At 35.8% G+C, this 72,089-nt stretch overlaps 4 protein-coding genes across 4 annotated transcripts; 3 read left to right on the forward strand and 1 right to left on the reverse strand.

Moving 5' to 3' along the window:
* Positions 1 to 5,280: 5,280 nt before the first annotated feature.
* Positions 5,281 to 6,222, reverse strand: LOC101404871 (olfactory receptor 10K1). Its single transcript, XM_014797041.2, has one exon. The coding sequence runs from the start codon at positions 6,220 to 6,222 to the stop codon at positions 5,281 to 5,283; it is 942 nt and encodes a 313-aa protein (XP_014652527.2).
* Positions 6,223 to 28,355: 22,133 nt separating this feature from the next.
* LOC101395901 (olfactory receptor 10T2-like) lies at positions 28,356 to 29,309 on the forward strand. The gene has a single exon (XM_004442806.2). It carries the CDS (start codon positions 28,356 to 28,358, stop codon positions 29,307 to 29,309), a length of 954 nt encoding a protein of 317 aa, XP_004442863.2.
* Positions 29,310 to 37,685: 8,376 nt separating this feature from the next.
* Positions 37,686 to 44,590, forward strand: LOC101395649 (olfactory receptor 10K2-like). Its single transcript, XM_087417540.1, has 2 exons — positions 37,686 to 37,875; positions 43,584 to 44,590. Exons 1-2 carry the CDS (start codon positions 37,686 to 37,688, stop codon positions 44,588 to 44,590), a joined length of 1,197 nt encoding a protein of 398 aa, XP_087273666.1.
* A 15,569-nt stretch (positions 44,591 to 60,159) lies between these two features.
* On the forward strand, positions 60,160 to 61,107 carry LOC101404613 (olfactory receptor 10T2). Its single transcript, XM_004442754.1, has one exon. The coding sequence runs from the start codon at positions 60,160 to 60,162 to the stop codon at positions 61,105 to 61,107; it is 948 nt and encodes a 315-aa protein (XP_004442811.1).
* Positions 61,108 to 72,089: the final 10,982 nt, after the last annotated feature.

Consider the following 72,089-nt stretch of genomic DNA (forward strand, 5'->3'; position numbering starts at 1 on the left):
CAAATACTCAAAATTTATGTGAAAAAATCAATAATTGATCAAATTAATACATGAATAAATCATTGCAACTGGTTTGTTTACATTTGTCATGTACCTGGTAAAGATAATTCCAATGAGCAAAGAAGGCTAGAGAAAGATTTACATTGTGAAGAAAGCATTAGATATGAAGGCACAAATTCACGTTCTTCCTTCAGCATTTTCCTTGAGCAAATAATTCACTCTTCCTTAGTCCTAATTTTCTCTTTTGCAATTTGGGGTGTTATCAGGGTTAATGGGCAGCATAAGTAAAACATATAGCCCAGAATTACACATAAGAGCCCTAAGGAATATTTCCTTCTTTCCTTCCTTCTTGAGATTGATACTATGGATAATTCTAATGACCATTCTGCAATATCTCTAATGTTTTCCTTTTTTTCTTAATCTTAAGACCTCAGCCTGAGCACTTTCTTGTCTCCCCATCCAGCAACCTTCTCTGTTATTACTCCTCAATCCTTCATTATCATGTATATGTAGACCACAATTCTAAAGATATCTCAACAATTTCTGAATCGAACATAAGATGAAAGACAACTAGTTATCATCTTTGAGATGGCATACTGTGCTGTATGATTTTAGACGATTTAATGAGTCTTTTACTTTGAGCTATCTGTGAAATAAAGAACCAATTCACCAAGGTGAAAGTTCCATGTTCCCCAAAATGTGAGTCCTGGAGTACAGTGGAATGTAGTCTTCCTCTCTCTTAATCATAACCCAGGGCCTTTAAGGAAATGTCCAAGTAATTTGTCACAAAGAGCACCACTCCCAGTATATTTAAATATTCATCTCACTCTCTTAAAAATTTTCAAACTAATAACAAAAGAATCACCATCTCACTCCTCAGAACGATGTTCATTGTGCCTCTTCTGAATGGCCTGACCCAGGTAACCCTAATAAGTCTTATTAAAAGGCATTTTTCTTATTATCAGCGTTAGTGCAGATGCCCTGCTTGGCAATTTCACTACCCAAGAAGCCATTCACTACCCTAGGGAGCCATTACCACGTTCTTCCTGAAACAGATCCTGCCTTCCCTTAATTAGAAACTATGATCCAAGGGGAAAATGGACCTTGACGCTCTCTGACCAAAAGATAAACCATGGAATAGACTAGAGGAATTTGTTAGTTTCCTATTTTGGACTCCCTACTGAGGTAACTCATTAGAAAGCTGGAGGCTGCTGGACACTATCAGCAGAAAAGACTTGGTAACCCCCTCCCATGGGCGTCCTCCTGCAGTTCCTGCTTTACAACCGTTGCTTGGAGGCAAGAATTTCCTGTGCTTTTCCATTCTGCACTCTAGCCCCTACTTCAAATAAGATGAGTATGTAGTGAGAAATGACAGAGCAATGGACTGGCAGAGATCCAGCACTAATAGCAGCAAAAAGCAAATGTAGGGGATGCGACGTAGTGTGGAAGTAACTCAGTTACAGGACATGGAGACACGATTTACATATGCATTCATTCCAAAAGCATATACTAAGTTCTTACTTCTATCATGAAATCTGTTTTAGTCAGGTGATGTGGGCTCAAGTAAGGATAGTCTTCCTTAGGAAATCTGAGTAATAGGCAGATGAATAATGAGACAGAATAGATTTCAGGAAAATATAGAGTAATATTTGTCAAAGTAAGGAGGCATGAAACAGGACACCATTTGGAACAGTAAGTTCTTTGGTAGAAATTTTAACTTGAGGAGTTAAAATCTACCTTCAAATCTGTTAGCAGCTACTGGAGGATTTATAATCTGGGACGTTATCTGATGAGATTTTCATTTTAGAAAGATGCTGATGATGACATTGATGATGCTAACAACCAAAATTTAAATAGTACTTAGTAAATTGCAGACACTATTCTAAGTGTTGAACCCATTTTATATAATGTAATCCACACAACGACGACTCTATTGCTAACAGCAATGTGAGCAACGGATTGCGGACAACCAGACTCAGAAAATTCTTGCAGTGATCCAAAGAAGACAAAATGATTGTTACAGAGGAAACAGAGAAGGAATGTGACCGAGGGACTTTAGGCCAGTAGAATCTATAGGATTTAGTGACTGATTCAATGTGTGGTGGGAGGAAAAAAAAAATGGAGAAAATGACTTCCATGTGTGTGGCTTGGTTGCCTGTGTGGATGGAGTTAACATTGACCAAGATACGGTATGAAGATAGCAGAGTAAGTTTGGGGGCAGAAATGGTGAATTTAATTTGGACTTTCACACAAGAGTTATTAGAATTGTCTTCTCAGAGAGTTGATCCAGATAGCCACACTCTGGCCTGGTAAGGGATGGCAAGCTAGTTTAAAGCAAAGGATATAGAATCAGGTCAGTCCATGGTTTGAGTCACAGTGTTATCCCTTGTTTTTGTGTGACTTGGACAAGATAAAACTTCTCTAGTTTGCAATTACTTCATCTGAAAAATGAAATTGATAATAACTATTACAGGAAAGTGTTGCGAAATTTAAACAAAATACTCTATTAAAAATGTTTGTAAAACATGAGACAGCGTAAATATGTAAGTTATTATTACAGCTATGGAAAATGATTCAGATAGGGTACAACATTGCCCAAGGACATACAACTCTCAGGAGAGGACAACAAATTAGATTTTCAGTTCCATGTTGTCTGAAATAGAAATCTGTGGGAGTCCCTACCTTTCCAGGAATCCAAATGGATAGTTTATTCTTTGAGTGATGTTATTAGTATTAAGATTGGATTTATGCAGATGCTTTCATGCTACTTCACTTCCTCCATTGGTGAACAAAAGCACAATTTCGTGAAATGACTAAACAGATTTGGTCAAGGAGACTGCAGCTGTTGAACAGAGCTAAACTAAATTACTACCATGGAAATAAAATAGGATTTGAGGGTCTTGCTAGCTTTGTCTTCCCACCCTTCTCCTGAAGGAAAGATTGCTTAAATCTCAGAATAGTTTCAGTGAAAGAATAGAGGAAAAAACTAAAGTCCATTCCACAAATGAGAATCCTAAGGAATGACAGTATGGTCATACCAATGAAGCCTCCAAGCCAGCATTAGTCCCTAGGATTGACACTAGAGTTACCTTATAAAATGTTTTCCAGAAAGCCTTTGCAACACTGACCCTACACCACATTTAGAGAACTGTGTTTCAAGGGAGACCAAGAACAAGGGGTGACAGCATGGCAAGGTGGGCGGAGAACCAGACTAAGAATAACAGGAGACCTGGATTAATTTCAGCTATCCTACTTACTGCTGTTTTGAAGTTCTTGCAGTGATAGAAATGAGATAGAATGAGACTGTAGAAATGGAGAAGGGCTATGACTGAAAAACCTGCAAGCCAGTAGAATCTATAGGACTTACTGGCTGATGAAACATGTGGTGTAAGAAAGAAAAAAAAAAGAAAGGCAAAAGTCACTTTCAGGTGAGTGACCTGACTACCTGAGAGAATAGAGCTGGCATACACTAAGGCAGGGCATGACAATGGCTAAGCAAGCTTTGGGGCAGAAATGGCAGAATAGGCCAGGCTACTCATAATACCAATGCCCCTTTTATTTCAGGCACTATAGAAAGAACAGGGCCAAAAATGTTCTGTTTATATAAAATCCATGCCTTCAGGAAATTCAAATTCATTCTAGGGAGAGACAATGAACAGTTATGTGGCCTTTGCTTGCCTCTAACTCATCCAGCTCTTTCTTGCTTCAGGGCTTTTGTACATGTTGTTCCTTCTGTCTAAAAGGATCTCCCCAAATAATTCCCTTTACATGGTGAATTCTACTTACCCTTCAGCTTATAAATTCCATGCCATCTCCCCAGGGAGGCCAGCTCTACACCATTCAATCTAAATTAAGTTTATTTTAATATTCTCTCATCTAGCTCCTGCATATAATTTTCCTTCAGAGAATAGATGTCAACTTGTGGTAAATTATGTTTCCCTGAATTTATTTCTTTACTGGGTCTCTTTCAAACCAGGCCCTAATTCTATGAGGACAGAGACCACATGTATTTTGCTCATCATCAGTTTGCAGTAGCCTAAGCAGCATCTGGTACATAGTAAGTAATAAATAAATATTTGTTGAAGTAATAAGAGACATAATAAAATGCATCCTGGGTGCTATGAGAACACAGAGAAGGCAGAGTCTAATACCATTGACAGAGTGTGACAGGGAGACAAGAATGTTTTAGAGTGAAAGTGAGAGAGTATCTGAGGTTGTGCTGAAATATGAGATAAAATATGAAAATAAAATAAAAGAGACGAGCTATTCCAAAGAGAAGAAGCAGCACACGAGAAAACATTGCAGAATACAGAATCATGTCACTTTGAGGACCAGCAGATAATTGATTAGCTTCGGAGTGAACAACTAGGCACATATGAGAAATGGATGATAATAATGAAAAAAAAATGGTGATAATAAAGCCATAGAGGTAAACATAGACTAGATAATAAGTTCTTGCTAACAGAGGACTCTTGGAATGATCCTGTATGGCAAGGGGAGTAACTGAAGGAGTTTTCCATGGATTTTCCGGTCATTAGGGAACTTTAGCTCTGGGACACTGTATTAATATTAACTAAATCCTTTTGCTTAGATTACTTGAGCTATTAGTCATCAATTAGACAGCATTGACTTCAGCAATTAGTCAATGTTAGTAGCTGCCTTGAAGAGAATAAATAGGCATGATTTTCTGGCAATGAATTTGAAAGCTAAGGCAGGATAGTATGGGAAGGACATACGTATATATAGGAAGGAGACTCCATGAGGTTCCAATCTCAAACAAAGGAAGGACTGAACAACCCCAAGTAAAGACATTTCAATAGGCAGAATGAGGGGGGCGAATCAGGGACGGAAAAGGCCACTAAAGTTTGCCTTAGAATGGAGGGGTCCAAGGTTACCTGTCATCTTAGGAAAGGGAACGCTGATAGTAGGAGGAGTAGGGATAGATAGTCAGATTTTCTTCTTCTGTTCCTTGCAACTAAACATCTTTGGATGCTTCTTTGCTCTTATCGGTTTGCATATTTGTTTTTGAATAATCAATCTTTCAAGCAGTGAAATATGATGAAATTTGTTCTAAAAATTGCTTCCCACATCTGCCTAGCCTTCTTGGAGTATCGTTGATAGTAAAAAACCAGAACATCTTAATTTCTTTGAGCCTTGTTCTCCTCATATGTAAAATGTCCTTATGTTATAATATGTTCTACATTTAAAGGACAAAATGTGTGAAAGCACACATTTTACATAAAAAGTATAAAATTTGCTGAATAGTTAAAACTTGACTCTTTAATTAACAGGATATGAAGTCTGGCCCATTAGTCTTCGAAGGGCTGATTTGAATTCTTTATTTCTCAGACTGTAAATCATTGGATTGAACAATGGAGTGAGGATGGTATAAGACACAGATATTAGGATGTCTTGACTTGAAGAGTAATTGGACTTGGGCCTTAAGTAGATGAAAGAGGCACAACCATAATGAACAGTTACCACAATGAGATGGGAGGCACAGGTAGAGAAAGTTTTGTATCTTCCAACAGAGGATGGAATTTTTAGAATGGCAGAGATGATGCAGATGTAGGAGACCAGGATAAGTAACAATGGGATAACCAAGGCAAACATGCCAAGCATAAATATGACCAACTGGCTGAGGCGAGAGTGATGAGATGCTAACTTGAGGACAGGAGAAATGTCACAGAAGAAGTGATGGAGCTCGTTGGAGGAGTGGAAGGGTAGGTAAAATACCAGTGAGGTAGTGACTAATGAGACAGTGAAGCCACAGGCACTGGCAGCAGCCACTAGTCCCCAACATACCCCATGTCCCATGAGCACTGTGTAATGCAGAGGGTTACAGATGGCCATGTAGCGATCATAACCCATGGCTGCCAGCAGGAAAGAGTGAGAACAGCCGAGGAAGAGGAAAGAAAACATCTGGATGGCACAGCCCAGGAAGGAGATGGTCTTCTTATGGGCTAGAAGATCAGCCAACATCTTGGGTACAATGACGAAGGTGTAGCAAGTCTCAGAGCAGGAGAGGACAGCAAGGAAGAAGTACATGGGGGTATGGAGGGCTCTGTCCAGGACAATGGTGGAAATGATGATGGCATTGGTGCCCAGAGTGAACAGGTAGAGAAGCAGAAAGACCATAAAGAGCAGCAGCTGCAGCCTGGCCAGAGATGAGAATCCAAGGAAGACAAACTCTCTCACCAAGGTCTCATTGACGGGCTCCATGGAGAGCACTTCTATGTAGGAGAGTCAGGGTCAGGATAGAGACCAGGATCCAGAGAGGAGAGTAAGAATGTATGGGAAACTCAGCACAAAGTGTGCAGGTGACAGTCATTTCCAGGTGCTTGGTGGAACTCCTTCATTCCTTCCCAAAAGTGTCTGCTAAAATAAAAATTAAGGCTAAATATGCAACAGAATAAATGACAACCAGTGAGGAGGCTTTCTCTAAGACAAAGAACTTGTTATCTCTCTAGCCAAGGACTAAGGAATTATCTAATATGTTTCCCTTGTATCTTACTTATGGATTACTGTGTTTTTCTTGCTCAGTACAAGCCCAAGGAAACTAGCTCTCCAAAAGTGAAAAATATGGTTAACTTCAGCTATCTGAACTTGATCAGGACATGGAATGAAAGAATGAGTAGTGTTCAGACACAAACATGTGAACCTCAGTTTATCCATCCATAAAATGGGGAGGGAGAGGAAGAATTAGAAGATCTCTTAGCAACAGTGTGAGGGGATTTGTGTTTATTTATGACTTATGTGTGGTAAGAATATTATATACCTTATGTCAATTATTCATTACAACAATCTTATGTGAATACTCAAAGCAAGAAGGAAAAATAAAACCCTTTGGTGTTATTTCTGACAGACTGAGTAACAAGAGATCAATTAGAAACATTATTGGAGGTTCTACAAAACTAGAGCACTGAGCTAAAGTTGGAACAGAAGATAATACTAGTTTAAAGAAAAGTTTTTCCTTTTTTAGGAAGAGAAGAGTCACTATGCTGGTAGAAAAAGACTCATTAACTTTATGGCATTTTGCAACACACTTCACTATTCCCATTCTAGGTTCCTTAGAGAAACTTATTGAAATAGTTGCACACAAATGGCTCAGAACTTGTCACAGAGAGTGAGAGAGAATGGGACAGCTGATCAGTTTTGCAGATTCCAATCTCCTGACATAAATCATAGGCTTGATATCTTTTATATATTGTCACATCAATAATTTTTTTTAATATTCTGCTACTAACCACAGTTTTCAAACTGCTAGAAAGAATTATGTCTAAAGTCATTTTTAGGCCTACATCAGATAATGTTTTCAGTGGTGTATTTCCCAATGGTCTAAGCCTAAGAAGTAAGGAAAGTAATTCTCTGGATGCAACATAATCAACATTTCTTGGTTGTATCCTTCTTTGTTTATATACTTTTCAATGTATTTATATACTTTTACATTACTTTGTGTTGAGGAATTATTTGCATCTACTACCAGAAATTTTTATTTTTGCATTTTTCTAGTCAATAGCAAAACTTAGCTTTCTAGACTCTTGAGTTAAATGATTAGAAATTTCTGAAAATTATAGTATCAATCCCTAGAATTTGGAAATTATAATTTTTGTTCTTTCTTACTTACTGGAAACTGGTCCTTATTGATTTGCGGTCAATATTAGGATACTCACATATGCTGATTTTAAAGCTCTTTAACACAAATAGGAAGTTTTCATTCTGTAACTATAAAGACATTTGTCTTAAATAAAAATATAAATGATGTATATACCACGTATATTCCCATTATATACATATATGCATGTATACTAGTTATATGTTTTCTATATCAAGAAAGAAGAAAGGCAAATCAACGAGACAGTTTCCTTACATAATACCTCCACCTGAACAAATGAATTTCTATCTATTTCAAGACACTGAGGGAAATCTAAATTTCTAGTCATTGCTTATCCTTGTCTTTTCACTTTCCCAAGATTTCTCTGGATCTCTTTTCAACTAATCCCTGTGTACTCCCCCCTATACCCTCACTCCACTGAGAGTGATGTATAGAGTAGACCACAGAAGCTGGAATTCTCTGATTTGGAATGAGTGCCTGTATCCACCCAATACTCAAAAAAAATTGTTTGGATTATTGTCACTCAGACCCATGAGGACAGCTGATTTCAGTTAAGTGGATTTTTTTTTGCATACTATTAATATAACTACACAGTCTAAAGGAATTGTGTGATTGATATATTTACCGTTTGCATTGTGTGTGGAGACCCAGTGGCACAGTTCATCTGAGAAGGCAGCCCACGTCTGCTCAAGAAAGCATCAGAGACCACTGCAGTGTGTTACATCAGTACCATGAACAGAAAAGTAAAAGAATAAAAAAATAAAAAAAACCTCTTCCAGCCAAATACACACAGGCTATAAAATTAAGGTAAAAGATCCCTCAATTTTGAGTGAGAACATCTATATTTTAGGTCTAGCTTTGTGTAAATTTGGGCAAGATACTTAACTTGGATATTCAGTCTACTGAGTTTAAAATTAAAAAACATAGGGTACGTGATAACTGTAACAAACTGTTAGGATGCATGGAAAGTACTTAAGCAGAGGTTCCTTGAACAATTTCTTACAGAAGGAATTTTGACTTAGGATAAGAATTAAGTACTGACCTCTAAGAGCCATGTCAACTCAGGGAGTCCAAGATTCTCTAGTTAAATCATCCCTAAAGTCCCCTTATGATATTCCAGAACCTGTGGATGGAACTCAGGTTATGATCCTTGTAGATGACACTTCTGCACCTTATTTTTCTAATCTCTTAGATGTTCCACAGGGCTTTTCTGTAATCTGGATTTAAATACTGACCCTATTAAAATAGGGGGTACTGGGTACCTAAAATAGGGGGCAAATCTACAACTTTTTCAGATGCAAAGCTTTTGATATATTCAAATAGTTATGTTAAAGAAATTAACTGATAGAAATTAATATACAGCGTCAGAGAGTAAAGAAGTAGAATTTTTACTTTCTTAGATACACATGAAAATCCTGAATTTGCCTTATGGACTTTAAGTATCAGATTTCAATTCTAGCTAAAAACATGCATCCATTAGTACACAGCAGAGAGGGAAGTAAAGATTTAGTAAGTATCTGTTTCATTTATTCCATCAGTCAACCAGTCTGAAAAAAAGAAAATTAGCTGGGAGCAAAAATGACACAGTCTGATCATTAAAAAAACTCAGAGAACTATATGGACTTTGTCCAATCACTCTTAGTACTTTGAGTTAAAAGTGGCCCCTGATTCTCCTTCTTAACCCTGCCATTTGCTGGAAGTGTATTGACTGACCTCTGTAGGAGGTTGAGGGGGAGGTATTCTCAAGCACTGCCCATCACTTAGGTCCAAACCCCACAAAGCCCCAGGCTACATCAATATCCCTCTGCTCAGTAAGTACCTACATTGCTCTCCTCATTTCACTTCAGACAGAAGCAGTCATTCAGTATCCCTCGACAGGTAGGTTCCAAGCCAAACATCAGAACATAAGAAATAACAGTAGAAGACTGTGAATCTGCCTTGAGATAGAAGCTTTCATCTGCATGAATAGTGGTAGCCTCCCTATCCATCAGCACTCTCAGCTTCTCCCACCAAAGTCATTATCTTTAGAAGTTCTGGTGACCAACATGGGATGTGGTTATTAGAAGCATGTACCATGATTGTTGGACTCCTGAGGTTGGCTCTACTCCCCTAGAGACATTGTGTTGGGTTAATTAGACGTCAAGTTTATTTTGAAAAAATAATGTCACCAGTTTCTCAAAGGTAGCCATAGTTGTGTAACCCGGGGAAATAGGGCTGTTAGAATAATTAGCCCATGTCTACATTGGACTTTGAGTCCATGTGTGATGGATTCTGAAGGAGAAATCACCACAATTAATATGATAATGCAGATACCAAGTGGAAATTTTTCATTGAATTTTAAGTCAGAAAACTGGTGTATTTACCCAGTGATTCTCAACTTTAATGTTTATAAGAGTCACAAGAGGGCTTAATTACAAATTCATCTTCTCATGTTCTTGTCCATAGAAATTCTAATTCAGAATATTGGGATGTTCTACAAAAACCTAAATGTTGAACAAGTACCTTAAATCTGTTTAAGCTCTATCATTAAATTACTTGTGATCTTACAAATATTTTTTCACTAGAATGATTAAAGATAAAGTTGTCAGTTTCATCCAACCTAATCCAAACACAATATAACTCCAATCCAAATTCTAGCATGAATTGGGAAGGCAACATTACAATCAAATTTCTAAAGTTTACGTGGAAGAATAAGACAATTTTGAAAAGGACAAGTAATACAGCGGCTTACTTTTCCAACTTGTAAGATGCCTTAGTAAAAAGAAGAGCATACTCCTGAAATAGGAAGAGATAAATAGCACAAAGGTGCAGAAAAGAGAGCTTAGAAACTGATCTATGTAGATTTGGGAACTTGGTTTTAGTAGAAGTGACCTTACAAGTCAGTAAGAAAACTATGATTATTTAGTAAATAATACTGGGAAACCTGGGTTCATGTATGCTCCTCATCACTCAGAAGGAGATGTCCTCATAGAACAATGAAATGGCTTACCGAAGGCTCAGTTATGGCACTAACTGTGTGACAATACCTGATGGAGCCCATATGTCTACACAAGGCAGTATATACTCTTAACTAGCAAACAATGTATTGTGTCCATTCTTCAATAACAAGAATATCTAAGTCTGGGAACCAATGTGAGGTGAGATGGAAATGATCCCTTCTGTTATTACCCTTAACGACTGACTCACATAAGTTTGAGTTTTGTAGTTTACATGTGTTATTTCCCAAAGGAGTGTGGCTTCTTTCAGGAAACACAAAAATGGAAATTGACACTTGCCCTTGGCCACTTCAGTCTACTTTGTTCTCTCATACAAGTAATCTACAGGCAGACAGGGGCTTATTACACTAGCTAGGGTAATTGATTTTATTTTTGTCATGATTGCCAAAGAATAGATTCTATTTTTCTAAAAGTATTTTGCTCAATATAAGAATTTAAACTTATCTTACAGATCTGTAACTTATAGACAGATTGATCATTTTCATGAGTATCATTTAGAATGAGGAACACAGGTAAATATTTCAATGACATGTAGACTTTTGAAAAGTACACTTATTTTAGTTTTTATATTTTTACTTCCAGAGGTTACACATTATTTGTTTCCCATCTAAATATATTGACTTTCTTGATCGCAGAGCCAATAGAAGTTTTTTTTTGGCTTTTTAAAAAATTTTAATTTTTTATTTTTATAAATTTTTTCCAACTCGGCAAATAAAAATTGTATGCATTTAAAGTATATATAGAACATGATGTTTTGATATAAATATACATTGTGAAATGATTATCACAATAAATCTAATTAACATATCTATCACATCACACAGTTACAATTTGCTTGTGTGTATGGTGAGAACACTTAAGATCAACTCTCTTAGCAAATTTCAAATGTACAATACAGTGTTATTAACTAGCCAACATGCTGTACATTAGATCCCCTGAATTTATTCATCCTTCATAACCAGCTTTTGTACCCTTTGAACAACATCTATGCATTTCTGCTCCCCTGGCAACCACCATTCTACTCTCTGCTTTTATGACTTTTTTCTACTTTTTTAGATTCCACATATAATTGAGATTATACAGTATTTGTCGTTCTGTGTATGGCTTATTTCACTTAGCATAATGTCCTCCAGATTCATCCATATTGTTACAAATGACAGGATTTCCTTCTTTCTGATGGATGAATAATATTCCTTTATAGATAGGTATAGATATAGATCCCATTTCTACATCTATTTGTCTGCCAATATCACTTAGATTGTTTCTATGTTTTGGATAGTGTGAATAATGCTGCAATGAACATGATAGTGCAGATATCTCTTTGAGATACTGATTTCATTTGCTTTGAACATATACCCAGAGGTGGGATTGCTGGATCAGATGGTAGTTCTAGTCCTAATTTTTAAAGGAGCCCCCATATTATTTTTCATAATGGCTGCATCAATTTACATTCCCACCAACAATGTACCAGGGTTTCCTTTTCTCCATATCCTGGCTGACACTTAGTATCTTTTTGATAATAGTTATTCTAACATATATGAAATAGTGATGGTTTTAATTTTATTTCCCTGATGATTAGTGTTGTTGAGTACTTCATGTACCTGTTGGTCATTGATAAGTCTTATTCTGAAAATGTCTATTCAAATCCTTTGCCCATTTCCTTTTTTTTTTTTTTTGTTTAGTGAGGAAGATTGTCCCTGAGCTAACATCCATGCCAATATTCCCATATTTTGTATGTGGGACGCTGCCACAGCATGGCTTGATGAGCAGTGTATGGGTCCGTGCCCAGGATCCGAATCCGTGAAGTCTGGGCCACCTAAGCAGATCACACGAATTTAACCACTACGCCACCAGGCCGTACTCTCTTTGCCCATTTTTCAATTCAGTCATTTGGGTTTTTTTCTAGTGAGTTGTTTGAGTTCCTTATATATTTTGAATATTAACCCCTTATCACATATATGGTTTGCAAATATTTTCTCCCATTCTATAGGTTGCCTTTTCACTCTGTTGATTGTTTGTTTTACTATACAGATGCTTTCTAGTTTGATGCAATCCCATTTGTCTATTTTTGCTTTTGTTGCCTATACTTTTGGAACAATATCCAAAAAACCATTGCCCAGACTGATGTCATGAAGCTTTTTCCCTATGTTTCCTTGTAGTAGTTTTATGGGTTCCAGTCTTGAGGTTAAGTCTTTGATCCATTTTGTGTTGATTTTTGTATATATTGTAAGACAAGGGTCCAATTTCATCTTCATGTGGGTATCCAGTTTTTCCAAACCATTTATCAAAGACACTATACTTTCTCTATTGTGTGTTCATATCACCCTTGTCGAAGATCAGTTGACCATAGATATGTGGATTTATTTCTGGGTTCTCTTTTCTATTTCATTGGTCTCTGCACTTGTTTATTGCCAGTGCCATATTGTTTTAATTACTGTAGCTTTATAATACATTTTGAAATCAGGAAATGTGATTCCTCCAGCTTGTTCTTCTTGTTTGAGATTGTTTTGGCTATTCACGGTCCTTTGTGGCTCCATATGAATTTTACAATTGTTTTTTATATTACTGTAAAGAACGCCTATGGGATTTTGACAGGGATTGCATTAAATCTGTAGATAACTTTGGGTAATATGAACATTTTAACAATGTTAATTCTTCCAGTCCATGAACACTGAGTGTCTTTCCATTTACCTATTTCTTCTTTAATTTTCTTCCTTCTCAATATTTTATAATTTTCAGTGTACAAGTCTTTCACCTCTTTGGTTAAGTTTATTACTAAGTATTTTATTCTTTCTGATGCTATTGTGAATTAGATCATTTCCTTAATTTCCTTTTTGGATAGTTCATTGCTTGTATATCGAAATGATTACTTTTTATATAGTGATTTTGTATCTTGCAACTTGACTAAATTTGTTTATTAGTTCTAATAGTATTTTTGGTTGAATTGTTAGAGTTTTCTACATATGTGATCATGTCATCTGCAAAAAGAAATAACTTTACATCTTCCTTTCCCATTTGAAAGCCTTTTATTTATTTTCCTTGTCTAATTGCTCTGGCTAGGACTCTAAGTACCACAATGAATAGAAGTGAAGAGAATGGGCACCCTTTTCTGTGCCAGATCCTAGAGACAAAGCTTTCAATTTTTACCCATTGTTTATGATTTAGAAGTGGACTTTTCACATATAGCCTTTATTGTGTTAAGGTAGGTTCCTTCTATACCCAATTGTTGAGAATATTAATCATGAATGGATGTTGAACTTTGTTAAATGCTTTTTCTGCATCTGTTGATTTGGTTATATGTTTTTATTCTTTCATTTTGTTAATGTGCAAACAACGTTTGCACAAATCAATGTTTATTGATTTGCATGTTGAACCATCCTTGCCTTTCAAGTATAAGTCTCATTTGATGATAATGTGTAATAATTTTAATGAGCTGTTGTATTTGGTTTCCTATTATTTTGTTAAGGGTTTTTGCATCTACGTTCTTCGAGGATGTTGGCCTGTAGTTTTTCTATTGTGCCTTTGTCTGGCTCCAGTATCCAGGTAATAATAATCTTATAATATAAGTTTGAAAGAGTTCCCTCTTCTTTTACATTTTTGGAATGCTTTAAGAAGGATCGATGTTATTTCTTCTTTGCACGTTTGGTAGAATTCACCCGTGAAGCCATCTGGTCCTGGGCTTTTCTTTGTTAGGAGATTTTTATTACCAATCAATCTCCTTATTTCTTATCGGTCTATTCAAGCTTTCTATTTCTTCTTGATTCAGTTTTGGTAGATGATATTTTTCTATTCATTTTGTCTAGATTATCTGATTTGAAGGTGTACCATTGTTCATAATAGTCCTTTATGATCTCTTTTAATTCTGAGGCATACGTTGCAATGTGTCCTCTTTCACTTTTTATTTTGAGTGGTCTCTCTTTGTTTCTTACTTAGGCTAGCTAAGCCTTCATCAATTTTGTTTATTTATTTCAAAAAAACAGCTCTTAGTTTTTTGAACTTTTATATTGTTTTTCTAGTCTCTATTTGATTTATTTCTTCTCTAATCTTCATTATTTCACTCTGTCTGCTAAGTTTGGCTTAGTTTGTTCTTATTTTAGTTCCTTAAGATATAATGTCAGCTTGTCTATTTGAGATCTTTTTTTTAAAATTTTTTAAAATGTTTTATTTATTTTTTTTTTGTGAGGAAGATCAACCCTGAGGTAACATCCATGCCAATCCTCCTCTTTTTGCTAAGGAAGACAGACTGGCCCTGGGCTATCACCCATGCCTATCTTCCTCCACTTTATGTGGGATGCCGCCACAGCCTGGCCTGACAAGCGGTGCATCGGTGTGCAGCTGGGATCCGAACCTGGGCTGCCAGCAGCGGAGCACACGCACTTAACTGCTATGCCTCGGGGCGGGCCCCTAGATCTCTTTTTTTAATGTAGTGATTTATTGCTATAAAATTTCCTCTTAGTTCTGCTTTTGTTACATCTTATAAATTTTAGTGTGTTGTGTTTTTATTTTTGTCTGTCTTTAAGTATTTTTTAAATTTTCTTTTACTTTCCTCTTTGACCAAATGGTTGTTCAAGAGTGTGTTGTTCAGTTTCCACATAATTGTGAATTTTTCCTTTTTTTATTTTTCACTGTTATTGATTTCTAGTTTCATTCTATTGTGGTCAGAAAAGATACTTGGAATGATTTTGATTTTCTTGAATTTTATAAGACTTGTTTTGTGATCTAAAGTGATCTATCCTGGAGAGTGTTCCATATGCACTTGAAAAGAATGCATGTTCTTCTGCTGTTGGGTGGAAAGTTCTACATGTTTCTGTTAGATCCATTTGTTTTATACTGTTGTTCAGTTCTGCTGTTTCCTTATTGATTTTCTGTCTGAATGATCTATCCATTATAGACAGTGAGGTATTGAAGTCTCCTACTATTATTGTATTGCTGTCTATTTCTCTCATTAAATCTGTCAATATTTTCTTTATATATTAAGATGTTTTGATGTTGGATGCATATATATATTTATACTTGTTATATCTTCCTGTTGAATTAACCCTTTTATCATTATATAATGACCTTCTTTGTCTCTTGTGACAGTTTTTGAGTTAAAGTCTATTCTGTCAGATATAATTATAGCCACCCTTCTCTTTTTTGCTTACCATTTGCATGGAATATCTTTTCTATTCCTTCACTTTCAGCCTGCATGTGTCCTTAAAGGTAAGGTGAGTGAGTCTCTTGTAGGAAAGACATTGTTGAATCTTGTTTTTTATTCATTCAGCCACTCTATGTCTTTCATTTGGACAATTTAATCCATGGACATTTAAAGTGATTAGTGATAGAGAAGGACTTACCATTGCCATTTTTTCATTATTTCTGACTGTTTTGTAGTTCCTTTGTTCTTTTCTTCCTCTCTTGCTGTTTCCCTTGTGGATCCCATTTTTAAGGAAAAATAGCGTTGCTACTACACTGCTAGAGCTTAGAAGAATATGTCTGGAATCTAGGAGAGATGGTAGGGTGTCTTTTGTTACTTCATATACAAAGGCAAAACTTAACAGACAATTGAAACAACCTAATTTAGGCAAAGTCACTAATGGCTCAGACCCTTTGAAAAAGTTGAGATGCTGAGTCAAAATAATATTGAGTAGGTGGAGGAAAAAAATCATAAATAACTACGCCAATCTTGTGATGAATTACAGAAGTGACGATTGCAGCAGCTGTGTTTTATTTTCTTGCTTGCTTAATTATGTATATATTTGTATATGTTAACATATCTCCCCTTTTCTTAATCTACTGTAATATATAAAGTGTGTTGTAATGATAAACCTCATAATTCAAACTTTAAAGAGAAGGCCATCAAAGAACAGTTAACTGGTGGCACTCTGTCTCCCTTTTTTGGAGACGAATGTGGGCACCTCTTTGTATGAGGCATATTTGCATCATATTAGTTTGGAAATTTAAACATGAACAAAAGTGTATGCACGGAAGCCGAATATACAAAAGAGAAAACTGGCTATATTTTGTTGATTCTTAATATCTTACTTAAACTTCTAAAGTCTTCTCTCTACTGTACTCTAGTGTAGAGATAGAAATCCTGAAAATCCTGAAGTCTGTTTACCAGATTCCTTGCCAGGAGAGTTTTACTAATGAAAGGCATTTTTGAGATATTTGGATGATGGAAGAAAAGGAAAGTCATTTTTTTCTGGGAGCCTGTTATGCCAGCACTTGTCACATGGTAGATGTGGGCTTTTGCCCTTGGTATTCAGATTTCCTGAGAAAAACTCATCAGTGCTGCTTCAGCTAAGACTATTGGTTGGGGCCCTCCTATAGTCCTTTCAATTCTGAAAGTCAAGAATAACCTTCCTGACACTCATTCCCCCAGCTTTGTAACAGATATATAGTCATGCATTGCATAATGGTGTTTTGGTCAACAATGGACCACATATACAACCAGTTGTCCTATAAGATTAGTACCATATAGCATAAATGTACAGTATGCTGTAGTATCTAGGTTTATATAAGTACACTCTATGATGTTCACACAATGACAAAATTGCCTAATAACGCATTTCTCAGAAGGTATCCCTAGCATTAAGTGAAGCATGACTGTATAAGCCTCTACTTCCTCTTCCAAATGTTTCATTACTTTAGATATCAAAGTGGAATCTGATTTACTCTCAGAAAACAACTATATATAATCCTACCTCAATCTTTGCAATAGATGTGGGAACTTTATGTTTTTTGTTTACATGTGCAATAACTCTATAAATGCCATTTTCTTTGATATTATAAATTTTCCAGATTTTTGGTATTATAAACAGCAAAATGAGATTGATCTTTGAGCAATTGTTAATCACCTCCTTAGCATTATCCACAGAATGAAATTGCTGAGTCAAAATCTATTCACATTTCAAGTTTTAATATGCATCGTATTGGCAAACAACCTCTGCAAAGGCTATGCAAGTTTATACTTTTACTAACTATACATGAATATAATTTCCATGTCTCCAAGACATATGCCATTTTTAGTCTTCTAAATTCTAACTACGATGAGAGATAAAAATTATATGTTGTCTCATTTCATATTTCTTAAATTACTAGTAGAGATAAAACATTTTACATAAATTTATCAGATATTTTTATTCATCTCTGGTAATATTTTATTTATATTATTTTCCTATTTTCTTTTCCTTTTTTTCCTTTATAGATATGTAAAACTACTTGGTTCAAAAATTATATTTGGACTTTGAATTTAGAAATATTTCACTTTGTCTTTTATTTTCATTAGAATACTTTTTACATTTAAAATTAACCTTATGTAGATTTACCTTACAAACGACAGAATGTATACCAATTTAAATTTATAGTTTGGTGAGTTTTGACAAATGCATAAACTCAAGCAACAACCACCACAATTAAGTTATAAAACATGTCTACAACCCCAAAAACTTCCCTTCAATCCATTTGTGGTCTATCCCACCTAGACCTGGCCCCAGAGAAAGACTAATCTTGGCTTTTTATTGATATGGTTTGGCCTTTTCCAGAATTTCATATAAATGGAATCAAAGAGTATGTTCTTTTTTATGTCTTTTTTCTTCCATTTAACATAATATTTTTGAGACTCACATTGTTGCATTTATCAGTTCATTCTTTTTATTTCTTAATAATATTCCATGTATGAATACATCACTATTTATTCATCTGTTGAACTGTTGAAGTACATTTGATTTATTTCCCATTTGAAGCTAATAAGAATAAAACTCTTATGAATATTAGTTTCCAACTCATTTTGTAAACATACATGTTCATTTATCTTTGGTAAATACCTACAATGGAATGGTCATGCCATCTCGTAGATGTAAGTTTAACTGTTTATAAACTGCTAAATTGTTTTTCAAATAAATTGTATCATAATTTCCACCAGCAATGAACAAGAGTTCAAATACTTTCACATCCTAGCCAACTCTTGCTATTGCTAATCTTTTCAATATCTTACATGTATAGTAATATTTCACTGTACTTTTGTTATGTATTTCCTTGACTAATTATATCAAGTATTTTTTCATGTGCTTTTTGCTATTTGTGTACCTTGTTTAGTGAAGTAAGTGTTTAAATCTTTGACTATATTTTAATTTGTTTGTCTTCTTTTCTTTCTTTGTAAGAGATTTTTTTGTATTCTGGATATAAGTCCTTTATCAGATACATATTTTGCAAATATGTTCTCCTAGTATATGGAGAAGTTCTCCTTTTCATCTTGTTAATCTTGTCATTTTTATAACAGTTTTAATGAAAAATAGTTTGCATACCATAAAATTTACACTTTTAAAGTGTGCAATTCAGTGGTTTTTAGTATATTCACAGAGTTGTGCAACCATAAACATTATCTAATTTTAGAATAGCAGATGTTTTTAATGTAGCTATAGTTCAATTTATCATTTTTTTCTTTTTATGATTCATGTTTTCTGTCTCCTGTCTGATAAATATTTGTCTACTCCAAGTTGCAAATTTTCTACATTTCTTCTGCAAATTTGTATAGTTTTGACATTTTTTAGCTAAATGTGTATGAGGTGAGGTAACAGTCGAGGTTTATATTTTTTAATACATATATCCAATATTTTCATCACAGTGTGTTGAAAGGACTACCCTTTTCTCATTGAAATACCTTAGCAACTTTGTTGAAAATCAATTGGCCATGTATGCATGGTACTATTTCCATATTGTACATTTTATTTCATTGATTCATGTGTCTATTCTTATGCCAATATTACTTGATCAATGTCTTGAAATCTGGTTCATCTGTTTCCGAATTGTGCTCATCCATTTTATTTTATTTATTTTTTGTGCTCATCTATTTTAAATGTTTTCATCTATTTCTAAATTGTTTTGCTATTCTATGTGCTTTGCACTTCCACATAAGATTTAGAATCAACTTGTGAATTTCTAAAGAAAATGTGCTGGGATTTGTATTTTGATTGTGTTTAACTATAGATCAAATTGGGGGTAATTGCCATGTTAACAATTTTGAGTCTTTCAATCCATGAATATAGTATATCTCTACACTTATTTAGATCTTCTTTAGTTTTCCTCAATATTTTTTTCAGTTGTAAGTGTACCTTAATAGTTCATGATTTTTATTGCATTTTATATTAGCTTTTGTAATTTCATTTCCACATTTTCATTGGTATTGTAAAGAAATACAGTTCGGTTTTATAAGTCAACTTATGACCTTGTATTGTCTGTATATCTTATGTCCTTGCTAAATTAATTTACTAGCTTTTTTTGTTGTTAAAAAAGTTTTACTAGATTTTTTCTTGATTACTTAGGATTTTCCATGTAAACAATCACATTCTCTGTGAAAAATACTGTTTTACTTGTTTTTCAATATGATTCTCTTTAAATATTTATTGTCCTTGCCTTCTTGCATTGGCTAGGACTCTCAGGACAATACTTAACTGAAGTGGTGAAAGTAGACATTCTTGACTTTTTCTGGGTCTAAAAATTACTTAACATATACATTTAATGACCCAGGAAGTGAGGTAACTTTGCAAATAGCATGTGCACTTGATAAAAAATAGTTTTCTGCTATTGTTGCGTGTAGTGTTTTATAAATACCAATTTTGTCAAGCTTTTTATATTGTTTATGTCATATACTTCTTATTAGTTCTTTCTACTTATTTTATAAATTATAGAAAGAGAAGTGTTGAAATCTTCATCTATAATTTTGAAATTATCTTCTTTTTCCTGCCTGTCACTTTTTTCTTCCTGGATTTTGAGTCTTTCTTATGTAATTCATATTTATTTTTGACCATTAGAAATTTTTATTGAATTTTCTTTTTATCATTAAAAATGTTTATCTTTACTTCTGCTAGTATTCCTTATGCTGAAGTCCACTTTGTCTGTTGTTAATATAGTCACTCTGACTTTTTAACAATTATAGGTTTTGTACTTTTATCCTAGACTCTTACTGTTATCTGAAACTTTATATTTAAAATGCATCTCTTGCAGAAAACGAATACTTGGCTCTTACTTTTTCTATCCAAGTCTGATAATCTTGGGCTTTTAGTTGATGTATTTACACAATTTATGGTTGACCTATTTTATTTGGGGTGGGTTTAAGGCTACCATCTTTCTATCTGATAACTCTTTGTTCCATCTGTTCTTTGTTCCTGTTTTCCGTTTTTCTTGACTTCCATTGGGTTAATTGAGTATTTTTTATTATTCTGTTTTATCTCTTCTATTGTTTTATCAGCAATACTTTTGTTTAATTTTTGTGTTCTTTTCTGTGGCTTAAAATATGTATCTTTAATTTATCATGGTCAATTTTCAAATAATATTGTAACAGTTTATTTATAAAGTGACTTTCACAGCAGTATACTTTGGTCATTTCCTCTATTGAGTTTTGTGTTATTTTGTCATATGTTGTAGTTTTAAATGTTATTAATCCATATTGCATTGTTATCTTATGTTTCTTTTCACTCTTTGAGTATCTAGCTATCTTCAAAAACAGTATAATTGAAAAAATTTTTTTATTTTTCCTGAAATGTTTAGTATTCCCATCACTCTGCATTTCTTCAAGTTGATCCAAGTTTTTGCTTGCAATCATTTTATTTCAATTTTAAAAACTCCCTTTAAGATTTCTTTTGAGAGTTCTGATGACTAAAAATTCTTTCAGCTTTTGTTTTTCTGAAAAAGTTTGCGTTGTACCTTTATTTTTTTATACGTCTATTTTAAAGGGATGGTTTCATCGAATATCAAATGCTAGACTTTAAAAAAATATACACATGGCTTTCATTTTTTTTTCTAAAAACTCTATAGTGTTTGGTGGCTTTTCTCCCATTGTCTGTAAGGTGTATTTTATTCTCTCGATGCTTATAAAATCTTCTCTTTATCACTTATTTTAGCAATTAGATCATGATAATCCTTGGTATGGTTTTCATTGGATGTATACTGCTTTGGATTCATTGAACTTCCTAGACTTATGGTTTGTACTTTTCATCAAATTTGGAAATTTTTCAGCAGTTATTTCTTCCAATAATTTTTCTGCCTCCTATGCTGACATTCCACATATGTGTGTTTTTAAACTTTTTCTATTGTTCCACCAGTTACTTAGATCCTCTTTATTTTTTAGGACTTTTTCTCTTTGTGCTTCATTTTGGATATTTTCTATTGCTATTTTTTCAAGTGCACTGACTCATTTTTGCAATATCTAATCACTATTTAATCATAGCTAGTTTTTTGTTTTTGACATTATAATTTTATTTCTAAAAGTTCCATTTCATTCTCTCATATATTCCTTATGTATACTTCCAACATTATAATTTTGTTGTGGCAAACAGTTATCTTGCTTTGTAGGTAACTTATTTCTTTCAAGGATTTATCTTTTTAATTACTTTAATATGATGTATTTTGCCTACATTATACTGCACATATTTAAAATGTACAATTTGATGAGTTTTGATGCACCTGGTACATGTAAAACTATCACCACAATCAAAATAGTAAACATTTCTTTTCACATCATGGACTTTTGCAATCCATCCCTCCCTCTGTCCCTGTTCAATCACTGATCTGCACTCTGTCACTATGGTTTAGTTTGAAATTTTCTGGAATTGTATATAAATGAAATAATACAGTATTTATTCATTTTTTCCTAACTTCTTTCTCTCAGCATAATGACTTTGAATTTTTTCCATAGTTTCTTGTGTATCAGTAGTTGTTCCTTTTTATTGCTCAATGAATTACATTACTTATACACACCATATTTTATTTTTCATTGAGAAGTTTTGGCTACTACATGTAAAACTACTATAAATATTTGGGTATAATTATTTGTGTGGACATATGTTCCACTTGTCTTGGGTAGATAAATACATGTAGAAAGGGCAGGTCATTTGGTAGGTGAACTTTTAAAGAAACTACCAAATGTTTTGCAAGCTGGTTACAATTTTATATTCTCACCAGCAGTGTAAGAAGATTCCAGTTGCTCCACATTAGTTTTTAATACATGGTGTTATCTGTATTTTGAGTTATAGTCATTCTAAGAGGGGTGTAATGGTATCTCATGATTGTTTTTGTTTGCATGTTACTGTATTGAGCATCTCTATTTTGTGCTTATTGGCTGTGTGTGTGTGTGTGTGTGTGTGTGTGTTTGCATATGAGAGAGAGAGAGAAAATCTGATTCAGTATATTGCCCATTATTTTTTCTTGTGTTATTAGTATTCTTATTATTGACCTGTAAGTATTCTTCATATAATCTAGATACAAGAAGTCTTCTGTCTGATATGTGTTATGATATTTTCTCCCAATCTGTGGTTTGCTTTTTCATTTTCTTAATGATATCTTTCTAAAAGCAAAAGATTTTAATTTCAATATTTTGATGAAATCTAATCTATCTTTTATTTTCTGCTTTGGTTTGAGCTTCTTGTTATCTTTCTAGGAAAACTTTGCCTACATTAACATCACAAATATTTTCTCCTAGGATTTCATTATTTTAATTCTTGTATTTAGGTGTATAATCCATCCTGAGTTAGTTTCTTATGCATGGTATTATGGAAAGTTTGACATTTATTTCTTTACAATGAGTGTATCTAGTTTTTCTGGCATTATTCGTCAAAAAGACTTTTCTTTCAGATTGAATTGCCTTATACCTTTGTTGAAAATCAATTGATCACTTATATGTAGATTGAGACTTACTTTTCAGTTTTGTTAAAGCAGTTAGAGAGTAGGCTTTACTGATGTCTGCTTTACCCTTATTACTAAGGTGTGAGTTTTTGAGTTCTTTATTGACTGTCTCAGACATTCTATGATGTTTTTACACTCTAGCTGGTTGGAACTCAAACATCTCTCAACCCCATTTGAGTTCTAGGAATTGCATAACTTAAAGCCTTCCCGTAGGTCTTTGTTCAATCTTGTAGAGTTTCATCTAATACTTACGCATCTTAGTATTATTCAGCTCATATACAAAGGTACCCAAATGGATATTTCTGGAATTCTTTCTCTAAATTAACTCACCTCTCTGATTTTTATTTTTTCTTCTTTTTTGGTGAGGAAGATCGGCCCAGAGCTAACATCCCTTGCCAATCTTCCTCTTTTTGCTTAAGAAGATTAGCCCAGAGCTAACATCTGTGCCTATCTTCCTCTATTTTGTATATAGGATGCCACCACAGCATGGCTTGATGAGCGGTGCATATGTCCACACCCAAGATCCAAACCTGTGAACCCCGGGCCACCAAAGTGGAGCACGCGAACTCAACCGCTATGCCACTGGGCTGGCCCCCTGTTAGTTTGTTCCACAGTGTAGTTGCTTTAGCCTCTTCAAACTCCAATTATACTCTCCTCAGCTCAGCAGGACTGCTGTGCTCTCTTTAGGTTCCTTCTGTAAAATGCGAATAATATTGTCTCACCTGATGAGCTTATTATGGAATTATATGAGTTAGTGAATGGATAACGAGGGCTTTCTAACAGATGTTCAGGAAGCTTCTATTAATATTAAAGTTGCAGTATGAAAAATGGGTAGAAAGGAAGGCTTCCTGTTATAGTACTTCAGCCCTTTTCTCTCTAAAATGACCTATTGATTCAAATAATTCTTACTCCTAAATATTTGTATTTTCTCCTCAGAAATCAGATTACACTGGAATGACAAGACTCTTTATTTGTATTAGCCCATGTCACACGTATATCAATTGAAACCTTATATTTCTCAAAATTAAATATTAAAACACAAGAAATCTATGATTTCTTCCCTCTTTAAATAGCACAAAATCTCTGAATCCTTCAGGAAGAGAAATATTGCTGGAATGGAGAGATATTTAAGGAGAATTTGAGGACTTTGAGACCCACTGTTCTTGATACTGGATGTGAGAACTGTGCTCCCTCCTAGTAATGCTGCAGCACCCTGTGCTTGGCCCTATCTCAGCCCTCTTTGCCTTTTGTAATTCTCACTTTACTTCTCCATCTCCCTTCTAAGCAACAAGCTCTTTTCAGACAGAAGCAGTAGTTCTAAACTTGCTAAGAGTAAAAGAAATCACTTGGACCGACTGTAAAATATTCCCAGGCCTCACCTCAAATATTTCTTATTCAGAAGATCCTGGGTAGAACCTGGCAATAGCCATCCTCCTGAGCCTTCCTACACCTCAGGAGGCTCAGGTGTAGGTGGTCCATAAACTGCCATTGTCATGGAGTATGCCATTCTCATCTTTGTGCAAACCTCCCCACCAAAACAATCACCAGAGTGCCTGAAATGTCACTGATACTCAGTTCAATTTATTAAATTAATGAATTGATGGATGCATAGATGAATGTCTACATTCATTAATGTTTTTCAAGAGATGAATCTAGCAGTTAGAGAAACATAGAAAAGTTAGAATTTGTGCTCCCTTAGAATGCAGACATAACTAAGATGCATAAAGCAGGAGAGATGTAGCAAAAATTATCTGGTTGATTCAAGCAGCACACTTGAAGGAGGAGGAAACTATATTTGTCAAGGATGGCCTTTATTTAATCTCTTAAAACAGTTAATCTATATCCAAAATCTATAAGGCTAATGATTAAGAGAGTTATAGTTCATTACTTCGTTCAGCAGATGAAACCTTAACCCAAATTGAATGACCCATGAAAAAAATAGTAGTATTCAAAGATATCCATCTCCTACATAGATCAAGTAAGCTAGATACTTTATTTGATTCCTTTTTTCTTCTCCAGTTTTTTAATGCCTAGAATCAAAAGAAGTACCTCACTCCAAGGCTTCAATCCCCTGGAGTACCCCAACTCTATAAGACCCAGGGATTTTGCTGGAGCATCTGCCATCAGGAACACAGAGCTGCTAAGAACAAGGCTGTCCACTTAGTTCCAGCCCAGTTACCAAGCAGAGCTTTCTTTTGTCTTTAAAGGTTCATAGCCCCTAGACTTTCCCCAATCAATTCTGGAAGAAAAATACTGCCTGATGTTCTTGTGCCTGTTCCTTTCTCCTTTTTACATTCTGATGGAATATAGGATAAAGAGAACTGCGATTGTGCTAGAACTCTGCCTATAAATGTAAGTGCTTCCTTTGTGTTACAGTCGTAGGACCACTCTTTCCTCTTAGCAATATCATCTACAAATGCTCTGGGTACCAAAGAAAGATTCAGAGGCAGAACTAGTGGACCCCATGCACAAGTGGAGTGGGCCATAGACAGGGATGGAGACCATGTGGTGAAGGCAGAGATCCAGCTGAACAAAGTCCTGCCATCTGAATATGAAGAGAGAGTAAATTTAGAGAAGGATAAAGACAGTGTAAAGCAGCAAAATAGTCCCAAAATACACCTAAACTTGAAAATAGGAGGAAACTGCCTGAATAGTTGGACAGATATGCACTTTAGCAGAAGGAAAAATGTATGTTATAGATTGACAGTGGAAGCATGAGCGATAGGAATAGATGGAAGGAATAGACTGCCTGCATGAGGGTCACACAGAGTAAAGAAGACATTGATCTATTTTCTAAGCTGCTGGTGTATAAACACACAGTACAAAGGAAATATTAAAAACAGGACCCAGGTTAATCAGAAGACAGAGCCTTGGCTGGAGGAGTTTAGGATATTTTGGATACAGTCTAACCTCTGCTCTTAAATAGCTATGCAACCCAGATATTTACATTTTACTTCTTCGGGCCTCAGTTTCTTCCTTTGTAACATGAGAGGGTTGGACTAGACGCTAATGGTTAACACCTGTTGAATCCTTACTGTGAGTCAGGAACTTAATTGTGAGTGTTTGGTACTCACAAAAAATGTTTGGATTCTGCTATTACTATTCCCACTTCAAATTAAAACCTGAGGCATAAAGAAGTGACTTCCACAAGGTCATAATGCTGGTCAATGGCAGAGCCGTGATCCCAGCCTACTCAGTCGAGCTCCAGAGCCCACATTCTTTCCAGCCTCATTATGCTTCCATTCTAACAAATGATCTTGGAACAAATTGAGAGAGAAGTAGATGTAAACAGTAATCAAATACTTAGGGCTACTCGGGGAAGTCTTTCAGGAAATAAATGGTAAGCTGGGGTTTTGTAGGAGAGATAAATATTAATTGTGAGGGACAAAGAACAGTAGGTAATCAAATAGAATGTTATGTGTAGACACAGAGAGACAGAAATTAGTTATGTGTGATAGTTGTAGGCCAGCCAGTTTGTCTTACAGCTGAGGGACAGAGATATGACCCAACATTCAGGACTAAAACACCTATGACTGTGATTAGGATGGGGAATTGCAGAAATAATGTCATGAGAAATAATTGTGTGAAATATGATGTTAGTCAGGAGGAAAATAAGATGCATAAAGAAATATGATCATTTTATTCTAATAACTAAAGAGCTGTCATTTATTTAAAAAAATAATGAAAAGTCTTTTGAATGTCTGCAGAGGACAAATCAAGAGCAATGGGTCGATGTTTTAAAGAGGCGTAGTTCATCTGAGAATAAGGAGGTTCTCACAAATTAAGCCATCTAGCAAGAGAGCAGACTGCTTTGAGGCAGTGGGCTCCTTATAACTGGACCTTGACTATGGTGATTGGATAATACATCTCAGATTTATATAAATAGGTTCATAGAATTGGGAACAGATTAAGAAAACTTCTGAGCTTTGTTCTAATAAAAAGATCATTTTATTGTCTAAGGCTAGGATGAAAGTTTTAGCATTATGTGACCTCCAAATCAAACTAAAGATCTTCCTACTAATAATGGTGAAAGTTGTTCTGAAAACATTGTGGAGGCAATGGAGATTGAGGTAGAGGCTGAAAGAGTGGAGGTCCCAGCCCAAGCCTTATCATGCTCTGAGTGTAACTTGAGCTTTAATTAGGTTCTTACTCTCAAATTGACATGCACTTATGACAAGAGAAATCCCAATATGTGGGATCATTCTAAGCCCATCTCAAAGTCTTCACAATTTGTCCTGGGTAAATAAATCTCGTCACTTTTAAATAAAAGAAAATATTTCATTACATCTAAGCAAGCAGTATTTGAGTCAATATATGAAGGACTGGGTAAATCAATTTTCATTTGTTTTTATTTTATTTTTATTTATTTATTTATTTTGAGTAAGATCGGCCCTGAGCTAACATCTGCCAATCCTCCTCTCTTTTTGCTGAGAAAGACTGGCCTTGGGCTAACATCCATGCCCATCTTCCTCCACTTTATACAGGACGCAGCCACAGCATGGCTTGACAAGCAGTGCGTTGGTGCACGCCCAGGATCCGAACCAGCGGACCCCAGGCCACCCCACTGGAGTGCGCGCACTTAACCGCTTGCGCCACAGGGCTGGCCCCTGTTTTTATTTTTTCTAATCAGATTTTCATAAGATGGCTTTGAAGATAAGTGATTTCTAAGGACTGTTGCCCTCATGTAAGTTAAGCAAATTGTTTAATACTTTTGAGCCTCAGTTTCTTCTTCCATAAAATGACAGGATTAAACAAGATGTGTTCAAAATCACTTTTTGATTTAACTCTATGTATGAAACTTCTATGCACATAAGAATACAAAGAATGAGAACAACTTTCAAAAATAAATTTCTTCAGATATCTTTGAATTGGGATATTATTTATACCACTACTCCTCATGCCTCCTGATTTTACCCCATCCCCTGATCAGTGAGCTTAATTTGTTTGTTGCTCATTTTTTCAGACAGGCACTATCAGCTGTGTACAGAAACACACATATGGTTTCTTTGAGGGTTTTTCATTTTTATCAAGTTCTTTCTGTTCTCAATTTCAGGATGTTTCAATCTGATTCCCACTGACCAATGAGGAGACAGAACCAGAGCGTGATCACCGAGTTTATTCTCATAGGCTTCTCAAACCTAGGGGATCTGCAGATCTTTCTCTTTTTTATCCTTCTACTTGTCTACCTGGCCACTCTGATGGCCAATGCCACCATCATGATTGTCACTCGTCTGGATCGGGCTTTGCACACCCCTATGTACTTCTTTCTCTTTGTCCTCTCCTGCTCTGAAACCTGCTACTCCTTGGTTATTGTACCAAAAATGCTGACCAACCTGCTTTCCACAAGCTTGACTATTTCTTTCTCTGGGTGTGCTGCACAGCTCTATTTCTTTGTGGGCTTGGCTTGTACCAACTGTTTTCTAATTGCCGTGATGGGCTATGATCGCTATGTTGCCATCTGCAACCCTCTCAACTACACACTCATTGTTAGCCGGGCCACCTGCATGCAGTTGGTTCTAGGCTCCAGCTTCTGTGGTTTCCTGATCTCTGTGGTTGTCAATGTCCTGGTGTTTAGTGTACCCTTCTGTGCCTCCAATCATATCAACCACTTTTTCTGTGACATTTCCTCTGTCATAAAACTGGGCTGCACAGACACCAAGCTGAAAGAGATGGTCATCTTCTTCCTCAGCATTCTGGTATTGCTCTTTCCCTTAGTGTTGATATTCATCTCCTACATCTTCATTGTTTCCACCATCCTCAAGATCTCCTCAGTGGAGGGACAGTATAAGGCTTTCTCCACCTGTGCCTCCCACCTCACAGTGGTCATTATCCACTACGGCTGTGCTTCCTTCATCTACTTGAGGCCCACATCCCTGTACTTATCTGATAAGGACCGGCTTGTGTCAGTGACCTATACTGTGATCACCCCACTACTCAATCCCCTTGTCTACACACTGAGAAATAAAGAAGTTAAGATGGCTCTGAGAAAGGTTCTCCGTAGATACTCATTTCCCAAAACTGTATTAGTAAGTTGATAAGTCAGGTAATTTATATTCATGAAACTGTCCTGGATAGAACTGCAATTTGATAAACAGATCTATCCTTTCTTTTTATTTTTTTGTCAAAAAAAGATATGAGGACATCAAGTTACCTTGATTCTTTTTATTGGAAAATCCTTCTTCGTGTTTAGCCTATATTCACTGTAGAAGTTATACCATTTTGTCTCCAGAAAGTTATGGAATGTGGAAACTTTCAAGGACTCAAGCCATGCTATTTTTGTGCATCGAAAATGTCAGTTTTCTTAGAGCAATGCTACAAATGATGCATTATCTTTCTGAGAATGCCCAGGCTATTGATATTCTTCCCACACTGAAGAAAAGAGCAGATAATGTTGTTCAAGTCTCTGAATGCTTCTATATATTTTTTGAGGTTTAAAAGAAAATATTTACAATAAATAAAGTATTTTTAGGCAAAAAGAATAAAAATTCACTTCTGTGTAGATGAGGATGGAATTAAAGTTCTAAGTGGCTAATGGCAAAGTAAAAAACACACAGAATCTGGAGTCACAAAGACCTGGGTTCGAATTTTGATTTGTATCATTTTCCAGCTAAATGCCATGGGCCAGGGTTAATCTTTCTTAGGGTCATTTATTCCCTATGTAACATGAGACCCTTAATGCCTCCACAGTGGGACATTGTAAGAACTAAACAGACTAATAGTCATAAAGCAATTCCATGCTTGTCTGATAGAAGACATTAAAAAATATTAGTTCTCTTTCACCTCCCCTTCATTTTCCCTTTTTCATTCCATAAACTAAGATTCTACTTAATGTTAGACACTGTGTGTAAGTTGACCATTCAAGAGTTTTGTTTATGCATCTGCTACTATATACAAAGCATTAAAGTAGGTATTTTAGGCAAAGAGTAAAGTATAGTCCTCTCTTTCTTTCATGCTTCACTATAAGAAAAGACCAAATTTCAGTCACCTATATAGGAGCATCATATATATTTGGCTGAGTTTACCGTGGTGTTGTTAAAAGTGTGTTCCAATAAAACAAATAAATTTTTGTCACTTTTTAAACAAATATTTTACTGAGGTAACATTGGTTTATAACATTATATAAAGATCAGGTGTACATCAGTATATTTCAGTTTCTGTGTAGACTACATCGTGTTCAACACCAAAAGTCTAGTTGCCATCTGTCACTGTACACATGTGCCCTTTTAGCTCTTTCACTCTCCCCACTCCTCCCTTCCCCTCTGGTAACCACCAATCTCCTCTCTGTGTCTATGTGTTTATTTGTTGTTGTTATTGTTTTTATCTTCCATATATGAGTGAAATCCTACAGTATTTGGTTTTCCCTGTTTGACTTGTTTCACTTGGCATAATGCTCTCAAGTTCCATCCATGTTGTAGCAAATGGAAGATTTCATCTTTCTATGGCTGAGTAGTATTCCTTTGTATTTACATACCACATCTTCTGTATGCAGTAAAACATTCTTTCTTATCCATTAAAACAACTAAATTTTATATGATATTAATTTCATAAATTTTTATTTCTCAGTCCTTTGCTTGAGCATTAGGTCATTTAGGAGTTTTTCCTTGGAAGTGGGTCACATAACTTAGATTTAAAGTAAGTTTCCTCACATACTTGCTGTGTGAGCATATACCAATAACTTAAACTCTATAAATTGAGAATGATTAAAATAGGGTTGTTATAAGGGTAAAATGGGGAAATACCTTACAGTACATCTAGCACATTGCTTGGAAATATAATGTGCATTTGATAAATTTTAAGACAATGTTATTGTCATTATATGTAATCTTGAGGGACAAAAGAGGAGATTAGAATGCAGAATATAAGAATAAAGGAGAAAGAAAAGCTAGGATCAAAAGAACAGAGAAAAATCAGAAAAAGAGTAATAAAGGAGATAAAGCAGACTAGTTTAATTTACTTTATGTCAATTGTGATTTTTTAAATACAAAAATAAATTATATTTCTGTGAATCAGCAGAAAAGAAAATCCCTATGTTTAGGAATATGGACTATGTAAATGCAAAAGAACAAGAAACAACAAAGTCATCTTAAAAAAGCACAAGTCTAGAAGACTTAAATTTACAATTACCAAATCTATAATAAAGTTATAGTAAAAAAGATAGTATAATATTGGTGCAAGAATACATGCCTTGAGCAATGGAACAGAAAAGCTAATTCCAAAATAAGCCAGTACATTTATAGTCAACTCATTATGACAAAAGTGGCACTGAAATTCAAGTGCATCCTCCCATATTTGAAATGAAAGATGATCTTTAAAAAATAGTTCAGGATCAAATGGATATTCACAAGAGAAAAAAATGAATCTTCACCTCCATCTCATACCATACACAAAATCAATTCCAGATGGATATTAGAACTAAATGTTCAAGTCAAGCAATAAACTTTCTAGAATATTTAAAAATAAATTTATCATCTTGTGGTGGCAAAAGTCACTTAAACAGCACACAAAAGCATAACTCAGGAGAAGATTGACAAATTATATTTTATTAAAATTAAGAACTTTTATTCATCAAAAGACAGCTTAATAGAGTGAAAATGCAATTTTCAGTCAGATAATATATTTGAAGTGCACATAACCAATAAAGGACTGATATCCAGTATGTTTACAATATTTCTGTGAATCATTAAAAGACAGATATATTCCATTTTTTAGTGTGCAAAATATTGAACAAGACTTTCAAAAAAGAGGAAATCCAATTGAGTGATTAATTTATGAAAAGGTGCTCAATCTCATTAGTGTCACGAAAATGCAAGTACAATTACACGCATATACTAGAATGTCAGAAATGAAAGAGTTACAATATCATTTCAAGCTGAGGTTTATCTTCCTAACAGCACAAAAGGAAGCATCTAGAGGATGTGGAAGGAGAGCAACTGAGGAAAGGAAAGCATGTTTGACTCTCACCCATCACTGCAAATGTGGAGCAACTGGAACTCCCATACAATACTAGCGGGAGTAAAAATTGGTACAGTCCCACTTCGAAAAAAGATTTGGCAGAGTCTAGAATAATGGAACATAGATACTTTCATTTAATATTTGCTGTGTAACAAACTATCTTAAAGCACAATGAGGTAAATTCTTGCTTGTCTTTTTGTGACTGGCTTATTTCACTTAGGAAAAGGGGAGTCGTTTAATGGTTATAGAGTTTCATATTTTCAAAATGAAAAAGTTATGGAGATCTGTTTCACAACAACATGAATATACTTAACACTACTGAACTGTACACTTAAAGGTGGTTAAGATGATAAATTTTATGTTATGTGTTTTTATCACAATAAAAAATATTTCTTGCTATGTGTCTACAGGTTGCCTTAGGGTTGTCTGATTGAAGTTGAGCTCAGCATGATGACCGCTTCAACCTGCGTGTCTCTTGAATTTGACCCATTTGGGTAGGTTGGGATCAGATCGGAGCCAACTGTATTAACCTTAGAGCCCCAGTTAAAAGGACAGAAGCTACTTAGGGAGAGCTTATCTCATGATGATAGCAGAAAACCTGCAATGCTTCTTTGACCAACGCTCAGAACTGGCAAACTATCACTTCTGCCCACATTTCATTGGCTAACATAAAGCCCAATGTCAAACCCAAAGTTTAGGGATGAGGACTAATACTTTGCCTCTAATGGGAGCAACTGCAAAGTTGCATAGCAAAGAACATAGAAAGGGATAAAGAGCTGTGGCTAAAAATTCAGTCTACAACAGTAAGCCATAACCTAGGATTTACTGGTAGTGTAGACCAGATCAAAAGAGTCGTATGTTACTAATGGATATGTAAAAGTATGTTTTTAGCAACACTTTTCATTATATCCCAAACCAGGAAATAACATAAATATCCATCAATAGTAGAGCAAACAAATAAATTGAAGTGCATTCATATATTTTAATGATATAGCGCAGTGAAAATTTAACTACAATTAACGTCATGGGTAAATCTCTCAAACATGATTTGAATGAATGAAGCCAAAACAAAAACAATATGCACTCTATAGTTCATTCATAAATTTTAAAAACTGGCAAAGTCAATACACAGTGATAGAAATTAGAATAAAGGCTCTTCGAGCAGGGAGATGAGCAGTGTGCTACTTCTAAATCTGATCGTGGATACATGGGTGTGTCACTTTGTGAATTTAGCATACACTTTGATTTGTGTACTTTTGTGTAGTATGTTACACTTTAGTAAAATGCACTTAAAATTTAGTAAAGAATCAAGTTGAAAAGGCTAAACTGAAAGACAAGAGCAAAGGAATAATGGATAGTTTAGGGTATATGGATAGAAAACATTTGTCATTTTAATATACGGGATATAATTGTTTCCTACTCCGTCAATACATTAAAACTCCATGAGGACAAGAACTGTACCTCACTCATCTTAACATCCCCTGAATGTCCAGAATAGTATAGGTCATAGAGTAGTTATTCAGAAAATATACGTTTAATGAAGTTTTTGAATATTCTGCTTATAGCAAAACTCTCTACAATCAAGACAATGAATGAATAAATTTTTACAATGAAATTGATTTTCTTTTTTATAATCTATTTCCATGTATCAGTTACTTCCTGTTATGAGAAATTAATTTACACCAATATCCACTGGTATACTGTTATTAGGCTTTTCTCCCTACTATATTTTACAAGCTGCCCCAAAATACTCTGGGGGTCTGGCTGTGGGCTGCTTTGGCCACAGCCCAGAGACAACATAGAGCTGACACTCAGAATGAATTATCTACTTCCTCCTCTCCCCTCCTTCACAACTATTCCCATTTTAGGCTGAAGTTTATCTTCTTAACTGCACAGGAGGAAGAATCTAAAGAATGTGGAAGGAGAACAACAGAGGAAAGGACAGCATATTTGACTCTCACCCTTTTGGTTCATCTTGAGGAGTTGCCCCTAGAGCAAAGAAATGAAACAAAATTCTGAAATTCAGACTGCCGGAAGGAAGACAAAGCAAAGATGTGGAAGAATACCGAGAATAATTTTAAAAGAAGGAATTATTGTGAAGAGAAGGGAAGGGTATGGGTCATGTGGGATATCAGATGATTTTGTACTCCAAGTACACTTTGGAGCAAGATAACAGAAACTAAGGTAAAAATGTCCCAGGCCTCAGAGCCACACTTTTTTGTCTGTTGTATGGAAGGGAAAAGAGACACGAGTAAGTGGGCTGGGATGTATTGTTTAATCATCCCTAACCCCAAGGCCATGAAGAGTTTGTAGAGTGGGAATTGCACTGGGGAAAGGTCTGGACAGTCTTAATCCAGACTAGTGATCCATATAAACCAGAGATTTGGGTGGGCTGAGACCAGATAAATAAACCTATACTTTTCATTTAGGCTATAAGTCTGATGTTTTAAGGTGTGATATGGTCACATTGCTTTATAGACCTTCCACTCTGCTTAGATATCCAATAATTATTTATGGTTTCATTAACATGATCAGTACTTCTGTATTGAAAATCACATCCCTCACATGTTTTATATCTGTGAACAACACAACTCAATTATTTATGTTGTCTCTTGAATTAGCTAGTATGAACTTAATATAGTGCTTAATTTTGAGACTGAATTTAATATATATATTTGGCCTCATCGTATACATTTCTATGTAATGACTCCTCCCAAATTCACCTTATTGGTATGTTATTACTTTACCTTTGCTCTAATTTCTTATATATTTACTTAATACATTTATGCTTGCCTTAATAGTACATATTTTAAGTCATCTCAAATCCACCCTGGAATGCAATAGAATGTTATAATTTAAGATTCTTTGGGTTGCAAATAAAAGATAATCCAACTCAAACTGTCATTAGCAAAAAATAAATCTGTTGGCTCATGTAAGCTGAAAAGCCAGTGGTACAATGATTTCAGGCACAGGCTGATGCAGAGGTCAAACAGTCATGCTCAATCATCTGGATGCATCTCATGGTTCTGCTTCCTCAGTCTTGGGTACATTTTTAGCCAAACTCAGCAGTCTCTGACAGCTTCAGCTCACAAAATCCAGTCCAGAGGAAGAGAGAATTCACTTCTTCCAACGTGGAAACAAAAGTTGGGAGACTGAAATTTGTTGTTCCTGAATGTGCAGACTTGGTCACATGCCCATCCTGAACCAAACACTACATCCAGAGAGAATCCAGTATCCTGACTGACTTGGTACATGTCATCTGCTCCCGCATTAAACTCTAGGGTGAAGCAATTGGATGAGAGTGAGGCAAAATAAACAAAAATAAAATTGAGGTACTATTACTATAAGTAGTGGGAGCGGCCCTTTGTATATCTTCTTTGGAGAGATGTCTATTCAGGTTCTTGATCCATTTTTTAATCAAGGTATTTTGTTTTTTTGCTATTGAGTTGTATGAGTTCCTTACACATTTTGGATATTAACCCCTTATTGGATACATTATTTGCAAAAATTTGTATATGGTGTAAGGTAAGGGTCCAATTTCATTCTTTTGCATGTAGATATCCAGTTTTTCCCAGCACAATTTCTTGAAGAGACTGTCCCTTTGCCACTGTGAAGACATACAAATAGCCAACAATTATATGAAAAAGTGCCCAACATATCAGGGAAATTAAAACCATAGTGAGATATCACTTCACAACTGTTAGAATGACTGTTATCAAAAAGACAAAAGATAAGTGTTGGCAAACGTGGAGAAAAGGGAACTTTGATACACTGTTGGTGGGAATGTAAGTTGGTACAGCCATTATGGAAAATAGTATGGAACTTACTCAAAAAATTAAAAATGGAACTACCATCAGATCCAGCAATCCCACTTCTGGGTGTTTATCCAAAGAAATTGAAATCATAATCTCAAAGAGATACCTGCACGCCCATGTTCATTGCAGCACTATTCACAATAATAGTATGAAAACAACCTGAAGCTCCTATCAAAATATGATTGAATAAAGAAACTGTGGCATATGCATACAATGGAATATTATTCAGCCCTAAAAAAAAGAAGTAAATTCTCCCATTTGCAACAACATGGATGAACCTGGAGGACATTATGCTAACTGAAATAAGCCAGACACAGAAAGACAAAAATTGCATGATCTCCTTTGTGTGGAATCTAAAATAGTCAAACTCATAGAAGCAGAGAGCAAAGTGGTGGTTGCCAGGGGCTAGGGGAAGGCAGAAATGTGGAAATGCTGGTCAAAGTGTATAAAATTTCAGTTGTGCAAGATAAGTTCTAAAGATCTACTATACAGCATAGTACCTACAGCTAACAATACTGTATTGTATACTTAAAATTTGCTAAAAGGATAGATCTTATGCTAAGTGTCTTTATCACAAAATAATAATAATGATAATAACAATAATAATAATAAAGGTGACAGGAGGAAACTTTGGGAGGTGATGGATATGTCTATGGCCTTGGTGGCGGTGATGGTTTCACAGGTGTATACTTATCCCCAAACTCATCAAGTTGTATACATTAAATATGTACAGCTTTTACATGTCAATCCTACCTTAATAAAGTAGTTTTAAAAAAGTAGTGGGAGTGAATGATGGACATCAATAACAAAAAACTTCTGCATTCAGATTTAAATATATTCAATTCCGCTCTTCTTTGTTCTTCATGGGCATTATTTCTTATTCTCAATTATTTCTGGTTTTCTCTTTTGTTCTCAGTATCATTATTTCTTCATCTATCAGACACTTGATGAGCTTTTACTATGCACCAAGCCATTGTTAGAGTTCTTCAACATCCATTGACATATGGTTGGAAGGTGATATAGAAATCACATTTATTCCTGGCTTAGCCACAAGGCAAGTGGAAACCAAAAATTTTGGAGATTAGAAAATAAATGATGGTATTTGTTTTAAACTGAGAGATTGTTTATATCATTGGAGGTAATGCTGTCTGTGAGCATTTATTCACACAACTTTCAGCACATATTTATTTCGTGACTCCTACATACAACAATACACCATATTAGTTGCTGAGTAACGGAATAGAGAGATAGACGGGGTTAGGATGATGAAATGAGTCTCTTTTCAGCTTATTCTGACCAGTGCTTTCACTATAAAAAGCAACATCGCTCAATCTGCACTATCACTCTGACAAGAAGCTACTTCCCTAATTATAAGTACAAAAACAAACATGTTTTATAATGCACCTGTGATCATAAATTACCTGCATAAATTACCCTTTTGTCCCTTAGGTAATATGTAAAATTGAGAAATCAACTCAAAATTAGTCAAATTTTCTAAAATTGCTGCATCTGAGAGTGACTTAAAACATTTTGCTCCCTAGGCCCTAATGCCTGGGCCCAATTTTGAGCAATTTGGCATTTGGTGACGTGCATCTATTTTCCACAATCAACTCAGCTGTTAATTAAACCCAATGCGACGTCTCCATGGCAGTGCCCAGGATCAGGAGACCCACAGAAAAACCGCCCACTACCGATAAATACAATGAAAGTGCCAATTGTCCTATGGTCACTAGTAGATGTGTCTTTGGTCAACTGGCTCAAAATGACAGAAGACAAGTGGTAAACTTTGGTCGGGGTCTAAGTCCCCGGACCATTATCACGTCTCTACCCCTGAGTAGAGATCAGTAACTTCTGTCCCATTTTGACCTTTCCCTTTTTCCTTGTCAACTTGGATTCTGTCTCCTGTAGCCTCTGTGCCTCTGGCTCCTCTCAGGGAGAGGGAGAGGCAAATGGGAGCCCCTTCATGAGTAACAGACATCCATTCTGGACTGAGCACCTACAATGGAAAATCTGGACAATGGACAGGGAATGAGAGTAAACACTTATCCCCCAGCAGGACCTATGTTTTCACTTCTCAGGTAAGAGACAGAAAAGGGTGATGGGCCCATGCTGGTTCGGAGTCAGTAAAAACGAGAGACAGCTGCAATTAGGCATGTGGACTTCAAATAATGTTAACCAGGATTATTTAAGCTTTAAAGTGAATTTCTGCAAAACTAAGCATATAAATTTTGTACATATTCTAAATTCACTGACTCATTGCTCTTCCTAAATTTACATAGACACTGTCTTGTTCTAATTTAATTCAACAAGGCACTCAATAATATTTTAATCACAAAATCTTTTGTTTTATTATAGTAAGAACACTTAACATGAGATCTATTCTTTTAATAAGTGTTTAAGTACACAATACCATATTGTTAACTATAGGCACAATGTTGTACAGCAGATCTCTAGAACATATGCATGTTGAATAGCTAAAACTTTATACTTGTTGAACAGCCACTCCCCATTTCCCCCTTCCCCTAGGCCCTGGCAACCACTATTCCACTTTCTGTTTCTATGATTCTGACTCTTTTAGGTAACTCATATAAGTGAAATTTGTCCTTCTGTGACTAGCTTATTTCACCTAGCATAGTCCTCCAGGTTCATCCACATTGCAAATGGTAGGATTTCCTTTTTTTTAAGGCTGAATAATATCCCATTGTATGTGTACAACCACTAAATCTTAAATAACAAACTTTTTTCAGAAATGATTGCATTAGGTGGGATCTAGACAAAGTTACAACATCTAATACAGGTCCAAGAACTAAGCACAATACCGTGGGAATCACATTCATCTGAAAGACAAAAGACCTCTGTTCTTTCACTAACACATCCAATCAGTTGCTTTCTGGTCTTGGGATCTTCATCATACTCTCTGAAGCTCAATTTTTTCGTCTGTAAAATGAGACTACTAGGCTAGATCTTTAAGATCCCCTACAGCTATAATATTTATGACTCCAGCTTTCCGGAGATCCTCCTAGGTAAGAGACATAGATTAATGCAACATACCTTTCCCAGTCCTGTAAAGGAAAATCACCTTTATCCCATTAAATCCTTTCTGAAACCAGTGGAGGGCACCAGGCACAATCAATGTAATATTCTGAAAACTGTTGTCCTCTTTTCGATTCTAAATTATAATTACAAAACTAATATTTGTGTAACATTTAACTATTGCAAGAACACTTTCTTATTCCTTTTGGAGAAAATTTGAAAGTTAGGGTAACTGATATCAGAATGAAGTCCCTTATAAAGATGAGGAATCTGATTCAGACATGTCCCAGTCCAGGAGCTAATACACGGTGGAGTTGGGACTGGAGCCCGCAACAGAAATCTTTTTTTTTAAATACCTCATATGGAAGAAAGGTGACAGAATACTGCTTTCCCTTTCTCATCAATGCACACATGCATGCGCCGTGCGCGTGCGCACACACACACACAGATTATACACCCACGCCAATCTAGTGCTAGTTCTACCAGCTGTGTGAACTTGAGAGGAGTCCGCAGACTCTGATTCTTAAACATCTCATCTTTATAATTAAGATATTAAAAGTAATACCTATCCTATGAGGTCCTAAGGAGGACCAAATGAGAGAATATAACAGTATTTCCACCCTATCTAGAATATGAAGAACATGTAACAAATGTTAGTTCACATTATATTTCTAAAAGATGGATCTAAATGTTGGTTGATAAACTGATACCAAAATTGTGTCCTATTTTTCTTCCTGGAAACACCAATAGCAGTACTGATAGACTGATAGGCTGGAATGATCCTCTCCAAAGAACTTAATTGAGTTGTTTTTTGTTTGTTTGTTGTTGTTTTGAGTTTGTGACCTCAACGTGAAGTTTGTGGTAAAGAAATAGAGAAAAAGGAGAAAACGGGTGTCTCTTGTTTCAGAAACCTCTGTAAACTTACGTATTTCCTTTGTAAATGAGATGTCTGTGTGTGTTTATACAGGAAAATAGCAGGTGCTTGTTCAATTCTGAAGGGCCAATCAAGATTAAGACAAAAATGAATCAGCTCAAACACAGCGGTTACACAAGTAATGGCACTAAAACTCAGGCCATATTTTCATTAAAATGTTTACAGGTAATATTCAAAATATTATTTGTTCTTCCAAGCCTTCCACGAAATTATTTGTTTTTCCTCAAGATTTTTAGGATGTTTTGCTTGTATTTCTTTTATAATGTTTATGATAATCCACCTTGTAATGTGGCTAGCTGTTTGATTCTCTGTTCTCCGAGAGAGGAGCAACACTTTTATTCATATTTATATCTGCAGTGTTTAAGATGTAATAGAAATCACGAAATCATAAAGTTTGAGAATTATGAAATAATCTATTCCAGTCTTTAAGAGCTCCATAAATAGTTGAAGTTGATACCAAAATATGTAGATAAAACATAGTGTATAAAATATGCATCATCAATAATTTTGAAGCATCCACAACGAGGAACCCCTAAGTTCTTATTTATATGTGACTAAGATTAACTACAATTTTATCTTCTAAGTTTATCCTATATCACCCTCAAAAATTAAAAAATTAGGAGACCGCCACTGTTTTCTACCAGGTGTAGATAACCTGCATGAATGACTGACTACAGCAACCAGACACCAAAGGATTGGCATGGTACTTCAAGATCAGTAACCCTTGCTTCCCTTCCAGGGCAGAACAGGACTCCACAGAAAACCAAGTTACTTTCAATTAGGCTTGGAGAGCCTCAGGGAAATGATAATTCCTCTTAAATTTTCCCTCCTTGGGAAAGAACATAAAAGGCAGTTTCAACAACTTTCCGTGAGTTTAAATGCTCATTACATCACTGATGAAAATATTTCTGATCCCAATCCCCATCAAACAACAATATGGTAATGAAAGGCAAGTATTTATTGAGCATTCACTATTTACTGAATTAGTCTTTAACATATATATGATTTCAATTAATTCTCACTATAGCCCTGGGAGGCAAGAATTGCTTTTCTCAAATGAGAAAATGGGGCTTAAAGAATTTGAGATCTTACCACTAGAACATGCCAGAGTCGGGATGAAAGCCGACATCTGTCAAAGTTCAAAACCCATTTTATTCCTACATTATTCAACTTTATATGTGCTTGCAAGGGTAAAATTTAAGATCATATATGTAGAAATTTATAAGTAGTCCTGAGAATTTGGGATCCTGGAATTAGAAAGATAATAGTATATTAGTAGTAAATATACCTTCTAGGCAATAAAAATCCTTGTGTTAGGCATTGAGAAAAGAATCAGGGAAAAAAGATGGAGGAAGAGAAGGAGACTTGTCCGTTTCACAGGGTGTGAGTGGTGGGTGGGAGGGATAACTACCGAAGCAGAAAACATCAGGGCCCAGACCGCACTCTCCCAGAACCCAGGAGATGCAACTGTGGTTACCTGAACTCTTTATACATCTAGATTAAAGCAGTAGAAATTAAATAGTGCTCAGTCTCATGATTTTTTTTCCAAGAATGCTTATTTCAACATTTCTGTAACAGATGTAAAGAAACCCAGAAATAAGTACAAAAACATTCTTTTCCAAGGAAGCATAAAAGATTTGTCTCCTGAGTGCTCTCACAATTGCAAGTGCATATCCATCATTTCATCCACACCATTTTATAATAATCTCTTCTTCTTAATACATCTCACCCTTGAACTGTGAGGAACTTGAGGCCTTGGACTGAGTCTTATTTATGTACGTGTTCTTAACACATACCTAGTGCCTAACACATCGTTGTAATGACACTGCTTAATACCTGTTGTCTAGTGCCTCATATTCTTGCTTTAGTTATTCTCAGGTAAGGTAGGGTACATTGCCGTTAATTATTGTTATCAATATTAGTTAATATAATAATTTTGAATGACATACTTTTTAAAATGGAGTAAACACAAGGCTATCATAATTTTCTTCTCATTTATTTATATTTCAATATGCGCTAGAGAGCTACAAATACACTGAGAATTGGGAATATAACAGATGCTCTCTTCAGGGCTATTTTCCTATTGTAAACTGAGATTTTAGTTTGAAAGTGTAAAACTTAGTTCCATTTGGTACATAAATCCTGGGTATTCTTGGTCTTGAGCAATCCTCATGCCCAGGATGAGATGACACTGAGGATTCTCTCACTCAGTGAATCCTAGGAAGGCTGTGGTGACATGAATGAAATATGTAACAACATGCCAAGTTAGCTTTTTGATTTATATGACAATTATATTGAGAAGCTATTACTTACATGGTTCTAGATGTTGAGGAGAATTCAGGTGAAGATACACATAATTCACATCTTCTCCTCAAGGGTACACAATCTAGTGGAAAAGAAAGATGAGAAAAATTCAATACAATATTTCAAAATTAAGTAAATGACACATCAAATTGGCAATCAATGTCTTATGTGAATTCTCAGGAAGAAACAACCCCTTTTATGAGGAGATACCAAAGAAGCTTCCAAAAAATGTGGATTTGGCTGAGGCTTCAGAACAATGGTAAAGTATCTGTAAATAAAATATGGGTAACAAATTAAGATGAGCAAGGAATAGAGGCAAGGAGGGATGCAACATATTTGTGCAATATTGATGCATCACAGATTATCTAGATTTTAGTTCCCAAAACAAGATGTTGAAAACCATAAAGAGTTTGAACTTTGTGCTTTAGCCATGAGTAAAATTTTTGAGCAAGGGAGCAATATGATACAATTTATATTTCAGAAGATTAGTCTAGCATCAAGGAAAAGAGGGATTGAAGAGATGTGAGAGTGTTGATTGGAGAGATAGCCATAATGTGATTTTAGTAGAAGTTAAAAGAAGCGATTAAAATGGATAAGAGTCCTGAAGAGACTATGACTCTCTCTGCAGGAGGAAGGACTCTGTCTGAGATAGGCATTGGAGGATGTGTAGATGTATTCCATCTCAAAGAACTTTTTTCCAGATTTGGGAAAAGAATAATGATACAGAAGTAAGAATCAGCCTACTGAGAGTATAAGAGGGTGGAGCTGATTATCCATGCCAAGAAGTAAGGTCAACAGAATTGGAGAGAATGTAGGTCTAAGTTATGGAGAGATTAAGACTAAGAGTGGGAGTTTACATGTAAGGAGAATGATAATGAAAAGCTATTGATGATTACATATAAAGTTATATATAAATGTAGTGTATTCAGATGGTTTATTTTGCAGCTGCAGGAAAGTGGAAGAGTGCGAGGACAAGAAAGACAGACAAGATTTGCAGGATAAAGTGAGAGTGAGAGGCTAAGAATTTGAGTAACAGCCTCATCCTGGGAATGGAGATGAAGGGATAGTTGAATCTGAGAAATGTCAAGAACGTTTTGCCTGTGGTGTTAAAATTACTGTGGAGACTCAGAGTTGGATGTACACTTTGCCTGATTTTAGATACTGTTTTACATCTTGAAAAACTGGAGGGAAAAGGAATAAAGAGTTTAGAACTCAAAATCAGAGAACTCATGCTCTGATGATAAATTTCCTGTGATTCTACTAATTTTCAGGGATTTTTCTTGGCACTCTCTCCTCTTTCTTTCTCAGATCGACTCCTGATGACCTACCTTCCGTGGAGCAGGTCAACGAGACCTTGGTGAGCGAGTTCATCTTCCTTGGTTTCTCATCTTTGGCCAGGCTGCAGTGGCTGCTCTTCGTTGTCTTCCTGCTCCTCTACCTGCTCACTCTGGGCACCAATGCCATCATCATTTCCACCATTGTGCTGGTCAAAGCCCTTCATACCCCCATGTACTTCTTCCTTGCTGTCCTTTCCTGTTCTGAGACTTGCTACACCTTTGTAATTGTACCCAAGATGCTTGTTGACCTGCTGTCTCAGAAGAAGACCATTTCCTTCCTGGGCTGTGCGATCCAGATGTTTATCTTCCTTTTCCTCGGCTGTTCTCACTCCTTCTTGCTGGCAGCCATGGGTTATGATCGCTATGTGGCCATCTGTAACCCTCTTTGCTACACAGTGCTCATGGGACACAGGGCATGTGTGGGACTAGTGGCCGCTGCCTGTGCTTGTGGCTTTATTGTTGCACAGATCATCACATCCCTGGTATTTCACCTGCCCTTCTACTCCTCCAACCAATTACATCACTTCTTCTGTGACATCTCTCCTGTCCTTAAGGTGGCATCTCACCATACCCACTTTAGTCAGATTGTCATCGTCATGCTTTGTGCACTGGTCCTGGTTATCCCCCTGTTATTGATCTTGGCATCCTATATTCGCATCATCTCTGCCATACTGCAGTTTCCTTCCACATTGGGCAGATACAAAGCTTTCTCCACCTGTGCTTCTCATCTCATTGTTGTCACTGTCCATTATGGCTGTGCCTCCTTTATCTACTTAAGGCCTAAGTCCAACTGCTCCTCAAGCCAGGATGCTCTCATATCAGTATCCTACACTTTCCTAACTCCATTGTTCAATCCAATGATTTACAGCTTGAGAAATAAAGAGTTCAAATTAGCTCTTCATAGAGTTATGGGAAGAACAGTTTCCCTGCCACAACATTAATTTAGATGCTGCTCTTTCCAAGCAACAAAGCACAAGGTATATCAGGAAAAATTCCTAGAGCAGAAATGATCAAGCAATTGAGCATAGTGTTCAAAAACAGAAATCATTTCTCGTTCACTTCCAAATATAAAATTCAGAAAAACACAGCTTCTTGCCGTGATCACATGAATTATTGCCCAATGAAACCTTTTCAATTGAGGGGAAAATAATGGGTGGCTATTATAGAAAAACATATATGTGTTCAGAATTCTAGGCCCTGGAAAACACTATTACCCCATCTCAGCCAGACTAGAAACCAATCTTGCAAAATATTGCACAATCCTAAATCTCTCTTTTAGGGACTCAGGAAGTTCCTTTCTCAATATTTCTCCTTTTCTGGATGTTTCCTTAATCTCAGTCTTTCAATATAGTCACATCACAATTTTAAAACGAGATAATGTTTGTAAAGTGCCTGTTACAATCTTTGGTGCATAAGATATAGCCAACTAATGTTTAAGTAAGAAAATTAAACAAAAAGTTATCCATTTTATATTTCTAATATAGTAATGAGAGTTGATTTTTTTTCTAATTTTTCATGCACTGCATGAATCTAAATTTGGTCAGAATTCCTTGAAGATATTCACAGGGGCATAGGTAAAGAGGATACCTAAAATCACACAGAGTGGCCAAGAAAGGCAGGCTAAGCTTAAACCCATTTCATTAAACATTCACCACATAGAAAACGCTGTATAAAGAGCAAATAGATTCTGTTCTCTCTGCAACTCAGGAGTCTGTATGTGCATTTCAGGCCAGAATTTGGGTTAGACATTTTTAGTTCTCTCTCCTTTTTGGAGGAGTGAGAGCAAGCAGGGAGTCCCATGGAGAGAGCTGCCTTTTCGCTTTATATTTCTTTTCAAGATTCATTTGTCCATAAAGGTTTTCTGACTAAATTAATTTGTTTTTAAGTTTTTTTCCACCAGTCTCCTCATCAATGACATATACTTTCCAGGGGTTGAAGCAAGAGAGAATAGGATATTTCATTTGCAGGCCCTGTTTTATTATGGGATGTTGAGCTGGTCTGCCAAGTATGTAAATCAACTGTGTTTCTTCCACTTCTTTGAAGCTTGAAACTTGCTAAGGAAGGGGCCTGAAGATCACAAAGACTGAAGCAAAATTAACATCTTTAATCACCAAGTTCTCTTTTCCTTAGGCCGGTTGCTTAGCTCAGGCCTCCAGCCTATCAAGTTGTCTCATGAGAAGGAAATGAACTGATAACTCCTAATGCAAATCAGTTTAATGTACTAATTGTTCAAATTCTGCACTGTGTGCTGCTGTTTAAAAATGTTACCTTATTTGCACTTTAGAGTAGCCCTAGAGATCCATATTTTATAGATGAGAAAACTGACACTCAGAGAATTAAAATGTTTTGCCTACTAATGAGTAGAATTGATAGAGAGCTCACATCATCTTCTTCCTTTATTAATGTCCCTACAATGCTTTCACATGACCCCTTGTGAAGACTATGGCTTTTTTAAGTAACAGAGGGTAGAATGCATAAGTAATCATCTTTAGCGGTATAAGACTAAGCCATGTGACATCTGTGGAAAGATTTACTCATGGGTATAAATGACCTTCATATCATACTGTGTAGCTAACCCCTGTCGTAACATAATAAGGTGTTGAGGGAAAGGAAATAAGAAAACCTCCCACTTTTTGCTTTGTTCTTTTCCAAGACTTATGGATACTATTACTTGGAGTCAGATACCAGACCACTGACAAGTGGGTAGAATCATTGTGTGTTAAAGGTCAGGTATGTCAGAGTGACTCTCCTTCTGGCATTTTATCCTGGCTCTTTTTTTTCTTTTTCATGTGACCACAGAATCAGTTTGACGTTGGGCCTGCACTCATGGGTTAGAACTGAATATCTTGCTCCCTTTCTTCCTCTTTTCTCACGCACACATACCCACACACACCCTTGGTTAATTTTAGCTCCACTCTTCAGTCATACGTAACTTGCAGGAAAAGTAGTAAGACACTTAGATTTGGGGTTGGCTTTAGTGAGAAAGCCAAGTCCTTTAAGCCTTCAAAATAGGCATGTATTCCAGCGGAGCTTACAGAGAAATCTGCATTTGAGTTTCAGGCATAAATTCAACCACTAATAATAAATTGGAATTTTTATTTCCCATTCATTGTCTCCTATGTATATATCCCTTTTAAATACATCATAGGAAAGGCTAAACCAAGGCAGAATTAGGGATTAGGGAATTACTGTGACCTTGCCCATAATACAATATAATAGCACTAAATGCTAATAGAATTTGTAGCCTATCAGATTGGCGTTGTGTATTAGGACTGATTTTCTAAGACACCCTTTAATGTTGAGCAGACCAATCAAAATTCAAGAAAACATAAGTTGAAGAATATCAACCTATGTTATCTACAAGCAAAGTACAGAAGAGTGAATTAGAGCTGAGAGACAACAGTTAAATAACTAATACAGAGGCATTTACACTGAGGAAGATGAGTAAGTTTGTACTTAGCCACAAAGATTCTCCCATCTCGAGGATATATATTTCATATAAGTCAATGTAAGATTATTAAAAAATACACATTTTTGCTTTCCTATTTATTAATATATAACAATCTTAACATTCACAAAGATGGAGAGTTGATTAGGTTGGGTAAATATACTCAGAGAAAAAAAATCAATTCTTTATTTTTTTCTAAATTAGTATCTTCCTTGATGATTTTAATGATATATTAATAGTTCCACACATTTTTAGAAAACCAGCCTTTGTAAAATAAAAGATTTAATTCTACCTGGACTAGCTTAGTTCTGGACATTTCTCCAGGACATCTTTCATTTGAGAAGACAATTCCTCGAAAAAACACCCATGAACATTTTTATATGTGTAGAGCCATCTTCTTCCTACTATCGTTGCAATTGAAATGTAACCGTGGCACAAGTGTACCTGTCTCAATGGGGCATTGAGCCCAATGACCAGAAATACAGTCAGCATACATGTAATAGGAAGAGAATAATCAGCTCATGGCAAAAATGGTGTTCTAGAAATCCCCATATTCTACCAAATTATTCCTAGTCATTTCTGCACTAACTGACTCAACTTTCATGTGTTAGTTCAAATTCATTCAATGCTTCATGAGATGACTTCCTATATTATTTCCCCAAAAAGCCTCTGTACTTTCTGAGATGATTTTTCCAATCATTCCACTTTACCTTGAACTTTCCCTTATGGAAAACCTGTTGGAGCCTGATTTCACTTTTTGCTTCTTCACTCCTTACGTCTCAGTCAAGAAAGCTGCTCATTTCCCCTGACAAATATTTATTAGCAAGGTGGAAAGAACTTGTATCAAAACATAAGGCAGTAATCATTTCCAGGAGATGTGATAGCACAACTACAGACTAGACACTGTATCTCTGCTCGGCAAAAGAGCAAGAGGGACATCATTGGTGATGATGAGTGGTGCAACCACTCAGAATGAGTTTGTGGAAGAGGTGAACTTTACAGAGTAGTGATACAGGAGAGTAGAGAGATGTACTAGATGCCCTGTATGTGCTCACAGGACTCTGGAAGTTTAAAAGTAAATCCCTGAATAGCCTACAAATGAGGATATCAAGAGGAGAGGAATGGGTTAGGTCTGAGATAGATGAGTTCTTTTAGGAGCTCAACATGGCTGTGTGAAAGGTCAGTGGAAGTTGGTTGCAAAATAGCAAATTTAAATTAGTCACTTCACAAAACATCTAGAAATATATTTAACAATTTCTATTCAAGACTTACTAAAATGAGGCCATGAAGAATTTTTTCTAAGGAATACAGAATAAAACTGAATAAATACAGAGACACCCTTTATACAAGGATAGGATGTCTCAATTTTGTAGTGATACTAATCAGTCCTTATTTCTTCTTTAAATTCAAATAAATTCCAAATATCTATTTTTGATACTGTGATAAATATTCCTGAATTTTAAATGGAAGACTAATCATAGATGAATATCCAAGGATATTCTGAAGAGCAGTGATAAGAGTTGCCCTGCTAGAAACTAAAAAACACTATAAAATTACAATCATTAAAATAGTGTGATATTAAAGCAAATGAGAACCCAGAGCTCAAAGCATAGAATGGAAAATCCAAAAGTAATATTAATATGTAACAAAATAAGGAAGGGTTATTTTTAAAGCAATGGAGTTATGCACATTGTTTACTCTTAAAACTATACCAATTAACTGTTTCACAATTTATTCTAAAATAAAATTGATCAGATATTACAATATTTTTAAAATTATAGTAAACTTGAAAGAAAATTTAAGTAAGTACAGCTAATCTTGGGGGGCTCTCTAAACACGAAAATAGAAGTAATAAGCATAAAGGAAATTATTTGAATATATAAATGATTTAAATAAAAATATCAGTTAGTTATTAATTAAAATAAAGAAAATGAGCAAAAATATTTAAACACTTATAAAAGATAAATAATTATTTCTTTAATATATAAAGAAATTTAAATATCACAAAAGTAAAGCCAAACAATTTAAAAAATAAAAAACATGAATGAACAAGCAATTCAAAAAAGAAAATATAGCCAATATATAGAAATATTTTTTTAAATAGCCAGTTATATAAGCAATTGAATTGATGCAATTTAAAATAAGGAGTTATCACTCTGAATCATTCAGATTTTTTTTAATTAATGATTTTGTTGTTCTGGGAATGGAAAATGAAGTTTTCCCTTACACATCCACTCGATGTGGACATTGGTACATGTTTTCTAAAAGTCTATTTACAATACGTATCAAAAATCTTAAAAATGTGAGGGCCGGCCCTGTGGCTTAGCGGTTAAGTGCGCGCGCTCAGCTGCTGGCGGCCCTGGTTCGGATCCGGGCGAGCACCGACGCACCGCTTCTCCAGCCATGCTGAGGCCGCGTCCCACATACAGCAACTAGAAGGCTGTGCAACTATGACATACAACTATGTACTGGGGCTTTGGGGGAAAAAAATAAATTAAAAAAAAAAAGTTCAGATGAATTTTTAAATGGGGGCTGGCCCCGTGGCTTAGCAGTTAAGTGCGCGCGCTCGGCTGCTGGCGGCCCGGGTTTGGATCCCGGGCGCGCACCGACGCACTGCTTCTCCGGCCATGCTGAGGCCACGTCCCACATACAGCAACTAGAAGGATGTGCAACTGCGACATACAACTGTCTACTGGGGCTTTGGGGGGAAAATAAATAAATTAAATCTTTAAAAAAAAAAATCTTAAAAATGTGAGTACACCCAAAAATATCACTTCTAAAATTTCTCAGAAGTAATAACAAACAAGGATAAGAGCTACATCATAAAGTGGTTTTTTTCAGTCACTGTGCGGTAAAAAATACAAAAACTCGAAAGTCCAATAATTGTAATTCTATGCAATAATTTATGATATTATTGCAGATCTGTATTTATTGATATGGAAATATATTCACTATGTATTCTAAGTGAAAAAATAGATTATAAAATGGTGCATGTAATATAATCTCATTGTATAAAAATATTATATGTTTACTGGGGGTTCTCAAGACCACCCCATGTTGGAAGACTCACTAGAAAGACTCACAAGACTCAGAATATAGTTGTGCTCACAGCTAAGATCAATTGCAGGAATTTCATAAGAACACACACAGCTAAATCATAAGACACAGGTGGCGTCTGGAGGAATCCATGTGCAGATTTCTTTACGCTGTCTCCCTCCAATGAGGGTCACACAGAGTGCATCTTTTCCCAGAAACAAAAATGCACCAATATCTGTGATATGTTTATGCCCAGGGAAACCCATTAGAGACTCAATCTCTAAGGATATTATTGGGCATCAGTCACATTGGCACCCTCTGCCTAGTATGTACCAAAAATCCACATTCTTTGTACAAACAGATCAGGTAGAGTGAGCCACCTTTATGAATTAGGGAAAGTTTTGTGTAAGTGTAAGGAACGGCTAGCCAGCCAAGTTCCCAGATGCCATCCAAGGGCCAAACTTGCAAGAACACCTGCTATGTTAACTCTTTTCTGCACAGCGTGCATATGGAAAAGTCAGGAAGCTATGTGGTAACACATTTATGAGAGGTGATATTTGAGTGGTGAGAGAATAGATGAATTTTATTGTTTTTATTATATTTATTTTTTAAAAGGTTTTACTTTCACAGTCCTCAATGAGGAGGCGACTCAATAACGGTAAAATGAATGGATTCTAGAGTACATGACCAGCTGGGCCACCTGACATTTTTCTTGATTATGCAGTCCAAACAGCCTGGTGTTGATTATGGCCATTTTGTTATCAGGCGCTTCACTTGGCACTGATTAGGCACTGAATGACTCTCCCACATGAGTTTGTGCATGCAAGGGATCATCTTCAGTCATTTTTTTATAAACGTAAATTCTTTTGGATTCCCACATACACAACAACATCATATGCAAATAATGACAATTTGATTCTTCTTTCCCAATCTTTATTCTTTTTATTTCTTTTTATCATCTTATACTCTCTGGGCCCTCAAGTCAAATATTGAATAGAAGTGGTATAGATAGGCTATTGGTATTTACATAAAATGAAAAAGTTCCAATATTCTACTACTAGAGTTGATACTTGCTCTAATTTCTTTGTAGATAAACTTCGGCTATAATGAACAAGACAGGAAACAACAAGAGTTGGAGAGGATGTGGAGAGAAGGGAACTCTCATACACTGCTGGTGGGAATGCAAAATGGTGCAGCCACTATGGAAAACAGTATGGAGGTTCCTCAAAAAATTAAGGATAGAACTACCATACAATCCAGCTATTTCACTGCTGGGTATTTATCCAAAGAACTTTAAAACACCAATGTGTAAAGATACACGCACCCCTGTGTTCATTGCAGCGTTATTCACAATAGCCAAGACTTGGAAGCAACCTAAGTGCCCATCAAGGGACGAATGGATAAAGAAGATGTGGTATATATACACAGTGGAATACTACTCAGCCATAAGAAACGATGCAATCCAGCCATTTGTGACAACATGGATGGACATTGAGGGTATTACGCAAAGTGAAATAAGTCAGAGGGAGAAGGTCAAATATTGTATGATCTCACTCATTAAGTAGTAGATAATAACAACAACAAACAAACACATAGAGACAGAGATTGGATTGGTGGTTACCAGAGGGGAAGGGGGGAGGGAGGAAGGCGAATGGGATAATTAGGCACATGTGTGTGGTGATGGATTGTAATTAGTCTTTGGGTGGTGAACATGAGAACATGATGTAATCCATGCAGAAATAGAAGTACAATGATGTACACCTGTAATTTATACGATGTTAAAAACCAATGTTATTGCAATAAACAACAACAACAAAAAAAAACAAAGCAAAAAACAAGAAATAGCTTTCTATATCTAGTTTGATAAAATTTTGGTATGAATGATCACGTGATTGTCCTTCTTTAATCAGTTAAGGTGGGGAATTACATTAAAATTCTTTTAATGTCAAAAAAAGAATCCCTTGCATTTTGGGGATTAAACTCAATTTAAGTCATTTTGTGTTATCTTTTCAAAATATGTGCTAATATGTGTATGTGTATACATTGATATGAAATTTTCATTCCCCTTACAATTCTCATTGAATTTTGATATCAAGATAATTCTGGCCTCATAAAATGATTTGGGAATTTTTCTGTCTTTATGTTCTCTGAAGAATTTGTGAAGCATTGAAATTATATAATTTTTGTGGATGCCATCTGGGCCTGGATATTTCTCTAATGAATGGGTTATAAATGATTCAATTGTTTAATATTTATATAAAAACTCAATTTCTTCCAAAATGAGTCATTTTAAGATTTATTTTATTAGGAATTCATTGATTTTCATCTAAATTTTACATATCTATATATAACATTCTTCCCAATATGATCTTAATTAATGTTATTCCCTGCAGCATCTAAGGTCATATCCCTGTTATCATTCCTGATAATGTTTATTGAGCTTCACTTTGTCTAATCAATCTCACTAAACACTTGTCAATTTTATTAGTTTTTTTCAAAAAACCAATTTTTGCCTTTGTTGATCATGTGTATTTTAAGTTTCTTTTCTATTTCAGTTCCTACATTTATTGAAAACTTTCTTTTCCTTTTTTTCTTTTTAGATATTTTTTCTGATGTATGATTTTAAGGCTATATATGTAGTTCAGTCCTTCTTCCTTTCTCATATAGGTATTTATGGCTATAGATTTCCTTCAAGTTCTAGCATAGCTGAATCTCACAAGTTTGCTTGTGCAATATTTTTGAAATATTTTCTCTCTAAAATGAGATTTCTTCTTAAACTACTGGTTACTTAGAAGTGTACTTCCTAAGTGCCAAATGTGGGGGATTTTGTAGTTATATTTTCTACTCGTTTATTTATTCAACAAGTATTTATCGATTGTTATGTATCATGTATCCTTTAGTACTTGACAGGGATCAGTAAACAAAATAAATAAATGTCTCTGCCCTTGTGAGGTTTTTTTTTATTATTGATTTGTGGACTATAGGCTAAAAGGATGCTCTGTGTGATTTTAATCCTTTGGTGTGAGTTGAAATTTACTTTATCATCCAGTGTATAGTAAATGTTCTATGTGCCTTTGAAAAGGATATATATTCTGCAGTTGTTAGAGGAGGCATCTTGCCATTTTTTTCCTAAATAACATCTACATCATTTTTTAATTCTTCCATATCCTCACTAATCTGTGGTCTCCTTTTTGTATCAGTTACCAAGAAAGATATGTTAAACTTACCACAATGATTGTGGATTTTTCAATTTCTTCCCTTAATATGCTAATATTTATAGAAATATGTTATATAAATATTATATATATTTAAATTATAGTGGCTTCATAGTGAATCAACACATATATTATCAACCAAACTCCTTTATCATTGGTAAAGTTTTTTGCTATAGAGCCTAATATGTCACATTTTAATATAGCTATGCTATGTTTCTTTGTTTTGTTTTTATAAGTTTTGAGTATACATTTTTATTTTTGCATCTTGTTAGTCAGCCTTTACTAGATTATTCTCCAGTAACAATTCTAAATTCTAAATGGCTTACAATTACAAAGGCTTATTTCTTGAACACGTGTTTTGGATATCAGATGGCTGCACCTCTGCGTTATGGCTCTACTTCTCTTCTGTGATCCAGGATGAAGAAACAGCCTTTATTTGTAGCAACTTGTTCTCATTGTAGAGGGAGAAAAGGGCAGGTAGATCCATGTCATAGCTCTTAAATCTTCTGCTAAAACTTGGCCCACATCAACTTTTATGTTTCCTAAGCAAAACAAATCTCATGATCAAGTTTCATGTTACCGTTATGTGAAAAGCAACAATTTTCCACAGTATCTGTGGTCAAAAGATTGGCCTGAAATTTTCTTTTATTGTAATATCCTTGTCAAGTTTTTGAGTCAATATTATACTGATATTAAATATATGCATATTCACTCCAGATCCACTCTCTTCCATCCTTCACCCTGCTTTCTTCTGCAGGAGGCTGACCTGTGTGAATTATAGTAATAGGATGTAATTATAGAGGAGATAAAAACTAGGATGCTGCTAACCCCAGGTTACTCCACTGTCTATGGGATTCTCCTATGCCTTGACTTTCCTCAATTTCAATGTGCCGTTTATTTTCTATAAGGATCTTGGCTGATACAGTGATTGGGAGCAGAGGTGACTTCAGAAAAAAAAAGTCCTCAAAATGAGAATCTAGGTTTGGGTGGCTTGTATATCTAAGAGTACACAAATAGCCTCCTTGCTAGGGTGAAGAGAGATGAGTTCCTCCTGGCATTTGATGCCATTTCAATTACCCAGACAAGCACTAGTAGCATAGAATTAATTATAGAGGGAGGGCAAGATGTTGGGCAATCGTGTAGTTTTCACTTAGATGGCATGGCAATAACAGTGATTACAGAGAATTTTTAAGCTCCTGGCTTTTTTACAATTGTAGAGAGTTAAAATAGACAAAAATGAAGTTATAAGTAATGAATAAACAATTTAAAAGATATGTGGAAAATCAGAATGCCTTCATCAGAGATTTGAAGGAGTCCACATAATCTGGAGTCTTAGGGCAGCTATGGCTGAGGGTGAAGTTTGCAGCCTAAATGTATATCTAGCTTTTAAAGCTCAACTTGACCAGAGCTCTTATGCTAAATAAGAAATGCAACCTTGAGACATAGGATGGATACATTTCAGCAGATCTGAGGGAGTCTGAGACCTTGATTCTCCAATTCCCTTGAACCTCCTTGGTCTGTTGAGGAAGATGCCACTCCCCACCCCACCCTCCCCCCCCACACACAAAACACATCTAAAGGAATCAACCGTTCTCTGCATAAAAGACTCAGTGGTTGCACCTGGGTCATTGTCCTGTCACCTCACTTTGTTCCTAGGCCCACAACAAGAGCTAGATCATAATGTAAACTAGAGAGAATCATCTCTCTAGGTTCTTGCTTTTTCTCAGATTTTGACCTGGAAATTCCTACTATCATTTCCGTCATCTATATGTTTATGAAGATTTTAAAAATATTTCCCCAGCAATTTTAGTTGTTTTCAGAAAAATGGTTTGTTGAAATAACCAGACTAGCCACTACCAGAAATAGGAGTTCTCAGCCTTCTTACTGCTCTTTTTCCTTTGAATATGCTAGGCACAAAACATCCAGTAGTTTCTACTGGCTTTCTTATTCCCAGTGTTTTTGTTCATAAAGTCACTGGCCAAATCTCAGTCCTAGTTATGTTCAAGAGGATCTTCACTGTGGGTTGTTCATCTTTCTAGCTGTCCTGTTTTTCGTTGGCACATGTGTCATTATACACAGTTATGCTTCACTATACCTCTTATTACACATAGTTATGCTTATATCCGTCTTCTCTACTAGATCAGATGGATTCATGTCATTTATTTATCTTTGTATCACTATAATGCCTAATGCAGTGCTTTCCAGATCACAGAACTCAATGAGTGGTTACTGAATAAAAGTCATGCCCCTAAATAATTCCCTGAAGGGAATTAAGAAATGCAGTTTTTTGACTTTTTATTCAGGCTTTGAGTATAGAAGCAGAACAGAGACTACCTAAGTAATCCCCCAAAGTGCCAAGCATGCCTGCATTCATCAATCTCTGCCTTCTTTGTCAAATCAGTCTTCATGTAAATCTCCAGGCTGGAGAACTTGGTTTCTCTTGGCATCTCAGTGTTTTGTTACCTTTTAGCATGAAAGTAACTAAACTCCTCTATGCTAAAAGAATACTTATTTACATTTTTAGTGCTTTAAAGAGATAGAAAGTTTTTTTGCAATCTGAATTATTCTCTTCTGGTATGAAATAAGATGTCCTTGTCCAAGTTTAGTCATTTATTTTCTCTCTTGCTTTAGCTCTCCTTAAGTCTCAGAGGGCTCTAGTCCTTAGAATCCCAGAAGGCTATAAATACTCCCTAACATAATTGTAGAATCTGAATTGATATACGAATACACTGGGCTATTTTCAGCCTCTTGTTTAAGACTTAAAAAGATTTGGACATCTAAGCATCCAAATAAACCCTTTATGAAATGTTTCAGTGATTTTTTTTTCCAATCATTTAATATTTCAGGACAGATTTTGTTGCTTTTACAAGTGACCTTCTACCACTGCCTCTTTCAACATTCCAAAGACCTACAAGACGGTGAATCATTAAACTTCAAGTCATATGTCAGCTTCTTTGATCATTTGAATATAAGTGGGTAAGTGTATTTTCTTTGAAGAAGCAAATATTTTCCATCAAGTATTTCAAATTTGAATGTATTTGCATAATAGCTTTATTATTATGAAAAAGATTCTGCACCAAAGTAAAACTTTATTTGCTTTTTCTTAAAATGAAAAAAGCTTCCACTCTGATTGAGTGTGCATACCTACACAAATGGAAACATATATACACACATGCCACATCTCATATGAAATTGAAATGCTGATAAATCAAGTAACAGAAGTAAATAGGAAGGCAGTAAAGCTCATCAGCATAGATTTCTCTTTTTTAAAAAAAGATGATTTTGAAAATAAAAAATTTAGAAATAATATTGATTACAGTAGAAGAGCAGAGAACATATTCTAGAAAAAAAAATCATAGTATATGAGAAAACTCAGAAACAAAAGGAGAATTAAATCATGCCATCATTTATTAAGTTTTGGTTTAGAGTCCATTATGTGTCCCGTACTGTGGTGGGGGCTGAAGATGATTCAGAATACATTGCTATGGCCCCTGCCCCAAGGAAACAATCAGTGGATAAATATTATACATGTATGAAATATTATATATATGCAAATTAGTTATAAAGTGATATAAGATAGCATCTAAACTATTCACCATACAAATATGACTATAAGCTCTCAAAGTGTTATTAAGAGAAAGAACATCTTTGTGGACTCTGGTAGTCAGGGAAGGTTTATTGGAGAACATATGACATGAAGGGCATTTGGATACAGAAAACAATAGGCTATGCAAGTATATGAAACAGCATGAGAAAAGGTGTAAACTGTACTATGATTGTGGCCAAGAATAGAGGATATCTTAAATAGAAACAAATTTCTGTTTTAATCACAGGAAAAGAAGCCGATGATTTAGGGAGACATTGAAAGCAGTTTCATTCACAAAACTGTGATTAAAATGAAGCAACGTCCGCTTGACCTTCCCTGTCTTTCAGTGTGTTCAGCATATCCTTGACTTACCTGTCTTGCTATTCCTTTTGTTCTTTTTCTCATCTCCCTAATCTAAGGCTTAGAGATAATAAATCTTATATCATAAAATTTGATAATTCAAGAAAATTGGAACATTAAAATTGAATTATTCCAGAAAAGTCAGAAATGATAAAATGGGTTTTACTTGAACAAGCAGCATGGAACCATATTTAAGGCTGTTGGAAAAAGTGTGTGGGACAAATACTTTTCTGAGCAAGTAAAGAATGAGTGGCATAAAATGTGGAAGGTAGAAAGCAGATTAGAAGTTAGAAGACTTAAATTCTGATACTGACTCTACCACTTGATCACATTATTTAGCTTTTTTAGATTCTATTCAGGTCAAAAACTTTGAGCCCACGATAAACTAGAAACTATACTATATGCTAGGAATTTAGCTATTAATAAAAAACATTGTCCCTGTCCATAAGAAGCTTACAATTATTGAGGGAGCCAAACATATAAGGAGATGAATTCAATTCAACATATTAAGTGCAAAGATGAGGATGTTCACAGGTTACTCTGCTCAGGAGAGGGCATGTAGGGCACTCTTCCTGTAAAAGACACTTGTGCTGTCTACCAAGTTTTGAGGGTCAAAATGAGGAAGCTTATGTGAAAGCATTTTGTTTTCCGCAAAGTATGATACAAAGGAAAAGAGTTATAATGGCAGCTGTGTGGAGCTGTCTAAGCGAAGGAACCATCACAAAGACAATGAATTGTGAATGTACGTGAGTGTGTCATGTCAAGCAACTCCTTATATTTTATAGCCATTAAAGTAGCCAAGTTGGGGGATGTTGAGTGGTGCAGGTGTTATACTTGCTTCCTCCTGAATTTTTGAACCTGATTCTGAAAGTAAAAATGATTAGGGCTCTGGATGTTATTTCATCATGAAATAGGTGCTATTTCTATTTTTTTAACACTTATAGCATAAAATAGCTTAGACTTAGCACTCTCTCTCTAAATGAAAGCACATATTATGAAATGGCACTGTATAGAATTAAGGGAAGGAAATGTTTGAAGTTAATTCCTGAGAAATTTTGCTTTCAAGAGGCACTTACTACTGCTTCCTCTCCTGTTGTAACTGAACTATGCACCAGCAGAAAAATTTGCAAGGGCATGATGTGGAAAAGCATTGGAGAGATGGTCCTTTTCCTGATGCTAACCAGGGCCCATGATGTAGCTGTTCTGTCTCTAAGAACAAAAATGCCATAAATAGCCCCATTCCAAAAGGAATAATGGAAATGAGTTTACTAATCACAGCATGAGAAGTCTCCCTTTTCCCTCAAATCACCGCTCCCATCTGAATCCTCTAAGACGCCTTATGATGTAGATCAAATGATGTATTGGATTCTCTGACTGTTCTCAGCCAGGATTTGTTGTTGAACTTAAAAAATAACAATGAGGGGCCGGTCCCACGTCTTAGCGGTTAAGTGCGTAGCGGCCGGGGATGGGATCCCGGGTGCACACCCACGCACCACTTGTCCTGCCATGCTGAGGTGGCATCACACATACAGCAACTAGAAAGATGTGCAACTATGACATGCAACAGTCTACTGTGGCTTTGGGAAGAAAAAGGGAAAGAAAAAGGAGGAGGATTGGCAGTAGATGTTAGCTGAGGGCCGCTCTTCCTCAGCAAAAAGAGGAGGATTGGCATGGATGTTAGCTCAGGGCTGATCTTCCTCACAAATAAATAAATAAATAAATAATAAAAATAAATAAAAATACTTCTTTAAAAAATAATAATAATAATCAGTTTGCTGTTATTGTTGTACGTGTCTGCTGATTGTATTTGGTCACTATGTGCTTTTATTACTTGCCCCCATCCCAGCAGGCCATCCACTATGACTACCAGTGATCAGAGGATGGTATATAATGCTACCAATGATCATCTGTACAAACAGATGTTATAAATGGCATGCATAATTTAGATATGTGGCTTTTCCAAAAGTAATTTGTTTTGTACTTTGGAAAAATAATACATTATTTTTGGAAGCAGCAGATTGTTCTTGTTTATGTTTGGACAGTAGCCAAAAAGAGATGGAAATATTCTGGGCTGCATAAAAGTGAAGTGTATTTAGGAACATCAATTTTTTTTTTAATTTTATTTATTCATTTTTTTGTGAGGAAAATCAGCCCTGAGCTAACATCCATGCCAATCCTCCTCTTTTTGCTGAGGAAGACCGGCCCTTAGCTAACATCTATTGCCAATCCTCCTTCTTTTTTTTTTCCCCTTTTCTCCCCAAAAATCCAGTAGATAGTTGTATGTTATAGCTGCACATCCCTCTAGTTGCTGTATGTAGGACGCCGCCTCAGCGTGGCTGGACAATCGGTGCATGGGTGCGCGCCCGGGATCCTAACCTGGGCCGCCAGTAGCAGAGTGCGCGCACTTAGCTGCTAAGCCATGGGGCCGGCCACGAGGAACATCAAATTATCATAAGTTTACTGTTAAGTGTTTGGAAAATATATCAGAAAGCAAACCAAAATCACCTCTAATCTTATCATAAATATGGCTTTGTGTTTGCTTTCCCTCTTATTATACTAGGAGAATTTTCTCATGTCCTTATACAGTCTTTGGAAATATCAAATGGTTGCTTCTTTTAGTCTCTGTATATTTCTGTAATATAGCTAATCAGTCTCCTATAATTGGAGATTAACAATTTCTTATAAAAATCATCAAAGGGAATATCTATATTTAGATAGATTGAGAGAGAGAGACAGAGACAGAGATCTATCAATATTCTGGATCTAAAAATATGATACTCAACGTGAAAGCATTGGGAAAATGTTTTTGTTACAATGATACTTATCATTTTGTCTCTCCTAAACTCACAGAAAGAAGTTATTGAGATGAAAGCTTTCAATAAAACCACTGTGGTTTCACAGTTCATCCTGGTGGGCTTCTCTAGTCTAGGGGAGCTCCAACTCCTGCTTTTTATCATCTTCTTTCTCCTGTACTTGACAATCCTGGTGGCCAATGCAATCATCATGGCTGTTATCCACTTCAGCAAGACTCTACACACTCCCATGTATGGTTTCCTATTCATCCTTTCCTTTTCCGAATCCTGCTACACTTTTGTCATTATCCCTCAGCTACTGGTCCACCTGCTCTCAGCCACCAAGACTATCTCTTTCACGGCCTGTGCCACCCAGCTGTTCTTCTTCCTTGGCTTTGCCTGTACCAACTGCTTTCTCATTGCCGTAATGGGATATGATCGCTATGTGGCAATTTGCCACCCCTTAAGGTACACACTCATCATGAACAAAAGGCTAGGATTAGGGTTAGTTTCTCTGTCGGGATTCATCGGTTTCTTTATTGCTTTGGTGGCCACCAACCTCATCCGTGACATGCCTTTTTGTGGCCCCAATAGGGTCAACCACTATTTCTGTGACATGGCGCCTGTTATTAAGTTGGCCTGCACAGACACCCATGTAAAAGAACTGGCTCTATTCAGCCTCAGCATCCTGGTAATCATGGTGCCTTTTTTGTTAATTCTCATATCCTATGGCTTCATTGTTAACACCATCCTGAAGATCCCCTCGGCTGAGGGCAAAAGGAAGGCCTTTGCCACCTGTGCCTCACACCTCACAGTGGTCTTTGTCCACTACGGTTGTGCCTCCATCATCTACCTTCGGCCCAAGTCCAAATCTGACTCAGACAAGGATCAGTTAGTGGCAGTGACCTACACTGTGGTTACTCCTCTGCTTAATCCTCTTGTCTACAGTTTGAGGAACCAGGAGGTGAAGACTGCACTGAAAAGAGTTGTGGGAATGCCTGTGGCAACCAAGGTGATCTAACAAAAAATTTAAATTAGCTAGAGAAGTCACAGAAGAAGTCAAAGGCATGAAATTTTCTCTGTCCTTTTATCAGTTCAGTCATGACTTGGACAATGTTTTCAAGGACTAAAACCAATGTTGCCTTTCTCTTTCCTCCCACTAAAAAGTGCAAGTCAATTAAAAAAAAAAAAAAGAAAAACTCTCACTTACCAAAAAGAGAAAAACATAATAGTTTCTTTAAGGAAAGACACAGGGGCCGGCCCCGAGGCTTAGCAGTTAAGTGCGCGCGCTCCGTTACTGGGGGCCCGGGTTTGGATCCCGGGCACGCACCTACTCGCTGCTTCTCCAGCCATGCTGAGGTCGCGTCCCACATATGGCAACTAGAAGGATGTGCAACTATGATATACAACTATCTACTGGGGCTTTGGGGAAAAAAAGGAGGAGGATTGGCAATAGATGTTAGCTCAAAGCCGGTCATCCTCAGGAAAAATAGGAGGATTAACATGGATGTTAGCTCAGGGCTGATCTTCCTCACAAAAAAAAAAAAAAGAAAGAAAGACACAGTACTCAAAATGAAAGGATGCCAAGGACTGCTTTTCTGGTTGGATAGAGAGAATTGGATCTGAAGTTACGAGAAGCATCTTATCTAGGACAGAGGCATTCACCTAGTAGTAAACCCACTAGGTACCAGGTTCCATGCAAAGTAGAAAAATTAAGATGAATAAACTGATATATTATGGAGATGGAGGAGTGGGTAAGTAGAAAGACGAGCAATGAAAAAAACTATGATAATAAAGATAATCAGATCTGTTAAAAGGATATAAACAAAGAGTTATGAGAACCAAAAGAACAAATATTTATTCCTTCTGAATGAAAAAAAGTTTGGAATAAGTAAGAGGAAAAGAGGGGAAAGGAAATTTGAACTGAGCCTGAAGTGGTAAACAAGATTTCCATACTAAGTAACTGAGTTTTCCAGTGACAAAAATATCAATCAATATTACCAGAACTGTAGATTTTTTTCAAAATTTGATACTATTTTTATTATGTTAATTATAAATTAAACATTTTGGTTTTTGTAGTTTTTCTTTAATTTTCATAGTGATATCTTTAAGTTTTTAGTGGATGTTAATAATGGACATAAAACAACCGATAATGACAGCCTCACGTTTGCTGCTCAAGTGGAACACAGCACTCCGAAGAGGCAGAGATGGCCCTAATCTTTCAGTTGGCCAACCCTACGATGGTCATAATGTAAAACTTATATGAATCTAACATTTTATTGTAATAATTTCAACTATAAATACTAAACAGAATTGATTTTAAATCCAAACTCTATTGTTTACAAGCCATGTAATTTGAGACGTGATATTTCAAACTATTGGAACTGATGTGCCTTGAATTTTTTCATCTCGGCAGCTGATGTTTTTTTGAGTGAATATGTGAATTATCTAGTTAGCACAGTGCTTGTCTTCTGCTTGAGAGACTCGGGTACTGTTAACTAAACCCTTTTTCTGTCCAGCGACCCAACTCATCTAGAATAAAAATCTCCTGATTTGTTAAAATTATGTTGCACCACACAAAGGAAAAACTATCATTAATTGTATGACTGTGAAAATTATATATAAACAAGGAAAATGTTTTTATATAGTAAGTTAACCAACATGTTCTACTTCCTCTGTAAAGAACCTTGCCTGATTCCCACGGCACAATGAACACTTGTGTCTAGTAGATTACTTTCTAGTGTGCCTGCATATTTCAGCCCTTATAAGTTAAATCGTATATGTTTGTTCTCAACACTATCTATGATGGTTGTATTTATTATTCTGTTTATTCTCCTTCTGAAATTTAATTTTGTACTATGTAGCCTGGTGCAGTATGATTGCACAAAAGATCATTTCTTTCTAATACAGCTAGGTTGAGTGTTTTGGAAAGGTTAAATATGAGCAAGAAAATCACAGAAGAAAAGAAAATCTTCAAAATCTAGAAGTGTTATTTACTTAGATTATTTTGCAAGTGTAAATTCATCAGAATTTTTCTAACGAATTATGGGTGAGCTTATCCTAGATATGCTCCAAAGAGCTCTGACCATGTAGTCCAATACTCAAAGTAAAAGCCTTATTCCTAAATGAAAATATTTGTAAAAATGTGTATACTTATGCATTTTGAGTTGAAATAAAACATTTTAATTATATAAGAGTCATTCTTTTGATTTTCTACTCTACCAAACTTTTTGAATTAATCAACCAACTACCTGACCTATTGGGTCAGAGGACAGGGTTTCTACTGTATGTTTTCAACAATGTACAAATATTTTTTTTCCTGTGGATGATATAGAGATGTAATAAGTGAAACAAAAAACAAAAATCAAAAAAGTGAATTATGCTAAAAGAGTGGATGTATAGTTGATTAATTTTCCTTAAGTACTACTTAGGTCATATGATTTTATGAAGTGCTCTCCAACTCAAAGTGTATATACAGTTACAATGCTTGTTTTCCCAAGTTATAGTTCAACCCCCCCACTTGCCTTATTAGCAAGAAATTCACTATTTCCTTCTTGAGGTCTTCTAAACTGAATTTTTTAGAAACTCTTGGGATTCACACATTTAAAAGGAGAGTCAAAATGGTTTCCATGCAAAAGCGGAGAGAAGGTTGGTTCTCTATGTGCTGCTAGTCCTTCCTGCCACTCACAATGTCATTAGCAGAGTTGCTCCTATAGGACTGATAGGCAGTGCTGGTCCACTCACTAGTTACAAAGGGCTTCCCAAGCTCCATGTTTCTTTGAGGGACATTAATTCAATTCCCCCAGATAAATAAAAGCTCCCTCACACATGTACTTCCTGAGTTTTAGCTCTGTCCTTCTTTAATTACCATTTACAACCCTGTCCTGAACCACCCACTGCCTCAGGAATGCTGAGTCAGCACTTACTGGGTTGGGTAGGCATCTGAGACCCCAAGTCATCATCTCTCTTTTCTCCACGGGGATATGAATAGGACAAATCACTTTTTCTAAGGCCAAATACCCTCACAATTCCGGGATTCCCTCTATATACCTTTTCAAGCGCATCGACATACCTGCCTCTGTAAATTTATCAGTGATTTAAAGGCAATTTTGTCACCAGAAAAGTGGAAAAAGAAGAGAAAAAAATTGAGATTAAAACTGGCATTCTACTTGCTCTGGCAGGATACCCCACACCAGTTAGTATCTTTTCAATAATAAACAACTAAAATAGAAGCTTGAAAACAAAGATTACCTGAAGTGTTTCATAAAATGTTACATTTAACTAGAGTGCTAATTTTAAGGAAAATAATTTATATCTGCTACCTTTGGTAAGTAGTCTAAGAAAGTGCCTATTATATCTCTCAAAAAAAAAAGTTGTAGTTTTCTTTTGCTTTGAAGTGATGTGAATATCAAATATCTACTATGGGGAAAGGAAAGCCTTTCTTGACAGGAGAGGTTGCAGAGTTTTCAATTTGTTATTCCTGTCAATCTGGCTTTGGTATCAGGGTAATTCTGACCTCATAAAATGAGTTTGGGACTGTTCCTTTCTCTTCAATTTTTTGAAGAGTTTGAGAAGGATATGCATCGATTCTTCTTTAAATGTTTGGTAGAATATACCAGTGAAACCATCCAATCCTGAGCTTTTCTGTGTTGGGAGGTTTTTGATTACTGCTTCAATCTCCTTAGCCATTACTGGTCTGTTTAAATTTTTTATTTCATCATGATTCATTCTTGTAGGTTATATATTTCAGGAATTTATCTGTTTCTACTAGGTTATCCAATTTGTTGGGATATAATTGTTCACAGTAGTCTCCTATGATCCTATGTATTTCTATGGTATCAGTTATAACATCTCCTCTTTCATTTCTGACTATATATATTTGAGCTCTCTTTTTTTTCCTTCGTGAGTCTAGCTAAGGCTTTGTCTACTTTGTTTATGTTCTCAAAAACCAACTCTTGGTTTTATTGATCTTTCTCTGTTGATCTTTTCTATTGATCTTTTTAGTCTCTATTTTATTTATTTCTGTTCTGATCTTTGTTATTTCCTTCCTTCTGCTAATTTTGGACTTAGTTTGTTCTTTTTCTAGTTCCTTGAGGTGCAAAGTTAAGTTGTTTATTTGAGATCTTTCTTTTTTCTAGATGTATGCATTTATCACTCTAAACTTCCCTCTAACAACTGCTTTTGCAGCATCCCAGAAGTTTTGGCATATTGTGTTTCCATTTTCATTTGTTTGAGTTTTTTTTTTTAATTTCCCTTTTGATTTCTTCTTTGACTCATTCTTTGTTCATGAGTGTGTTGTTTACTTCCACGTGTTTGTAAATTTTTCAGCTCTTTTCTTCTTGTTGATTTCTAGTTTCATACCATTGTGGTTGGAAAAGATACTTGGTATAATTTCAGTCTTTTACATTTGCTAAGACTTGTTTTGTAGCATATCACATTTCTATCCTGGAGAATGTTCTGTGTGCACTTAAGAAGAATGTGTATTTGCTGCTATTCTTATATGTATATCTGTTAGGTGCATTTGGTATAAAGTAGGTTCAAATTCAGTGTTTCCTTGTTGTTTTTTTGTCTGGATGATCCATCCTTTGCCAAAAGTGACATATTGAAGTCACCCACCATTATTGTATTGTTGTCTATTTCTCCCTTCAGACCCGTTAGTATTTGCTTAATATATTTAGGTGCTCCAATGTTGGGTGCATATATATTTACAATTGTTATATCTTCTTGATGAGTTGATCCATTTATCATTATATAATGATCTTTGTCTCTTGGTATCAATTCTGGCTTAAAATCTATTTTACCTGATGTACCTTTAGCTACGCTTGCTTTCTTTTGGTTTCCACTTGCATGGAATCTTTTTCCATCTCTTCACTTTCATTCTATGTGTGAATGAATGAGTCTGAAGTGAGTCTCTTGTAGGCAGCATATAGTTTGTCTTGTTTTCTTATCCTTTCAGACACTCTGTACCTTTTGATTAAAGAATTCAATTTATTTACATTTAGAGTAATTATTGATAAGTAAAGGATTATTAATGACATCCTATTAATTGTTTCTTGGCTCTTTGTTGTCCCCTTTTTCCTTTTTTCCTCTCATTCTTCCTACCTTTGTGAATTGGTGATTTTTCATGGTGGTGTGTTCTGAATCCCTTCTCTTTATCTTTTGTAAATCTACTATGGGTTTTTGTTTTGTGTTTACCATGAGGCTTACACAAAATATATACGTGAATGTCCATTTTATACTAATAGCGATGTAACTTTGCATAAAAAGTTCTACCCTTTTACTCCCTTCTTTTTAGTTTTTAGTGTCACAATTAACCCTTTTATATTGTGTATTTGTTAATAAATCATAGTAGAGATACTTATTTTTAATATATTCTTTTATTTTAAACTTTGTACTATAGTTGAGTGGTTAACACACCATCATATTGCAGAATTCAAATTTTCTAAATCTGACTATATATTTACCTAACCAGTGTATTATGTATTTTCTTGTTACTAATTAGTATCCTTTCATTTCTGCTTACAGAATTCCTTTCAGCATTTTTTGCAAGGCAGGTCTAGTGATGATGAACTCCCCCAATTTTTATTTTTCTGGCAAAATCTTCATTTAACCTCCATTTCTGAAGGATAACTTTGCCAGATAGAATATTTTTGGCTGGCAATTTTTTCATTCAGCACTTTGAATATATCATCCAACTCTATCCTGACCTGTAAAGTTTCTTCTGAGAAATGCACTGCTAGCCTAATGGAGGTTCCTTTGTAGGTTACGATTTTTTTCCCTTGCTACTTTTAGGATTCTCTCTTTGTCTTTGATTTTTGAAAGTTCATTATGATGTGTCTTGGAAGAGATATTTTTGAATTGAAATAATAAGATAATGTATTAGTTCCATGAACTCAGATGTCCAAGTCTTTCTGGAGGTTTGATGAGTTCCCAGCTATTATTTCTTTAAATAAACTTTCTACCCCCTTCTCCCTCTCTTCTCTTGCTGGAAATCCAATGATTTTGACATTTGTTCCTTTGATGGTGTCCCATAGATCACATAGGCTTTCTTTGATTTTTCATACATTTTTCTGTATTCTCCTCTGACTGGGTTATTTCAAAGTGCCTATCCTCTAAATCACTGATTCTATCTTCTGTCTTGTCTATTCTGCTTTTGATGCTCTGCATTGCATTTTTAATTTTATTCACTGAATTCTTTAGTGCCAGAGTTTGTTTGGCTCTTTTTTATTTTTTCTGATGAAGATTCACCCTCAGCTAACATCCATTGCCAATCTTCCTCTTTTTGCTTAAGTTTAGCCCTGAGCTAACATCTGTGCCAATCTTCCTCTATTTTGTATGTGGGATGCCTCCACAGCATGGCTGACAAGTGGGGTAGGTCATATTCAGGATCTGAACCCACAAACCTGGGCTGCTGAAGCAGAACATGCAGAACTTTAAACACTTGGCCATGGGGCCAGCCCCTGTCTGGCTCTTTTTTATGACCTCTGTCTCTTTATTAAGTTTTTCACTTTGTTTATGTATTGTATTCCTAATTTTATTGAATTGTTTTTCTGTGTTTTCTTATACCTCATTGAGTTTCCTCAAAACAGATATTTTGAATTCATTATTGAGTAAATTGCATATTTTCATGTTTTGGGGTTTGGTTACTAGAAGGTTATTGTGATCTTTTGGTGATGTCATGTTTCCTTGATTCTTTATTTTCCTTGGAGTTTTACATTGTTGTTTCTGCATTTGATGTAGCTGTTACCTCATCCAATCTTTACTAGCTACCTAAAGATGGGAGATACTTTTTGTAGGTCCTGTTTATATCTTGGGCTTTCTCTGATCTCGTATGGATACAGCTGCTCCATCCTTCTTTCTCCCTCTTGTGGCAGAATACTTGAGCTTAGTATGGCTTTTTCTAGATTTTACAACAAACTAGATGATAGGAACCACTCTTTTGTTTTCTAAGGGTGGCACTACAGGTCAACTTTGTGCTTTCTCCCTTGCCCATAGACCCTCTCCCGCTTTCGTTGTGCTCTCCCTGTCTACTAAACTTATTCCAGCAGCTACCTTGGGTGCGTGCACGAGCTGGCTGTGGATTTGAAGGCGGTGTGGGTTTGGCACTTAAAGTGTTGGAGGTGCCCACAGCCCAGTTGGGGAGACCCTCAAGTGAGGTTTTCCCAGTGGCTTGTAGGTGGGCTTACTGCTGGAGTCCTGAACACAGTCAGCAGAAATCACATTCCTTAAATGCCTTCTGATATTCTTATCTACCTTTCACCACCTCCTCTCTCCACTCAGTCATGGAAGTCCTGACTCAACACTCTGAGTGCTCTCAGAGAGAAATGGGTTTCTCCAGCAACATCCCACAAGGTGGGGAAACTAGGCACTCATTCATTTCTCTCTTTCCCTTTTGGGAGAGGTTTTTGCCAGGTAGTTAATCCCATGCTGTGCTGCCTTGGGTGAGGGATGGTACTGAAAAATTCCCTCCTAAATACTCCAATTCATCTAACTTGTTTATTTGTTTTTGTGTTTGTTTTTTTTTTCCTCCAACAGAGTGCTAAAATCTCTCCTCAGTAAACCAGGACTTCACAAATGTTCTTTTATCCTTGGCTGTCTGCCCAAGTCATCCCACTTCAAGTGTTCCTCAACTGCAACCAAGAGGGTCTGAAGCCAATTCACAGATTCTTGCCAGTTTCATAGCCTATAACAAGGTCTGTCTACCTATTACCCAATGTACAGGTGGGAAAGACTCATCCCCAGGCCCCTTGGTGTATGATGCTGGATCCTCTAACTCCCAGAGAGGCACTTTTGTGTGGGGATGAATACTGAATTTTAGTTATGTAAAGGTGAACAAAAAGGAGAAACATTTTATGCCACAATAATGCTCTTGTTCACCTCTGTCATGTCTTTGTTTGAATGTGTCCTTCTTAATGAGGCCTTCCTGGATACCCGAAATAAAATCATCACTCCCAAGTCTCACTCACTAGCTTTGCTCAACTTTTCTTCCATAGCACAAATAATATTCTAACATATTATAAAACTTACTAATTTATCCTGTTTGTTATTTATTATTTCTTCTCTTCACTATGACATAAGATCCATGAAGGCAGGATTCTTCATTTTTCTTCACTAATGTATACTTTAACTAGAAAAACTATGTAATATTTAGTAAGTCTTCAGTAAATAGTATTTTATTAGAGTAAATATGGACATTTTTTGTAATTATGTAAATAAAAAGATATCTCTGTGTGTGCAAACACATGTGTACACATTTGAAAACCTAGCAGTGAAATCTAATGGAGATCTGTTAGTTTGATTTGTTTAGCATCCCACTTTCAGGGAACTTTCTCTCTCTGACTCCATGTAAACCAATTGGGGAAATGAATTACAGGGAGTTATCTCATTGACCACGAGTTTGGGCTTGTGACCGCACTGAGGCAAATCATTTTCTCTCCCCCATGGTTAAAAACAAGAGTAGACAGAGAAGGATGGAAACTGTTCAATGACAATTCCTGAAGAGATGATTAACAAGATCCTACAGCTGAGATTTTTGGAGTTGCTCTGTTTCCTTCAAAAGGTCTGGTTATGGGTCTTTCTTCACATACATGAACTGTCCACTAACTTTCAAGTAAGCATTATCATTAATGCTTACTTAAGTTAATCAAGTTTCGTGTGAGGAACTGTGAAAAGTCTGAAATTTTGTACTAGTTGCAAGCTAAGAAGTTAGTCTGCTAAAATTTCAGTAGAAGACTCCTAGGTCAAACACAAAGGACAGCTTATTACTTACAGTAACTGCAGTAGACAGAGGATTGAACCTTGTGTTGAGCCCCAAATCCCACAGGGAAATGTGAAAAGGGCTGGGTGACTCCTGAACATACAGTATGTAGTGTGTGTTACAGGAAAGGGACCCAGAGCACAGGTGATCAGGACAGGCTTAACGTTTCCTTCAGATTGACTAAACTTTAGACAGGTTTCTTGCTGACTCTAGAGCCGTGACCTCCCTTTTCTTAGAGCATTTACTTTAGCAAACTTATAATTGTAAATTCTCTGTCCTTCTGAGATGTAAATCTTTCTAAGAGTCCCTCATCAGTTTTATAACCCAGGACTGTCTTTCTCAAGGACATGGAAAAATCCCTTTGACATAGGATCATCAAGGAAGATATTGTTCCTATATTCCAGTTTCTTTGGGAGAATAGGAACCTAACTTCCTGTCATAAAGCTATGAGAAGTTTATTTTTCCTTTTGATAAAGCCAATCAGCAAACACAGGTGGTCTAAGGTCCTCCAGTACTTTTCCATTAGCTCATCTCAGCCTTTAAAAGTCTTCTCACTCTTTGTTATAGTAGAGTTTCCAAGATCAGACTGAGTTCTGGCTTTCTCTTCTTTTTTTTTTTTTTTTTTTAAAGATTTTTATTTATTTAATTTTTTCCCCCAAAGCCCCAGTAGATAGTTGTATGTCATAGCTGCACATCCTTCTAGTTGCTGTATGTGGGACTCGGCCTCAGGATGGACGGAGAAGTGGTGCCTCGATGCGCACCCGGGATCCGAACCCGGGCCACCAGCATTGCAGCGCGCGCACTTAACCACCAAGCCACCGGGCCGGCCCTCTCTTCTATTAAAATAATCTTGAGGGCCGGCCCGGTGGCTTGGTGGTTAAGTGCGCGCGCTCTGCTACCGGCAGCTGGGGTTCGGATCCTGGGCGTGCACCGACGCATCGCTTCTCTAGCCATGCTGAGGTCGCGTCCCACATACAGCAACTAGAAGGATGTGCAACTATGACATACAACTATCTACTAGGGCTTTGGGGAGAAAAAAAGGAGGAGGATTGGCAATAGGTGTTAGATTAGAGCTGGTCTTCCTCAGCAAAAAGAGGAAGATTAGCACGGATGTTAGCTCAGGGCTGATCTCCCTCACAAAAAAAAAAAATATTAAAAAAAAAATAATAATAATCTTGAATAAAGTCTTCCTTACCTGTTTAACATTGTCTAGCACAGTTTTGCTTTGACACAGGGAACCTGATTCTTTTATATGGGTAATAAACAAACTTGTCAACAAAGAACAACAATTCTTTCTCTTCTAAGACTGATACTATAGAAACACTGAGGAAAAGATAAAAGTTAAATAAAAAGTTACTCTGGAGATCCACACATGAAGAAGATAATAGGAAATTAGACCTATACAGTAAGATAGATGAAAACTTTAAAAAATCACATTAATGTCATGTTGCTGTGGAAAATACTCTATGCACTAGTGGTGGACATGAAACTCAGTCATTTTACATGAAATTTGACCAAGGTGTTAAGTGGAAAGTCCATTTATGGAGCTTCCTACTTAATTACTGCAACTTCCTGCAGTATAGAATTTAATTTTTTGATGTCTATATACTCTATATTCAGAAACTTTAAATTATAGACAGTTCCTCCTAATTTTTTTTAATGCATGTGACATAACAAAACAGCACTATTCTAGTTTAGTTGTATGCACTTTTCTAACCAGAACAGCATCTCTGTTTACCCCATGGTGAGTTTTTCTGAAATTCATCATTGAAGGAGAAGTTAAATCTGTTAAGCAAATCTAGTACGTAGTTCCAAGAATGCCAATTAACTTTCCTGCCATTATAATCAAATTATAAAACATAAAATCTGTGACCGTTGGATATAAGTAATTCCTTAAACAGGTAAAAAGGAGCAGTACAACAAAATGTCAAAAGTAGAAAAGAAAAGATAAAATGGTAACAATAGAGTGAAATGATTTAGTTGAGATTGGCCATGAACAAGAAACCTCATGAGTTGGGTCTATGAATGAGCTTTTGATACTCTTCAAACTCCTTAAATTGTAAGGAAGTATCCCCCTCCAATGTGCATAAGGATAATTTGATGTTTGCATGTTGATTTCAACAGATCATCAAAGAAATGTCTGTTGCAAGATGTGGACTAGAATGATTAAGGTGATCAGGCCACTGGTCAGGCCGACTATTTGATTCTTTTTATAAAAAATTTTTGAACCCAATATTTTCCAATAA

The sequence above is a fragment of the Ceratotherium simum genome, chromosome 2, assembly GCF_057802395.1.
Source record: "Ceratotherium simum simum isolate JZ-2026a chromosome 2, ASM5780239v1, whole genome shotgun sequence".
NCBI classification, from domain to species: domain Eukaryota; kingdom Metazoa; phylum Chordata; class Mammalia; order Perissodactyla; family Rhinocerotidae; genus Ceratotherium; species Ceratotherium simum.

Excerpts from the sequence above, each read along its gene's own strand:
- LOC101404871 (XM_014797041.2), bottom strand. The coding sequence starts at position 6,222 with ATGGAGCCCGTCAATGAGACCTTGGTGAGAGAGTTTGTCTTCCTTGGA.
- LOC101395901 (XM_004442806.2), top strand. The coding sequence starts at position 28,356 with ATGAGGAGACAGAACCAGAGCGTGATCACCGAGTTTATTCTCATAGGC.
- LOC101395649 (XM_087417540.1), top strand. The coding sequence starts at position 37,686 with ATGGCAGTGCCCAGGATCAGGAGACCCACAGAAAAACCGCCCACTACC. Across the intron at positions 37,876-43,583 it reads TATCACGTCTCTACCCCTGA|GGATTTTTCTTGGCACTCTC; the intron begins GTAGAGATCAGT and ends ACTAATTTTCAG.
- LOC101404613 (XM_004442754.1), top strand. The coding sequence starts at position 60,160 with ATGAAAGCTTTCAATAAAACCACTGTGGTTTCACAGTTCATCCTGGTG.